The 53922-nt window shown below is 36.4% G+C and overlaps 3 protein-coding genes across 3 annotated transcripts; 1 reads left to right on the forward strand and 2 right to left on the reverse strand.

The window, feature by feature from the left end:
* Nucleotides 1–4957: 4957 nt before the first annotated feature.
* LOC126830179 (uncharacterized) lies at nt 4958–11906 on the reverse strand. Its single transcript, XM_050560493.2, has 2 exons — nt 10750–11906; nt 4958–8596 (listed from the first exon to the last, which is right to left on the reverse strand). Exon 1 carries the CDS (start codon nt 11767–11769, stop codon nt 10795–10797), a length of 975 nt encoding a protein of 324 aa, XP_050416450.2. The 5' UTR covers nt 11770–11906; the 3' UTR covers nt 4958–8596; nt 10750–10794.
* A 743-nt stretch (nt 11907–12649) lies between these two features.
* Nucleotides 12650–25659, forward strand: LOC130014030 (alpha-amylase-like). The gene is made up of 5 exons (XM_056102823.1): nt 12650–12680; nt 22386–22522; nt 22873–23018; nt 23678–24849; nt 25519–25659. Exons 1-5 carry the CDS (start codon nt 12650–12652, stop codon nt 25554–25556), a joined length of 1524 nt encoding a protein of 507 aa, XP_055958798.1. The 3' UTR covers nt 25557–25659.
* A 2339-nt stretch (nt 25660–27998) lies between these two features.
* Nucleotides 27999–49955, reverse strand: LOC126830174 (kinesin-like protein KIF3A). Its single transcript, XM_050560484.2, has 23 exons — nt 49876–49955; nt 49099–49227; nt 48891–48938; nt 48171–48254; nt 47677–47739; nt 47234–47308; nt 46699–46778; nt 45765–45884; nt 45071–45165; nt 44600–44645; nt 43670–43769; nt 42585–42639; nt 42048–42130; nt 41101–41313; nt 39921–40010; nt 38983–39079; nt 37206–37348; nt 36837–36896; nt 34617–34718; nt 33855–33956; nt 31948–32052; nt 30191–30341; nt 27999–29718 (listed from the first exon to the last, which is right to left on the reverse strand). The coding sequence occupies exons 1-23, from the start codon at nt 49876–49878 to the stop codon at nt 29654–29656; spliced, it is 2109 nt and encodes a 702-aa protein (XP_050416441.2). The 5' UTR covers nt 49879–49955; the 3' UTR covers nt 27999–29653.
* Nucleotides 49956–53922: the final 3967 nt, after the last annotated feature.

Consider the following 53922-nt stretch of genomic DNA (forward strand, 5'->3'; position numbering starts at 1 on the left):
AAGGTAGGGCACTATTTCAGACGAGAGGGCACTTTTTCAAAAATGAGGGCACACAGCCAACCCACCCCTTATACACTGGTTGGAAATATCAACAGATTCGACCTTTCTCAAACATTTCCGATTACTTTTGTTTCTTGCATTTATGATGGTGGGTAGGCAGCCCCGCTCAGCACGCCTCTGGCTACAGTCAACTCTTATTTTGAATTGAAACTGTCACAAGTTCTTATTCATACACGCAACGTGTACACGTGCCCTTGGTTTTATTGATTTAGAGACTTAGCTCTTTTAAACCTTGTCGTTTCGGAAAGCGTGTAATTAATACTATCCATATATATATATATATATATATCAAGTCTGGTAATAATTGTACCATCGACCTTATTATAAGTGTCATTGCCTATAAAATAATATTTATCAATTGTCTAAGCTCTGTCTAAGATTTGATAAAATCGTCTACAATTCGATAGATAAAGATTAAATAAAGTACAAAGTTTGATAACTATTTATGTTGGGTCATATTATTGCCTTTTGGGCTCTTGACCTAGTAGCCTAATAGGTCAATATCCTATATCTATATACTTCCTAGGTGTAATTTCAATAACGCAAGAACAAATCTCATCTTAGGTCAGGAACTCAACCAGAATTATTTAATTGTCTCTGGCTGACATTGGCGAATTTTTCTACCAATTAAAAATTGTTTGCTGTGCACCAGTTTAGGATAAGGAGAGAGAGAGGGTGGGGGATGTGTGGGTGGGGGAGTGTTAAGTCAATTTGATTAGAACACATATCCTATTTCGTTTCAAATCTGGAAGATTTGTTACATAACTTGGGTTCTGGATGGTGTGAGGGATTAGCCAATGACACCACCTGTTACGTACGGCGACTTCTTGGCATACCATGCACGAAACTGTGGGTAAACCACTAGAAACGTCAACTCTGATTGATTAATCAATGTCTGACATCATAGGGGCAATCGCCGCTCGTACGACCCCTGACGTGACCTCCTACTACAACTGGTCAGATCTTCGTGTGGTTAGAGCTAAATGACAAGGCCAGCTCAGTTTTTCGTCATAGGTCACGAGATGTAATCGAGGGTTAGCGTTAATCCGAACCTGAAACCTAACCCTGGACTTAGCCCCAATGCTTACCCTAACCCTACAATGTGGCCAACAATCATATGTCCTAACCTTACTGACCCTAACATGGTACCTAACCCCAATGCTTACCCTAACCCTACAATGTGGCCAACAATCATATGTCCTAACCTTATTTACATCTCGGAGCCACGGTGGCTAGGTGGTTAAGACAAAAATGAAATGAAATGGAGTTTAACGTCCTACTGTTCTGCTCCTAACCTGGGCTAATGAAGACTGGCAAACGCCATACAGTGTGCTATGAGGGAAATTTTGCCCGGACAGCGGCACTACGGCCTACTCTTATATCGAATTCCAACTGCCAAGGGATCTTTTACGTGCACGCCAATGTGTACACGGGACCTCGGTTTTTCGTCCCATCCGAACGACTAGACAGCTTTCCTTGTCAGCCCCTCCGTCCTGCATCACTGACAAGAGAGAATCACACCGGAAAATCTGGGTGAACTTTCTCGGCCAATGCAGGGATCGAACACCCGACCTCCAGGCTAGCGAGCTAGCGTCTTATCCACTTAGCCACGTGATCCCCCAGGTGGTTAAGACACTGGCTCGCTAGCCTGGAGGTCGGGTGTTCGATCCCTGCATTGGCCGAGAAAGTTCACCCAGATTTTTCGACGTGGTTCCCCTTGTCAGTGGTGCAGAACCAAGGGCCTGACAAGGACAGCTGTCTAGTCCTTCGGATGAGACGAAAAACTGAGGTCCCGTGTATATATTGGACTGCACGTAAAAGATCCCCTGGCAGTTGGATTTCGATATAAGAATAGGCGATAGTGCCGCTGCCCGGGCAAAATTTCCCTCATAGCACACTGTATGGCATATGCCCGTCTTCAGAACAGTAGGACGTTAAACCCCATTTCATTTCATTTATGTACATCTCAATGACCTTGACAAATAGATTCAGCCATCATCTTGTAGTGCAGGCCATCGAAAGTATAAAAAAACGGAAAAAAATATAGATCTGTATTTAATCAGATTTGTGTTAAGTAAAACAATAGTAGGATACTCCTTGTGTCACTTTTGAGTTTGCCAACCAAACAGCATACAAATGTGTCCCTCCCCATAATAAAATCTTTATTTAAATTAGTAGTTGTGAAATGCAATTCACGCTCTCCATATGAAAAGAACCTAGCACACTTTGGGGTGGGGTGTTTTCTTTCCAAGGTAAGAAGACACCCAGGTTTGAGAGATGAGGTTTCTTACCTACTCAACCCTTGACAAGCACTTGAATAAATTATTCAAAATAATCCAAGGGGAATTACTCCATATAAACGCTTTAATTCTGAAACTGAAAATGACAGGGATTTGACGTCCCACTACTGATCTGCTCTGACTGCTCTAATTAAGAAGGGCATACGCCATACAGTGTGCTGTGGGAGGAATTGTGCCCGAACAGCGGTGCTATGCCCTACTCTTATTTAGAATTCCAATGTACATTTCAATAAGTACACAGGAATTCAACAAAAACATTCGGTCTACAATAAGATGAAATTATAGGGGGGTTGGATGGCCGTATGGTTAGCACGTGCATGCTGTATCATAAGGCCTGTCATTGAGTCAACTGGCGTGGTTTTGAATCCCCGGTTGTACATGACAAGGAGTAGGCTAGCCTGTCCATCCTCGTGGGTTATCTCCGGGTCCTCCTGTTTCCCCCTACTGCTAAAGACCCCTATGCGCAAGCGAATTATTGAAATAAAATTGAACCATGGGTTACTCCCAAAATGACCTAGTTTGTGTCGTGTGGACTTTAAACCCCATTTCTCTCTCTTTCTCTCTCTCTCTCTGAAATTATACATAAAACACTACTTTTCTTAAATAATCAACTGGTTTATCAGTGCATACACAGGGTTTCCATTAAATCAAATAACAACTGTATTCAAAATTTATTTTATTATACATTTAAGCCATCCATAAACAAAAAACAATTCTTCAATTTAAAAAAAAAAAAATAGATAGGAATGAAAATACTACCACTTGGGTTAAAAAATAAAGAGATTGAAAAGTTCTTTTATAGTCATAGAACCAATTTGGGGCCTGTTTCACCAAATCTTAACTAAGATAAAACCCAAATTTTAGTAATTTGATTGGATTATATTAGACTGATTTTAGTGCTTAGCCAACCAAATTGAATTATTTACTAAAATTTGGATTTTATCTGTAGTTAAGATTTCGAGAATCAGGACCCTGTTCGTTTATAAACAGCTTCAACTCTCTGAATGGGTTCATCCCATCTTACTAAATATACACCCTAATAATCACAGAAATTTCTTCCAGATAAACAAATCCATGACATATTATCACAATATTTTCATAATATAGTCTGAAAACTCAATTAATACTACAGTCAAATTAACAAAGAAGCATTCAATTTTATTGGAACACAACCATTTTAAAAAGGTTATCAGCAACTTAAAATGACTTTTTGAAAAGATGCATTTAATATATATTATAACAAGTGTTTGCCATGCAAGATACGCCCACATTTTGCAAGAGATGAACAGAAAACAAGCTAAATGTGGGCGTATAAAAAATCTTTAGTATCTGAATGTCAATTGAGGAATTGTTAATCCCTTAGAAACTAAAATATTCTGAAAATTGAATCTCTATAAAGGATATCAATCTATTCAATTTCATTCAGTATTGACAAAGATATGGTGAATTAAAACTTTGACATCCACTGCAAACTACATCAATATAAGAAAGAGAGAGAAATGGGGTTTAACGTCCACTTGACACAAACTAGGTCATTTTGGGACTAACATATGGTTTAATTTTGTTTCAATAATTAACTTGCGCGTAGGGGTCTTTAGCAGTGGGAGGAAACTGGAGGACCCGGAGAAAACACACAAGGTTGGACAGACGACCCTACTCCTTGTCACGTACAACCGGGGATTCAAAACCACGCCAGTTGACTCAATGACAGGCCTTATGATACAGCACGCACGTGCTAACCATTCGACCATCCATCCCCACTCAATATAAGAAAAGGTCAACACACGTCACACGCAATGTTGAATCTTTTGATGAGCCTGTTTTTAATCGCACTGAATCCAAGCCTAGAGATTATCCTCTGTTGATATTTCGATTTTGTTTCCTTAAAGATACATAACGTACAATTTAGATAAAGAACTTTCCGTTCTTGCTATAATAGGTCAAAAATAGATAATGCAAAAAAAAATATATTGAAAATTTCATTCATATTACTTTATTCTAAGTTAAGTTATCGCTGTTTGTAGTTTTGACAAAATGTGGGCATTGATTGTGTACTGGTATATTCAAGACTTAAGACTTGTTTCTCCATTTTTAAATTAAATCATTAAACGACCGAACCGTTCTAATCTAGTTCAAATCTTGAGCATCCGATGGCATCGAGAGTTGATTATGGTCTTGTCATCTTAATAAATGTCTAATTAATAATTTATATAACATTTAAGGCCTAAAGAAAAACCTACAATAGTCAAATTTAGCTCTTGAATAATGTATCATTAAGTATAAACCACTTATCCAAAGATTTCAAATAATAAAAGTTTTTTTATAATTCACCAGTAAATAATATTAGATGGAACTTTCCTTTAGTAAAATAAAACGATATACTAGTTATTCTTAAAATAAAAGTTAATATTAAGGACTATCATTGTAAATATATGACCAGTATACTATGATAGGTTAACTAGGCTGCTGCCTTGGAGGACAGGTTTTAGAGGGGTGTACTGAGCATAAACCTCAGAAGGGCGTAGGCCTACTACTGTCCATTAGGAGTCACAGCTTTATACATTAGATTCATCTGTGTACCTGTAAAATAATTTTAAAATGTCCAGGCCAACATCTGTGATTTTCATTTCTTCTACAAAAAGTTTTTTAAACTGAAGTTTACATTTATTTTTCATGTTTTGAAAATTAAGTACGGTACTTTAATGAGGCATTTCTAGTAAAAATATTATTTTTGCCAACTCACTGGACTCCCTGGTAAATAGACCACAAATAGATTTTAGAATTCCTAAGGACAGATGGAATGCATGCCACTCCACTCCACTCCACTATTATGTATCAAACCGAATTAAAGTTAATATTTTACAGCCGTTTGAGTTCTATATTTCATAATGTATTCATCTAATCGTACATTTATCAGCATAACTTGTATTATGTGCATCGCTTCAATAAATTAATAAATCAAAGTAATTTGTTAGATTGAGATCATACATTAGTCACACAATAAAAAATATATTAACATCACAACATACCTCTTATAATACTATAACTTGTTTTCTTTGATCAGAGAAATATTTCACATCTGATTTTGTGAAATTTAATTCAGCAGTACATAGTATCAATTAAATGTAAGTACACTTTGCAATTCCTTATTGAATGTACATCATTCATCCAAATCCTTATTACAATCCTTATTACATTTACATCAAATTAATACAAATCCTTATTACATTTAAATCAAATTACTACAGATCCTTATTATATGTGCATCATTCATCAAAATCCTTAATACATCTAGATCAAATGTACATAATTTATCCAAATCCTTATTACATGTTCATCATTCAGTCAAATAGAGATAATTTTTTTATGTTCCATCTTGAGCTAACAAAAATGTTTGAATATTAAATTGAAATAGTTTTTTAAGTCTATTTAAACTGTATAATGACTGCAAATATTGTATAGTTAAATCAGCATTCGATAACGTCTAACATTAAAAAATATCTATCCTCAGTTAATAGACCCATATCTATTAGGCCTATATCTATCTCAAGTTAATAGACCTATATCTATTTCCAGCTTATAGGCCTTTATCTATTAGCCCTATATTTATCTCCAGCTAATAGGCCTATATCTATCTCCAGCTAATAGACCAATATCTATTTCCAGCTACTAGGTCTATATCTATTTCCAGCTAATAGGTCTATATCTATTTCAAGCTAATAGGCCTATATATATATATCTCCAGCTAATTACATGTAATAGGCCTATATCTATCTCCAGCTAATTACATGTAATAGGCCTAACATTCATAAGGCATATCCTGTTTTAATATAATAAACAAGTGCTGTTCTTGTTATAGATATCATATATAAACCATGTCGTTATTTACATAGTCTGTGGTGTTCTTTGGCCAAACAAAGATCTAGTGAAAAAGAGGTAATGATGGTCTTTAATTAAAATATATAAATCATATATTTACAAACCTATAGATTATCTCATACACGTTAAGTCGCAATCAGATTAAAACACAGATCCTATTTCGTTTCACTTTTTTATAGTTCAAAATTTAGTTTTACTTGTCTTACTACATTAGGATCTGGAACAGTTGTTATATAATCTGCATTCTGGATGAGGTGAGGGATTAGCCAATGAAATGGTCTCTTACGGCATGAGGTACACGGAACTGTGGGTAACCCACTAGAACCATCAACGCAGATTGGTTAATCAAATGTTAATGAAATAGCTGCTTCTATGACCTCTGATGCGACCTTCCATTACAACTGGTCACATGTAGTAGAGGTGATCGCAAGTATAAAAAAAAAAATGAAGCGAAATATAGATCTGTATTTGAATGTAAGTCAAAGAGAATAGAATTTTGACTAGCTAATATGTACTGATTATAAAATGTAATGTCTTCACTGGATAAACATTTAGACATGGAGTTTTATATCAATTATTCGCTTGCACTTTCAGGGTCTTTAGCAGTGATATGACACCAGAGAATCCGGAGAAAACATACTCCTTGTCACGCACAAGCTCGTGATTGATACCATGTCACTTGAGTCAATCAATCACATACCTTATGATCTAAAGTGCATGTGTTTAACCACCCAATCGCCCTTCCCTTCACCCTTTGGATGGATATATACAAATAAACAAATTTCTACCTTAGTTCGTTTATTTACTTTTTTGACATACTTGGATAAAATTTATTATTTTTTTTTTAAACTCTGACCATTCATGTAATGCCAAAATTGACATTCTTTGTGATTTGTTTTAGGTAAAACACACCACACCTACATGTATAGATATTCACAATAGTAATAGATTTATATATTTTGAAAATTTGGCAATTCTGAAATAAGCAAGAACTCTCCTTTTATATGTATGTAAAATTATATTTAACATATAACTGATTTAAAATGTGAAATACCAATAACATTTTACTTATATTAAGAAACGAAATAACGGAACTGGTAAGTAAGCAAGCAAGGCATTTTGAATGCAATAGAATGGGGTTTAATTGTTAAACTTTAATTTCTCGTCCATACAACACTTTGGTCATCTTGAGACTATCATTAAATAAATTCATTTCTATGGTTACGTGTGCAATGCAAGAAGGCCCGGAGAGTGTTATTTCCTCCTATACTCTTGAGTCTTTTTCAAATTTCAACTGCCAAGGGACCTCAGTTATTTCAAACAAGGGACATACTAGTCCAAGAGGCTGGTGCTGTACCGCTCGACTACTGTGTAAAGTCATCACTATACATAAAAGTATAACAAGGGCAAGGTATGGACAAAGGAGATTTATAATGTGGATATGGCATTTGGTCTATAAATACGGCCATTTTTTAGAATATAAATATCTATAATCCAAGTTTAAATTTATAGTTTACTATGGGGGTAGAGTTGACAATGGCAATGTAAGCATTATGATCTCACAAAAACGCTTGACATACAAAACCATTACATTATTCACAACATTTAAAGTTTCTCATATAGTGGAGAAAGAGCGAAATGTGATTTAACGTTCCACTCAACAACATCCAGAATATACAGGTCACAATTCTATGGAATACAATTACTGCTTATTACTGAGCGACATTTTTGACTAGGCTTCTTCTCCAATAAGTCATTATCAAGCCTAGTCGAAAAACATCGCTCAGTAATAAGCAGTAATTGTATTCCATAAAATTGTGACCTGTATACTCCAGTTCAATTACTAAATGCCATTGAAACAATTTAACATCCAGAATCTAGTATGCTTGTTTAGCCAAACAGATTATTACCGAGAAGAAATCAGCCAAATAATTCTTGATATGCACTCTCAGCACACCTTGACCTTATCAAATTGTAAACAAAAAGTTAACAAAGAAACGCCGACAAAATTTCTACACGTACGGTACATTTGTTTTTGTGTTCATTATAAGTACACATACGTTACACAACAAAGCACATTCACTTGAAAACAGTCTGGAAATCCACATCTAAAAATTTATTTTTAGTAACAATCAAGGCGGGGGAAGGGGGAGTGCACAGGAAATTATTCAATGAGCCAATAAAATTAAATTGCTGGAAAACACAGAATCATACTTAAAATATATTTGTCTCCATTTATACTCCTTGATTCGACAGTTTCGTATCACAAAGTTAAAATATCAACATTTCTGCTTGAACTGTTTTCATCGATCAGATGAAGACAGGGATGAAAGACAAGTTTTGGATGCCACAGATATCTGAAAATAGATAAAACAATGAATAATTAAACATACATTATGCAAGAGATAAATCTGCCTATAGCAGGTCTTTCTTTAGGCCTGAAATGTTTTCTAAATTATTAATTAGACATTAATTAACTTATCCAAGCCATAATCAACTCTCGGTGGCGTCAGATTTCTCTGATATTAAATAGATTAGAACAGTTCAGCCATATTTTGATTTAAGCTAAAAATGGAGGAGCGAGACTTAACTTCAAAACAACTAATACAGTTGTTGAAATTGTCAAACCTTCAAAGGCTAATATCTTCGCTCGCAATAGAGTAATTTGAATGAAATTTTCAAATTATTCATTTTTCATTATCTTATTTCGAACTATTATAGCAAGAATGGCTAGCTCTTTATCTAAATCTTACATAATGTATCTTTAAATGACTATTCAGTTTGAATTGATAAAAAAATATTCTATGTACGTGTAGGCGGTGTAGACTATATGTTCCAACCATATGCATTTCTACAGATTACACAACGTTTTATTCATTCATCATTTATTACCCGAAACCTCATTATTATCGAGTCCAAACAATCGTTAAGAAAATCTGAAAAGTTGTCAGACTGAGTCGAAACAGGCATTTGTGTCGACTGTCGAGTCTGAAAAGTCGTGCTACCTACATGTTTCGACAGTGGCGCTGCCTGCTATCCACCTACATGTAACTGATATCCTTTTCATTGTAGGCTAGCCATTTCCAATCTACCATGAGCTAATTTTCATCCTTTCTTCTAGGTTTTTTCGTATCATCCAAATGACTAGACCGTCATTTTCCTAGGGATCTTTAGCAGTGGGAGGAAACCGGAGGACCCGAAGAAAACCCATTAGGCTGGACAGGTGACCCTACTCCATGTCACGTACAACCGGGGATTCGAAACCACGCCAGTTGACTCAATGACAGGACTTATGATAGCAGGCACGTGCTCACCATTCGGCCATCCAACCCCCTCCATGCTAGGTCCCGAAGCCCACCCCCTTGCACAACTGACAAGGAAGAAACCTGACTGGGAAATCATATCAGGTATAGGTAGTTCAGCTCTGAACGTAGGCCTCATTACACTCAGCCTGTGCATTACCCTTTCAATGAAGTCCGCCAAGTCGGTTAGAAAACGGAGACGTATTTTTTAACAGCGTGTTGTGTCGCTTATACTGGTTCTAGCGAGGTAGCAAGGTCTTATTTTCTCACTAAGGTGTTCATTTATATTGTTCAGACGTTCACAGGGACTGACACGCGACCGTTTAGCAGTAAAAAGTTGCCCAGTAAGATTGACTGGGGCGGATCTCAGTTTCGACAAGGATTCAATGGGAGAGTTCCTGAACGTACAGGCCAAGTGTAATGAGGCCTACATTCAGAGCTGAACTAAATATCAGGGAACTGCCTCGGCCAACACTGAGATCAAACCAGGAACTTTCTGGTTAGTGAGCTAACGACCGACCAAGGTACCCATTGTAGGCAGGAATACAGATCAGGTAAACGTTCACGCAGTGGACGCCACTTTACTTTATTTACTATTTTGCCTTACTCAGTGGATATTTAACCGTATACCGACGGCACTTTACTTTATTTACTATTTTGCCGTACGCTTCCGTTTAACATGCGCAGTTCTCTGATACCTGGACTTAGCAGTTTTCGCTTTGGCAATGATGCCGGCGAAATAGCCGTCTGACATTAACCCATAACCCAAACCCAAAACCTAACCCAACAGTTCTATTCGTTCTTTGTCTAACATTGCTTCTTTTTCCGTTTCTTATAAAGGAACGAAATAGCCATACTTGAATTTCTATGGTAGAAACTGGAGAATTATTTTTAAAAGAAAATAAGATAATAAATGTAAATTGTAGAAAAGCATTTAGAATATTATTCTATTTTGGTTGAGGGCGCATTTCTGCGGATTTTGGTTTTTAATTTAAGTACCGGTACTAAGACTGTCAGTAGTTTATGTTTTTCCCCGTAAAATCGTGCTTCTGCGCCGAACTTGAAAGACGAGTTGCCATAATGGTGGAATATATCTGTACTTTCTGCCATTTTGAATCAGAAACGATGTACGGTAAAATAGCAGAAGTAGATACTTTGCCGTATACGGTTAAATATCCACTTCGAAACTTTTATCTAAATTTACTTACATTTTTCGGGCTTTATTTTTGACATCACTGGCCCAGTGGCACCATTTAAGCTAGAGAGAAATATGTATGATCACTTCGTGATACAGCTTTATCACGTTTAATACCATGTTGTTGTACATGTATCACATTACTGCTCGATTTACTTTTACTTCTGCTTGGGTTTGACACATTCAGGCCTAGCATTTGTTCACGCATAGACTCGTCAAACGTAAAGTATGAATGATCACTTTTACGTGACCAAATGGGAATGTTATCTGTCATTATCACATCATTATTGGGATAACTTGACGAGGTACTGATGTTCAGTTTATTATAAATGTGGTCACTGTAACTTCGATTCTGTTTTGCGGTTAAGTACTCTGGGGAGCTTTTTATTGGTCCACCAGCATTTGTATCGCATACATTTATCATTTCCACATCTGAATCACGATTCGCAACAGCATAGGTATGATCTTTTCGCGGTAAATGGGGAGAGGCAAGATCCCCAGCAATTTTCAGGTGTTTTACCATAGGCCCCTGCGGGTTGGTAGTGTGTGTAGTCTGTTCAAGGGAAGGGGGGATAAGCATTGTTTTACTGTTCTCTCGCACTCGATAACCTTTCAAATGATCCGATCCACTCTGTTTTAATATTTCCTCATACGATTGACTTTTCTTGCTAGGTGTCGTCCAATATTTTCCTGTTGTAACATTTATTTCCTTATTATCAAAATTTCTTGACACATTTTCCTCACTTGAGCTTCTTCTAGGCCCCACTGCATTTATATGCTTTGGCACAGATTTGCTCAGGGCTGATTTCGAACGACCACTGAAGGCATACGTGTGATCCTTTTCTTTCTGGACTAAACATTCTTCATCTAATATACCCGTCGACGATTTCTTTTCAACAGCATAACTGTGATCTCTGTCGTTATTAGAACAATTTAAAGCCAAATCGGCCAGCGTTACAAGCGAGTTCAACTGGCTGAGCTGGCTGAGCTGGCTTCCTGAGCTGTCGTCTGATAAATTCTGGCCTGCAGACATCTTCTTTAAGAACAATATAAGCCTCCAGCAAAGGAATCGATCTTACAGAAACCGCATTCTACGATAATTTTGCGAAACAACAACCGAAAACAACAGATGTCATCAAATTGCTTCCTGAACCCAATGTGGTCCATTAATAGAATTCGTCATCGTCACGTCTACTGCAAGGGAGATAACTCTTAATTATTACCCTTCAAATGGAGGCAGACCACCATTAATATCCCCATTGACTTCAATGTTAATTCTGGCCTCTTTGCCCACCTCCAATTTTTCACCAAATTTTCTAGACAGAGGAACAAATGGTAATGTCTTTGCACTAAAATTTTTATGAGGTTGACCACCAAAATTTTGAGATACACAAACTTGAAGAAGCATACTAAAAACATGTAACATCCGGTTTAAGTAAACTGGATGACCAGAATTTTGTACAAGAATATTTACACATATTTGATATAGTAGGTCTAATAGAAACATGGACTAATAAGGATAGTAAGCTATATTTTAAAAATTATCAATATATCCATCACTTCAGGAAGAAAAATAGACGCGGAGGTTTAGTGGTTTACTTTAAAAATTGCCTAAGTAAAGGCATAGAGCATTTTAGATCAGGTAGTGAGGATATAATTTGGATTAAACTAAAAAGAGAATCCTTTAAATTAAAAAAATGACATATTTGTTTCTTTTGTTTACTGTTTACCTATCACATCTTCATTATATGAAGAAGGTAGCAAACATGATACTATTGAAACACTGAAATCTGAAATTACCAAGTTTAGTTTAAATGGTGATATTATAATTAGTGGTGATTTTAATTCAAGAACAGGAGAGTGTGCGGATTATGTTATGAATGACAGTTTAGCACCACATCTACCAATGTATGATGGTTATACTGTTGACAACGGTAGACGTAGGTATATAAAGATACCCAGGGTAGAAAATTACTTGGCATTTGCAAACAGGCTTCTATACGTATTTTAAATGGAAGAACTTGTGGGGATTCCTCAGGAGAATTTACTTCTTACTATTATAATGGCAGATCAGTTGTGGATTATACCTTTGTGTCAGAAACTTTATTACATTTAATTTCAGCTTTTAGAGTTTGTAATTTGACTTCATACTCGGATCATTGCCAAACTTGGTTTATACTTGATATAAAAATATCCACAGCTCAAATAAAAGGTGATCTCAATAGGAAGGCTTTCAATCCAGTTAAGTTCATCTGGAGCAATAATGTTAAGGACCAGATCCAACGAAATTTTGAAAAGTTTAGTGTTTGTAACGTTCCAGAAAGTTTAAGTGATACTGATAGTCTTGAAATGAAGATTAATGAATTGGAAACGGACATTAAAGCAACTTGCAGCCATTCTTTGAAACCTAGGCTTGTTAAAAAGGGGAAAAGAATGACGAAACTATGGTTCCAATTCTCCTGTCTACAAATGAAAAGACGTCTTAGTCAATTTTGTCCTATTTTTCAAAAAAAATCATAACGATCCAGTTATACGTCAAACTTACTACAGACTGAAGCGGACCTACACAAAAATGCTTAAGGAAGAGAAGCATACTTATAAACAGAAATTGATCAGTAAAATCGAAGAATTAAATGAATCGAACCCAAAACAATTCTGGAATATTATTTCTAAACTTGAAGAGCTATCTAAAAGCAAAAATGATGAAAGTTCATTATTTGATACCTTTAAATCTCACTTTGAAACACTACTGGTGATAATACTTTTGATTCCAATTTTATGGATAAAATCTAAAAGACCTCGCAGGATTTTGAAAGTACAAGCATGAACAATGAAGAGTTAAATTTTCCTTTATCTCTTCTAGAGATTCACACCCATATTTCAAAATTGAAAGTGGCAAAAGTGGAGGCCTGGTGGAGGCCTGGACGGAATAAGTAATGATATTTTAAAAGCTTTAAAATTCCAAATTTCACCGCACTTAATGTACTTATTCAATAATTGTTTACAACTTGGTTACTTTCCCCAGAGATGGGTTGATGGTTTCATTGTCCCAATACCTAAAGTAAAGTCGCCACTTTCAGTAAATGATTTCAGAGGCCTGACAATAACTAGTTGTATAGGTAAATTACTTATAAGTATTTTGACAAGTAGATTGAAAAAATATTTTCAATCGCAGGCAACGCCGTCCGAATTTCAATGCGGTTTCCGAAAGAATTACAAAACATCAGATAACATAATTATTCTTAGGTTTCTTGTTGATAAATGTTTTAAGCAAAATAAATATTCCGAATTTCAATGCGGTTTCCGAAAGAATTACAAAACATCAGACAACCTAATTATTCTTAGGTTTCTTGTTGATAAATGTTTTAAGCAAAATAAATATTTGTATGCATGTTTTATAGACTTTAATAAAGCATTTGATCGCGTATGGAGAGATTGTTTGTTTTACAAACTACAGTGTTTAGGTGTCACCGGACCGCCATACAATTGCCTGAAAAGCATGTTTTCTAATAGTAACCTTCAGGTCAAACTTTTGGAAATTTTGTCAGTGATGAATTTAAAAATGATGTTGGGGTCATGCAAGGAAATAACTTACTATTAAGTCCACTACTATTTAATATATTTATAGATAAACTACCTGAACTTCTGATGCAATCTACGGACCTACCAAGTCTAGGTGATAAACCCATACCAGCTCTTTTGTATGCGGATGATATTATTATATTCTCTTTAACACCAAATGGACTCCAATCGTCCCTTGATATTGTTGGCTCATATTGTAATCAATGAAGATTAAAGATTAATATTAAGTAAACACAAATTATGTTTTTTTAATAAATCTGGCAAGACATGTTTCCAGAAATTTTATATAAACAATGCTGAACTGGAAAATGTTAGTGAATACAAATATCTAGGTATCACAGTTCAGTCATCAGTTCTCTTAGTAAAGGCGTTGAGTATTTAATGGATAAATCATTGAAGACATACTTTAAGATTATAAAAGCTTTTTCTCATATAAATGTTTCACCTCATATATTATTTAAACTGTTTGACTCATTAGTCAAACCTATTACCTTGTATGCATGTGATGCTTGGGGTGATTATATTACCACAAACATTAATAACACCTTAAAAATTGAAAAGCTACATTTAAATTTGTGTAAGAGTATTTTGAAAATTCACAAAAAGGCTATTAACTCAGTTGTTCTTGCTGAACGAGGCAGATTTCCTCTATTTCTAGATGTGGAATATAGAATGGTTAAGCCATGGATAGAATCTGAAGTTAAATGTTATAATTCATTAATGTCGCTAGCTATCACTGAGATGAAGACTTCTAATAGTAAATGGCTTAATCAAATACAAGTTATATTAGAGGAAACTTGAATGGGCGAAATATTTACTGCCGCAAAAAATGAAAATTTTAATACAGAATTCTTTTTACACGTATTTAAAACCCGATTACATGATATATCCAGTCCTGGAAACACACTGACCAGAGTAGGACTATCCAGCATCTAAATGGACATATGAAATCAAATTCAAAACATGATTTTTATTATAATATTAAGAACTCTTATAAGCACTGAAAAAAGATGAAAGGGATGCACTCAGTAAATTTAGACTTAGTGCACATAAACTGGAAGTTGAAAAGGGAAGATACAGTAAACCCTTTATTCCTCGTAATGAGAGATTGTGTAAAAACTGCAACCTTCAATTAGTAAAAGATGAAAAACATTTCTTATTGTATTGTCCATTTTATGATAATTTGAGACAACAATATCTTTCACCATTCATCAAACCTCATATAACCGATTCAATTCAACTAAATATATTAATGAATAATGAAGAGTGTATAGAAAATGTTGGAAGTTTTGTATGGAATGCTTTTGTGAAAAGAGGAATATAAATATAGCTTTGTTAATTGATATGTAGCATTAAAATATTGACGATTAGAATAATATGTACCACTCGTCTTGAAAATTAATGTTATTTTGTAAGATATGTAGTTAGATATTGTTATACATCACAATGTGAAATGTTTGTTACACCTACAGCCCCTTCATCAGGTCTGTGGAGAGATCAAAATAGTTATTCGTTATGAAATTAACAGATTTAAAACAGCATCTTAAAAAGTTACGGAAAATGATTGAAAACGTATAAGTATCTAGCAGACCGTTGTCGTTAGACTTTTCAATTGCTGTCAAATATTGCCATTAGTTATAAAATGTTATTTTCTTAATCCAAAATGGTGGCGTTCTTCTTGCCAAAGAAGTTTCACCTATTCATTATTATGCTATGGTTATGGTACGGACCATGGTTATTTTTCTTTCAATGCCAGTCTTTAAGGTGTTTCATAGTGAAAATGTTTATCAACTATTTACATAAATATTACACGTTTGGGTACCTTAATGCAATTATAATAATTTTCTAATATGTTATTCAATGATTTATGTGCAAACAAAACAATGAATATATCAGTTATCTTTGAATTTAAAGAATTAAAAGTGTTATGATTTGTAGTCTTGGACACCAAAAACGGGTTGGTGTCTACGCCTAGGTTTGAAGGTTAAAGCAATCCTTTGCAACCACCCGCTAGATGAAAAACGCATGACATCATTGTGAAATCCAAGGTGGTCGCCACCAAACTATATTAACTATAACAATGAGCATCCCAGAACGTTGATTATAATGTCTATACAAAGGGTGAAATTGGAAATGGCATTCAAGATGGCCACCATGCAGTACACATGACCATAACGCCCTTACTATTCATGTTAGGGGGGGGGGGGGTTGATGTCTTTATCTAGGAATGAGGGGTCAAACATCCATTAAATCCAACCGCCAGGTGAAAAGCGTGAGATGTCATCGCCAAATAGCCACCGGCCTATAACTCTCACAACAGATGAGCATATTAGAACAGTGATTTTGGTCTCTATACACATTTTATAGGGGCTTAAAATATTTATTAAAACCATTCGCCACGCTGAAAACATAACACGTCATTTTCAAATCTAATATGGCAACCATAATGGTCATTGTCAATTCTAAGTTGGCCACCGTAATGATGATATGATCATTGTCAATTCTAAGATGGCCACCATAATGGCCAATATCACTGTTGCACACGGCCGGATTTTGCCATTAACATAACTTGCAATCTTGAAATATACTTATTTAAGATTTATTAATCTCAGGATTACAAGTTACGTGTAATTATAGACAGCAAATGTAAATATTTTAATTGATGCAATTGTCTTATTCCCTTCCTTAGAAATACAATGCTAGCCAGAAAAATCCCAGTAGAATTTAGGTTAACTGGTCAAAAGAAGATTTTAGATGAATTAAGAACAGACTTGAAAAAGTGGACTAAAAAGCATATATGTACCATCTTTAAATCATATACGCACATAAAGACATTAAATAGGATATAAAAAAATCGAGGAAGGAACACCATGAAGAGCTTCATATGAACAAATATCTAGAGTCCAAATTCTCTGACAAATGCACACCCCGAAGGTCACTCGTTAGTTAATATACATCGTCTCGAAAATAGACAACTTTACCCATCCTTCCCCGGCACACATTTAGGGACGTTTTCGTCTCACCATTGATATTCAACTATGTGCTAATAATACAGATCTTTTTATTAACTGGGTCACAACGCTTGCTCTTGTACAAAGACCAGTTTCTTCATTGTCTTCGGTATTAACTTTGGTATGTCTATCTCCTGGTGTTTTTCCTCATTCAGTTACTCTCTTGCATCATGCAAAGTTATTAAAATGGTACACAAATGCGCCTTTATCAACTTTTTCAAGTCTTTTAATAACCCTATCTTAAGAAACATGTCTGAAATCGTCTTTCAGTCATCATTCGGATTGCCGCCTATTCAACTGTATAAAGTACACTTATCATCGGACGCCTGGAATCAATGCAATAACTACAGAAAGGAGTATAATCATTGTTGGGTGCACAAATATTGTGTTTCCAGTTGTTTACAAAGTGTACTTGGTTTCCATGCAATGGATAGGCTTACATTGAAGATGCAGTGAACTTGATCAACGTCATTGACAAACATACAACACAAGGGCACTTATTATTGGCATAAAACAGATATTTAAGATAATAAAATAGAATTTTATTGGGATTTTTCTGACTTTGATTTTCCCTCTAGATGAAAGATGACCACAATCGAAAGCACACGCTTATGAATATGAGAATAACACTGTTATATTGGGTTGTAGATGATCAAGTTAATCTCTGGATTAAGACAACTCTACCAATTAATGGTAACATTTTCAGCTGCTAATAGCGTCTAATCCTGTTTTTTTTAATAACTTAGTGAATGGCTTTAATGGATAGATTGACCCCTATAAAATATGTATAAATACCAAAATCAACGTTCTAGGATGCTAACTTTGACAGTTTATATAGTTTGGTGGCGACCGTCTTGGATTTCACAATTACGTCATGCGTTTTTAATCTAGCGAGTGGTTGTAAAGGATTGCTTTACCCTTAAAACCTAGGTATAGACACCAAACATGTTACCCTAACACGAATAGTAAGGGCGTTATGGTCATTTATATGGAATTGTTTCCATCTTGGTCGCCATTTTGAATTTCACCTTTCTTTCAAATGATTCTGAGTTACCACCCATGTTTTTTACACCCAAATTGAGGGGAAGTACAAATGAACACAGGACTTCCCTCAACTGATCGAGTGACGCCATAACGCAAAATTGGTTGGATTTGGATAGACATTAAAATCAACGTTCTGGGATGCTCATTGTGATAGTTAATATAGTTTGGTGGCGGCCACCTTGGATTTCACAATGATGTCAAGCGTTTTTCATCTAGCGGGTGGTTACAAAGGATTGTTTTACCCTTCAAACCTAGGTATAGACACCAAACTTGTTCCCCTAACATGAATAGTAAAGACGTTATGGTCACTTATATGGAATGGCGGCCATCTTGGACGCCATTTTGAATTTCACGTCATAGTGACGTCTTAGTGTAAAATTGATGGGATTTTTTAAATCTGTGGTATCGATTTCCTATGGGTAGACACCAGTGAAATCTGTCAGTGCGGTACATACCAGAACTACGGCGCAACGAAATCACCAACACCTCGCGTTATGGAAGGCATGTTTTGGGAATTAGCCATTGCATATACAAGATATCTAAATCTGAATTTAAGGGTTTTTTTCAATGTTGTTGATAGATATATCAGTTGAAATTAGAGATGTGTCGTCTGCAAATAATCTAGACATGCTTATTATACCTTTCATATATGTCATTTGTATAGATAAGAAAAAGTATAGCGGACCAAGTGCAGTAGCTTGTTGGACCCCGGCTTGTCTTTTTAGGGTTTCACACTGCGTAGTTTGTGTGAAACACTATTGTTTTTGTTAAGATTACTATTCTTATTATCATTATTATTATTATTTTTCCATTTTGATTAGATCTCAGCAACTGCTTGTCGCATCGTTACGGTGTGTGACTTAGAGGGTAAAGCTATTTTGAACGTTCTGCAACAATGCGAAATGTCCGAAATCACCGAAGCTATCGTTTTTAAAAGTCTTACAGTAATTTTAACAAGTAATTTTAACTTTCGATACATTTTGGGATAGCCGGAGATAGGGCACTTAGCTATACTACTTTTGATTTTTGGCAAATCTTCGCAGATATTGGGCGCCAAATGTAGAAAATTTAAATTTTTACAAAAAACTTTTATTTATTAATATTTGTTGGTCGTGTTTTACACAGAATTAAAGAGTCATCTGACTTGAGCAAAATGTGAATTTTTTTTGTCTCAGTAATTTTCCTTGGCCGACATTGGCTAATTCAGTTTTTCAATCCTAGATTAAATATTTATTGTTCGATTTGTATAAAACAAAGTTCATATGCTTCGTTGTCTCAATTGTCATTTTTTTTTTGTTACCGATAGAGTTATCTGTCGGCACCGGAAGTACAGTTTTGACAGTTCGGTACCACTTTTCGAAAGTAAATATTATTTTTTTTAAAACTCATATAACTAAAAGAATGTGCCCCCTTCAAAGGCGCAAAAAAATGTGAGCTCATACAGATAACACAAAATGGTTTCTAACTTGTTCAGTTGCGGAGACAGGCGATTTTCAACAGGGCACTTTTCAAGGATTTTGGTCCATAAAAGTGTCAATTATTATTCGATTTTCATAAAATTTTCATTGTGTGATACCTAATGTCATTTACGATTTCATACAAGTAATTTAAAATGTTCATTATAACCGGAAGTGCCGTCATTTTGGCAAAAACTGTATTTTTAGCCTCTAAAACAAATACTTGTTTGAAGTAAGCGATATTCATTATTCGTATAAAATTATTATATTTAATTCCTATGGACAATAGTATTAATCAATTTTTCTAGAATTTTCCCTTGCCGAGAAATAACCAATTTTGACAGGATCAGTTTTTAAGATTTTTCGCATTTTAATTTCAGTTTATGGGTTCTGGGTTAATTATTTATTGCCTGATTTGTGTAAAAGAAAAGCCAATATGCTCCGTGGTGCAAATTCTCAACTTTCTTCTACCGATAAAAATTTCTGTCGGCACTGGAAGTGACGTTATTTTGCCCAAAACTTGAATTTTGACGTGTCTAAAGGTCTTTTAAAAAGCAAATATTTATATTTACAAATCTTATAGATCAAGATGAATGCTCCTACTAATGATGGAAAATATGTCGACACAAATTAGGTCATTTGGGGACCAACATATGGTTCAATTTTATTTCAATAATTCGCTTGCGCGTAGGGGGCTTTAGCAGTGGGAGGAAACCGGAGGACCCACAAGGTTGAACAGGCGACCCTACTTCATGTCACGTACAACCGGGGAATCGAACCACGAAAGTTGACTCAATGACAAGGTGTGTGTAACATCTATATGTACAATTATTGATTCGTATAATAGCATGCAATATACTCCCCACTTGGTCTTGGAAGGGGGTAAATATAACGGGAAATATAACGGTTGAGACCAGTGCCGGACTGGTGGACGGACCTTTGGCCCCCCCTGTCAGGTCATTGACCAAGGCCCGCACAATTACGCGCCAAAGGCATGTCACGAGCGCCCGAGGGGAGTCTTGGGTTGAAATTTTGAAAATTGACAACCGCAAACCCATTTTCTAAGCATTTCAGACCAAAGCAGAAGAAGGCAAATTTTTGATTTCCTGATACAATTAGGTAATCTTTCTCTTTTCGTTTTTCTTTCTCTTTTTTCTTTTTTTTTCTTTTTTCTATATAGGCATAGGCCCACTTTTTTAATGAGCTTAGGCCCACCTGTCACGGACAGGTAAAGATAACAGGTTGCTGGAATAAAAACAGGTGACACGATAAAGTAATAATGCATTAATGCGCAGAGGCGCCCAAACATATTTTCCCAGGGGAGTGCGCCATCAAAAAATCGGCCCACTCAGCATTAAAATATCAATTATTACCCCCAGTTATGTAGAAAAGTAGTTACTAAGTATAGCATTATGTAATTTTTAAATGACTTAGTTGAATATTGATTTGTAGGCTTCATTTTGGTTTGATTGACTGTGTAAAAGACTGCGGCTGGAGGTCATTAAAATAGGATCCATTCATATAAAGGCGTATAGGGGGCCAATCTCAATTGGGGGCTGAATGAACCAATCTTATATGCAATTACATTTTTATGATATATATTCTCATAATTCTCATTCTCCGATATTTTTACCCGAAAGACGGAAATACATTGCCCAAAAAATGGACGGTTCACCGAATATGTTCCCCACCTAGCACCCCCCCCCCCTCCCAGCACCCATGGCTTCTCCGTCTATGCATTCATAGCAGGTATCAGTTTTGAAATTTTCATCGTCGTACGTGAGCGATTAAAAAATTGCCAGTCATACTTGCCTCGTATATTTAACCTTGAACAGAGAGATAAAGATATAAAAGTTAATAATTCTTACATATTCCAAAGAATCGTATTTTATCTATACACACGCACGTGTATGCAGTAGATTAATCATGCTCCGCTGATAATTCCAAACTGCAGTTGGTATAAATAGCGACAACTTTCCACGATCGGTGCATAATTTTAGCTTTTTTAAAAACCATGATACCAACCCTTCTACCAATTGGAATTTTTGTTTTATTGGTTTGGCCAAGTAAGGAAAAACTAAAATAGAATTATTTCAAATATTACAAAGAGGCCTACAAATTATGTGCTCTTAATACTGTATCTCTTAAAATTTCATTGACGTGAGTAAGACGCTGGCTCGCTAAAGCATAGAGGTCCCGTGTTCGATGCCGGTGTTGGCCGAGATTGTTCATCGGAATTTTGAGTGGTGTAGAACGTTCGGATGGCAGTTGGCATTGGACATAAGTGTAGAATGTAGCCCTCTGTCCGGGAAAAACTTTATTTCATTCGACATAAATTTGCAAGCACAATCTGCAAAATTAGAAAAAGGGTGTGATGCGGATGGGTTGAATGAAATTATATTGGGATAAAGTGAATGGGACCTGGGACATGAGACATAATGTTTAACGGGATGTACGCACAAGGCAAATAAAATTACCAGTTTCAATGAAGACCCTTTGGGCCCCGGGCGAAGCTGGGTATCTTGCTAGTTCATAATAAATTCTGGATATTCCAGCCAGCGGATCTCAATACAGCACTACCCATTGTGTTGGTGGTCGTACAGCTATAACACATTTATTTGAGTGGAAATGGTCAGAAATTGCAAAAGAATGTGAACGGTTTCTAGGACCATATGGCTACTGTGGTGTTCAGGTGAGTGACCAAGTTGATGATTTAATGAAGGCCTATTAAACTATCCTATACATCGATATCCTGTGCTTTTCTATATTGAAAAATACGTCAAATTCGTTTCCATGGAGACGCAATATAAATACAACAGTTCTGTGGATAACAATTACTGTATTTCTATTAAAACTACGTTTCAACAATGATTCTCTTGTCGTTGCCCTTGTCAAGTCCTCCGTCCTGCACGACCTTAAAAGAACATTTTCAATAAAAATTGCATGTTTTATATGATTTTTCAAATTTATACCACGGCTTCATGGGACCATTGAATACATTCCTCGAAACACTGCTAATGAACAGTATGACTTGTTATTCAGATTTCTCCAAGCGCAGAACACAAGATTTTACCGAATCGTCCGTGGGTCGAGAGATATCAACCAGTTAGTTATAAACTAGTTACCAGAAGTGGTAATGAAGCGGATTTTAAGGATATGGTAGAACGCTGCAACAAGGTGGGCGTCAGGTAAGCTAAATATGCATTTTGCACACAGAGAACTATATACTTTCAAAATAGATCTCAGCCATGAATGGCCACCACATTCAAACATGAATATTCTATTGTGTTACACGATTCTACTCCGTTTCACATCTTTCATACATGTTCAATTCCATTAAATGGAAGCAAAATATGAATACTTCTAAAAATTATCGAAGTATACTTCGTGTTACCGACTAAATTCGTCGATTTAGGAATTAAAATGTCGGTCAACTAGCTCCGTGTCTATTCTCAGTAGACAGACAACCTTATTATAATTATGGTCCTGTTTACTTGAATGTGCATGCCGAAAAATGTATAAACCATTGTTTTCCTCTATCACTGAGCCGCGGCGTCTCATGGGTAAGATTCTGGCTCGCTAACCTGGAGGTCTAGGGTTGTTCCCCTTGTCAGTGGTGCATGACGGGGGATATCTGTCTAGTCGTTCGGACGAAACGTAAAATCAAACTCCCGTGTACACACAGGCGTGCAAATAAAAGAACCCTTGATAGTTGGAATTCGATGTAAGATTTGGCCATAGCGCCTCTGTCAGGTCAAAATGGCACCCAAAGTACATTGCATTGAGTATCTCCGTCTAAACCCTTTTTCGTTTAATTTCATTTCGTTCCTCTGTCGTGTGTTTACAGGATCTATGCTGATGTTGTTGTCAATCACATGTCTGCTGAAGGAGGTACTGGATATGGTACAGCTGGATCCTCATATGATACATACACCTTACACTATCCTGGCGTACCTTACGGACCAAATGACTTCAATGGTCATTCAGAATGCAGAACGGCCGATCTTGGCATTAATAATTATAATAATGCGATAGAAGTCAGAAACTGTCGATTGCTGGGTATGCCAGACCTTCGTCTTTCGTCTGATTATGTCCGTGGTAAAATCGCGGGTTTTTTCAACCATCTGATTGATTTGGGAGTTGCCGGCATCAGGGTTGACGGTGCCAAACATATGTGGCCCGGAGACGTTGCAGCAGTTCTGGCGAAAACCAAAAATTTGAGGTCAGATATATATGGTGCAGGGAAAAGGATGTTTGTTTACCAAGAGGTCATTGACATGGGCTCTGAACCAATCAAAGCCTCTGAATACATAGGAGATGGGAGAGTCACTAATTTCATTTTCGGAGCCAAATTAGCAGAAATATTCCGAAAAAAGAACCCAATGAAGTATTTGAAGAATTGGGGCGAAGGTTGGGGGATGATGAAATCGGGAGATGCCGTCACTTTCCTCGATAACCATGACAACCAGAGAGGTTCGGGTGGTGGAGGAAATGTCCTTACCCACTGGGAACCCAGAGCCTACAAACTGGCAACAGCATTCATGCTGGCTCATCCTTACGGGTTTTCAAGAATTATGAGTAGCTATGAATACAACAAAGCTGACCATGAAGACGGTCCTCCCCACAACGCAGACTTTAGTATCAAAGATATCCTCGTCAAAGCGGACATGTCTTGTGGAAACGACTGGTCCTGTGAACATAGATGGCGTCAGATTTACAATATGGTGGCCTTCAGAAACAAAGCTGGTGGAGATGGTTTAAGTAATTGGTGGTCTGGTGGTGATTATCAAATTGCATTCTCTCGTGGCAACAAGGCTTTTATTGCTATGAATCTAGATGGATTTGATATTAATGCTAATCTGAACACTGGTCTGCCCGGTGGTACTTATTGTGATGTTATTTCTGGTAATCTTGAAAACGGAAGCTGTACCGGAAAGACGATTCAGGTCGGTGGAGATGGTAAAGCTCAAATTAATGTTGGTCACAGTTGGGAAGATCCCATGATTGCCATCCATATCGGTAAGATTTCTTTGCTAAAATTGTATTCATACTATCATTTGCATTCTTGGTCATAGGTGTGGATGGACGATGCATTAAAGGGACAATAACACTCTTGCTGGCTTGACAGCTCCAGAAAATAAAAAATAGCCTTGTGTTAGTGTCCGACCTGTTGTGTAAATTATCCATTAAATCCTATTTTACTTCTCCAAAGGGTTCAAAAATATTTAAATTCAAGTCATATTTGAAAAACTTTACGTCAGGCTTTTCAAATAATTTAGTTGAATTAGGTGTGTTAAGATGAAATTTGTATCATCAATTAATTGGAATATTGTATAATAGTACAATTTGTTGACCAGAATAAAGATTAGGACATATTTTTCAGTTACAAAAAGAGTGGTATTGAGCCTTTAAAAATGCTAGTTACTATATTAATGAAACTTTGATTGAAGAGAAACAAATACAAAGTCGTCCTTTTGAAGCTGCTTGTTGATAATACACTCGATTTGAAAACCTTGAAGTTTGGCAATCTCGAAGTCTTTAAACTAGTATTATCTCATTCAGACGATATGTACTTCAATAATGTATATGTTCAAATCTCTATAGATGCAACTACTACAAACATCATTGTATCATGGGCTACGTTTTCTCCAAATTAAATATTTATGCTAAAATTTCTTTTCTTTGCAGGTGCCCGCCAAGGTTCTTCCCCTTCAAGAGTGGGTTAAATATACCCCACTACAATCATCACTGTAGCAGACTGGGACCCACGTTTATAAGCTTTTCATTTTTTACCATTTTTACCATCGAATAAACCTAAAAAAACCTTTATAGTCTCTCAGTATATAACATTTGTAGCCTACAAGCAATCAAGGGGTTAACTATAGCTGGGAGGGATGATGATACACGTATTTTTGACAAAATCAAGCGACCAAAAACTATAATATTAATAAGATATGTACTATGAAATATATAGACATCATTGGCAGGACGTGGAGAGTACATATCAGTGTTGGACTGGCGTAGCTACATTAATATTTATTAAACGCAATCGAAGTTAAAGGAGTCTCTTTTGTACTAATTGCAATCAATCTAATTAAAACACAGATCCAATTTCGTTTCGTTTTTATAGTTCAAAATTTCGATTTTACATGTAGTGTAGGCCATCGAAAGTATAAAAAATATAGATCTTTATTTTATGATCAGTAGTGGAATACCGCGTTTTATCAGTGAAATAAAAGTGTTATTCCACTGGCTAGAAGCGGACAAAGTAGTCCATGTTGTTTTTACCTAAAATGATTGTAAAATCATAAAATAAATAGAACATTTGTCGTTTTGTCGTGAATAACATATTTTATTTCATCTCTAAGCAAGAAAACGTTTATATTTTCACTCATGCTACGCATTCGTGAAAATATAAGTTTTCTTGCTTCTTGATGAAATAAAATATGTTATTCACTCTAAAACGACAAATATCCTCTATATATTTTAATTAGATTGAATTGCAATAACAACATAAAACAAAGGTCGGATCCGACACGATGAAACAATTAAAAGGGGAACGTTTTAGTAAAGAAATGATACCGATAGTTTGAAAACGGGTTTCTCGACAACATCGCTTGATATAATGAAGTACAAGCACGTATATGGCAGGATCAAGGGGGATTGGGCGTTTGTTATGCTATACGCCCTTCTGATCTATTAAAATTGCTGTCTCAAACGAGCGAACTCGGTGTCCAGAATTTGTTAAAACGAAACCCAAAGACATTAAAATAATGTTTTTAAAAAAATATATTTCGTACACAGTTCCATTGTCACGTTTATTCCATACAGGAACAACGTGTAGTCCTTCAGATAGGACGAGGTACCGTACGTGCTCATAAAAAAAATCCCCTGCCTTGACAGTTGGAATTCGAAATAAGAGTAGGCGGTAGCGCCGCTGTCCGGGCAAAATGTACCTCATATATGCATGGCGCATAGTAGGACGTTAAACCCCATTTCAATTCTATTACACAATTTTTAGCCCCACGTGATTTGTTCCCAGTTATATAGAATGAGAGGGAGGGAAATGGGGTTTAACATCCACTCGACACAAACTAGGTCATTTCGGGGCCAACATATGGTTTTAATGTTTTATTTCAATAACTCGCTTACGTATAGGGGTCTTTAGCACTGGGAGGACAAGGAGAAAACCCACGCCAGTTGACTCAATGCCAGGCCTTATGATACAACGCGCACGTGCTAACCATTCAGTCACCCAACACCCCTATATAGAATGAAATAGGAGCAAAATATAGATATATTTCTGTCACCGGAATATTTTTTTTTCTAGATATCTGTAGATTATCTGTGTGAATCAAAATGTGACAGAAAGACTGTTGGTACAAAGTAGTTAAGGGGGCACTTGAGTGCAGAAAGGTGTCATTACTTTATAGTTATATATAGCTGGGATTATGAACGAAAAAGATTGTTAGAATTTGAAGGTCAATCACTCCCTTTACTGTACTTGTAAAAGGACTTCAAAAAAAGTATTTGTCAGAGAGAGAGATGATATGTTTACCAAACTAGGTTATTCTGGGACTAACATACCCTTTAATTGTATTTCAATGTTCAATAAAAGAGTCTTTAGCAATGGGAGTAAACCAGGGGACCCTGATAAAACCTACAAGCTGGGAATCGAATTCATCACTCAATGAAAGACATGATCTGTAATTAAAGGCACCACTGGGAGATAGGTAATCAGAAACACATCTTTGTCATAAATGTAGCAATGGTTTATGCTCTGATAAAGCACATAAATTCACAAAGATGGTACCTGTTGTAGTTGGAGAGAGAGTAATGTCCACTCAACACAAACTAAGTCAATTTGGGACTAACATGGTTCTACTTTATTTCCATAATTCGCTTGTGTGTAGGGGTCTTTAGCTGTGGTACAAAGACAGAGGATCCTGGAAAGGCGACCCTACTCCTAGTCACGTATAAACTGGCAATCTTAACCATGTCACTGGATTCAATGACAGACCTTATGATCTATCATGCACTCCTTGCACCATTAAGCCACCCAATCTTCCCATTTTGACAGACACTTGATGGCCAACTCTCTTTAAATTTAAATGTATTTTATTTAATATATGAAATATAATAATAGTAGAATTTATAAGTGATGTAAAAGTTACAAACATACAAGTGTATAACAGGTAAAAAAAAATATTGCAGCACAATAAAATAACAGTATCTTAATTAAATATCAGACAATCAATTTAATTTCATTTTAGCCTGGATTAAGCAGTGAAAAAATAGACTTCATTAAAATGACAATCACTGGCTTTAAAGAGAACTTAGCATTCAATATAGCTTTCATAAATTAATGACGTTATTTGCATTAAATTATTTTATCAAAATTCATAATAAAGATCAAATTGAAAGGACGGATATATTATTTATAGTTTAAGTTTAATTATATTAAATTATATATTATATCAATTATTTATAAAATAAATCAAGTTTAAAGGACGGATATATTAATCATGTATAATATAGATCATAAATGTAGAACAAAATAGAACAAAATATTAATTATACACAATTTCCCATATAAAAATTTAACATAGATAGATTAAACAAACTAGACAATGACTTACTTTGAAGATCCAATGGCTTATTTTGAAGATACAAACGGTTAACTTATTCAATAAATCTTTAACTTACTTTGAAGATACAAATGGTTAACTTTGACGATACAAATGACTGGTTAACTTTTAAGATACAAATGACTGGCTTACTTTGAAGAAACAAATGATTTACTTTGAAGATACAAATGATTTACTTTGAAGATACAAAAAGTTTACTTTGAGGATACAAATAATGACACAAGGAGAAATTATATGTAAGACATCTTCTATCCAAATTGGAGAAATGTCTGTGTCATTCCTGAGAAAAACAATATTGCTTATATGTAGGTAGAAACCCCTCATTTTCTTCTGGTTTAAATAAATAAAATATGCATCATGACATTGTTGTATTGTTGTGTAGGCAACATGTAGTGTGTATCATCAAGATGGTCTATCATAACAGAACCCAACAAATAAATCACTGGATAAGAGAACTCCACAGTATATAAAAACAACCATGTCAAAGAATAAAAATCCATGATAAACAAGCATGGAAATAAGGCACCTGTCACAGACATTTTCAGGCATTATTTCAGGCACAATCCTTCTGGTGCCTGTCATCTTGACTGGCTCAAATTTGTCTTTTTTCTGTGTTTTTATTGATATTTTAACCCTTTAGCACTTAGATCGCTCTAGCTAGGGATCCATGGATCGCCCAGCCATGTTCACAGCTCTTGCGTCCGCACACGCACGAACTATTAAATAGACCACCCAGTCACGTTCACAGGTCTCGTGTCCGCATAGACTGGTAAATAGATCGCCTAGTCACTTAACAGCTCTCGCACCTGCACGAACTAGTAAATAGACCACCCAGTCACGTTCACTGGTCTTGTGTCTGCATGAACTGGTCAATAGAGCCCCCAGTCACGTTCACAGCTCTCGTGCACCTGCACGAACTAGTAAATAGACCACCCAGTCACGTTCAATATTTAAATTTACCAAGTGCTAAAGGATTAATACGCAAAGTTCAAAATGTCAGGCACTAGTTCTACTAAAATCATCATTTCCATGCCTGATAATAACTATACAAACTATTTTGATTTAATAATTAAATGCATATGGAATGTGGATTGGTTTTTGATTTGGTATAAGATATATTAAATAACATCTATCACAGTTCAAAATATCACAAATAACAATCAGATATAATTTCATTAATTCTGTAGTTTTGGGATTCTTCCTCCAAGCTTTGTAATAACATCCATCATTTCTGCATTTTCTGAAAAAAAAACCCAACAAAACAATGGAATGTAATGAAATGAAATGGGATTTAACATCCTACTGTTCTGCTCCTGACCTGGCTAATAAAGAAGTATATATGCCATTCAGTGTGCTATGAGGGGAATTTTGCCCTGACAACGGCATTACAGCCTAATCTTATATCAAATTCCAACTGCCAAGGGATCTTTTACGTGCACATCAATGTGTACAGGGGACCTCGGTTTTTCGTCCCATCCAAACCCACTATACATTGTCCCTTACTAGGCCCTCTGTTCCATACCACTGACAAGATGGAACCACGCAGGAAAATCTGGATGACCTTTCTCCATCGAATACCAGACCTCCAGGTTGGCGAGCCAATGTCTTACCCGCCAAAAAAATGGGGGGTTTTGAATCCTACTTTTCAGGACCAACCTAATGAGTACGACCCCTGATGATTTTTGTAATATGAAATTAAAATAAAATATTACGTTGTTTAAGTGGTTGTTGTTCTTGTAATATTTCCTGGTTTCTGGCCGACAGAAAGACGGCATCTTGTATAGCATCTTCTAATACATGACGATATCGTTGTTCAATGGCTGCCTTCTGTTCTTCAAACATCTGTCTATACTGTCGAAATGTCTAAAATATAAATATAAAATCAAGTTTTATAACACAGATTTTCATTTTGCTTTTCATTTGAACATGTTTGAAATGTCTACAGAGGTGATTTTGAGCTTGTCGTGTAAATAAAGGTCTAATTAATAATTTCTATAACATTTTAAGCCTAAACAAGCCAACAGTGAGGCTGATGTCCCCCGCCGAAATAGGAAAATAATTAGAGGACACATATAAAAATCAAATTGCGTATCGCTCTGCTTACCCTGAGCAGAAAATGCTCATTATCAAACTTAGTCAAGGTATTACTGTAATGAAACTATACACCAAGTTTCATCAATCTCACTTAATTAGAACTAAAGTTATCGTGTCCCAAAGCATCAACCAATCAAATTGCTTATCTCTGCTTACCCTAAGCGGAAAATGCTCATCTTCGAACTCCATCAAGGCATTGACCTAATCAACACATACACCAAGTTTGAACATTCTAGCTCAATTAGGAAGAGAGTTATCGTGCCCCAAAGTATCAACCAATCAAATTGCTTATCTCTGCTTACCCTAAGCGGAAAATGCTCATCTTCGAACTCCATCAAGGCATTGACCTAATAAACACATACACCAAGTTTGAACATTCTAGCTCAATTAAAAGTTATCGTGTCCCAAAGCATCAACCAATCAAATTGCTTATCTCTGCTTACCCTAAGCGGAAAATGCTCATCTTCGAACTCCATCAAGGCATTGACCTAATCAACACATACACCAAGTTTGAACATTCTAGCCCAATTAGGAAGAGAGTTATCGTGTCCCAAAGCATCAACCAATCAAATTGCTTATCTCTGCTTACCCTAAGCGGAAAATGCTCATCTTCGAACTCCATCAAGGCATTGACCTAATAAACACATACACCAAGTTTGAACATTCTAGCTCAATTAGGAAGAGAGTTATTGTGTCCCAAAAAGTGTGACGGACAGACAGACGGACGGACAGACGGACAGACAGACGGACAGACAGACAGACAGACGGACGACCCATTTTAATAGTCCCCTGCTTTCTTCGAAAGGCGGGGGACAATAAAGACTTGCAATAGGCAGATTTAGCTCTTGCATAATGTTATGTTTAATATTAAATAATTAATCTGAACATATTGCAATGGATGAAGCGGTTAGAAATTCGATATTTTAGCGAAAAATGTAATAGAGAGAAAGAAATGTTGTTGAACGTCCACTCAACACAAACTAGGTCATTTTGAGATTAACATGGTATAATTTTATTTCAATAATTGGTATGCACATAGAAATCCCTGGTTCTTCTGAGAGAGAGAGAAATGGGGTTTTATGTCCCACTCCACAAAAACTAGGTGATTTCAAGACTAACATATGGTTCAATTTTATTTCAATAATTCAGCAGTGGGAGGAAACCGGAGGACATAGAGAAAACCCTCGAGGTTGGCCTTGCAACTCTACTCCTTGTCACGTACAACCGGGGAATCAAAATCATGCCAGTTGACTCAATGACAGACCTTATGATACAACACGCATGTGCTAACCATTCGGCCAGCTGGTTCTTCTGAGCCTTCAAAACTATTACAAAACAGTTGGAGAGTAATCTAGGTAATTTATAGTTGCTTTACCTGATAATGTTGTAATTGTTGAAGCTCCATTTCATCTTTATGTAGTTGATAAACTTCGTCTAATTCTTTACTTACATGATCTCTTTCTTTCTCTAGACATTGTAACTACAAATAGGTAGAATAATACATTAAACATACATTATGCAAGAGCTAAATCTGCCAATTGCACGTCTTTCTTTAGGCTTGAAATGTTATCTAAATTATTAATTAGACATTAATTAACTTATCCAGACCATAATCAACTTTCGATGGCATCGCTAGCCTGCGATATTTTCTGGATTAAAATCCTATCTGCTGCTCAACGCTCATTAAATCAAAAATTGATTAATCGAGACTATGTTTTTTTATCATACAGACTTTAGTAATGATGATCATGGCTACACCCAAAATTCAATCGCTAAAATCAGAGTGGATCGATTTGACTGAAATTGTCAGCAAATTCCCTCTAGTTTTTAACTATTATAGTGAGAACTGCCAGCTTTTTATCTAATCTCCCATAATGTATCTTTAAATTAATGTATGTACTCGATCAGAAGGTTGATGGTTCGATCATGGTATCGCAAGAAAGTTCTTGAGGGTTTTTCCGCCTGGTTTCAGATTGTCAGTGAAACATGACACAGAGAGAAATGGGGTTTAACGTCCACTCTACACAAACTAGGTCATTTCTGGACTTACACATGGTTCAATTTCATTTCTATAATTCGCTTGTGCGTAGGGGTCTTTAGCAGTGGGAGGAAACCGGAGGAACACCAAGAGGTTGGACAGACGACCCTACTCCTTGTCATGTACAACCAGGGATTCGAAACCATGCAAGTTGACTCAATGACAGACCTTATGATACAGCGCGCATGTGCTAACCATTCGGCCATCCAACCCCCCGCCTGGAAAGGTACAGTATCTAGTTGTTTGGATACAATGAACCAGCGGCTGCCAGGCAGGATACGCCCACATTTTCAAGAGATGGATAGAGAACAAGCTAAAAAGAAAGTGATTTTTCATACAATCAGGGGCCATAATTCAGGAAGTTATGGTACGATATGCGCTAATATCGAAAGGAACTGAGATCTTTGGGTTATAAACTTACATATCTAGTTTCAACAAAATCGGATAAAAAATTGTGACCTCTTTAGGGTCCACAACCTTGAAATACCATATTTTTACGCTATTTGAGAATGAAGGGCGGCCATTTTGTCTTGTCAGTTTTGGGCCGATTTTCACGAAATTCGAACTCAGTCGTCCTTAGGGTGTAACGGTGATTTAATAATACGTTTTTTTAAATCGGATAAAAATTATGACCTCTATAGGGTCCACAAGCTAAAAACGCGATTTTTCGTAAAATCAGGGACCATAATTCAGGAAGTTACGTTCCGATATGCGCGAATATCAAAAGGAACCAAGATCTTTGGGTTATGAACTTACATTTCAAGTTTCATCAAAATAGGATTAAAATTGTGACGTCTACAGTGTTCCCAAGCTAAAAACTTGATTTTTCGTACAATCAGGGGCCATAATCCATGAAGTTACAGTTCGATACATGCCAATATAGAAAGGAACCGAGATCTTAGGGTGATAAACCTATATTTCAAAGTTTCATTGAAATCGGATAAAAATTGTGACCTGTAGACTGTTCACAAACAATTGTGGACGGATGGACGGACGGACAGGGGCGACGACAATATACGTCCACATGAAAATGTGGGCGTATAAAAACCAAGATCAAACCGTGAACTCTTTGGCATATATGTAAAAGAACGCTAGAAGAGTAGGCGAATGACATTGATTGGGATAATCTGGATGAACAACTATTTATACCCTGATAACATGGTAGTCAGGGTACAACAGATATCTGTCCAGCAACATGCAGAAAAGAAATTTGAAATATTTGTCGTAACACTAATGTTAATTACCTTCAGAGTAACAACAGATTTTTCAGCACGAAGTTCTGCCAAATCCATTTCTAACTTAGCACCATCTTCTTTACTGTAAGTTTTACCTTCTGCTACCAATAACTAAAAATAGAACATAACCAAAATGTAATATTTTTCAAACAAAAGATTGAAAACCACTTGATGATAATTAGAATGTCCATCTTGCAACGTCTCATCAATTTTGGCACCAAATCCTTGAAATGAAATGAAATAAGGCTTAATGTCATTCCAACAGACAGTGATTCTTTATGTGCACACCAATTAATGAGTAAATGTGTGGACCACTGTTTTTCGCCCCATTAACTATCATGGCCAACATTAGGATCAGTTAGTAAGCAAGCGTCATACTCACTGAGGCACTAAAATATATGGTAATTATTTCAATAATTCACTTGTGCTTAGATGTCTTTAGCAGTGGGAGGACCCAGAGAAAAATCTATGACATTGACAGGCGACCCTTCTCCTTGGCACATACAAGGACCACCCTATAATTTGACTCCAATTTACATGAAATAAATGTAAGTAACTATTGCGGCCGACACCATGCCACTTGACTCAATGGCAGGCCTTATGATCTAAAGCACAGGTGTTAGACCCCCCCTCCCCCCCGTTTGTTTTCTCTAATTTACATTAAATAAACGTTTGTTTTCTCTAATTTACATTAAATAAATAAAAAAATGTAACTAAGAAGAGTACTGTAATTAAGGAGAATATTGGATTGATTATTGTAAATCTGCGTACCTGTATTTCAGCTTTTTCACTATCAATCTCCATTTTACATTTCTCAAGTTCATCTTCTAGCAATGTTTTATGTTCCTGTTCCATTCTCTGTCTTTCTTCAAGCTAAAGGTAAAAATATAATGTTTGTTTAAATGGAGAAGTTTTCCACAAATAAACATAATGAATGGAGGATGTGATGAAATCTTTTCAAGTAAACAAAATGTATTAAAATAGTAATTTGGATAATAAATATACAGCATTATCTATACTAATATTTGTGACTGTCGTTTGTCTGTCTGTCTGTCTGTTCGGGGTGGGCGGCTACTCTAGGTCTGCCCCGAGTCTGAAATTTGGGGTATAGGGGTAGCTCTGACCGGGGAGTAACATAGGCCAGGTGGCGTTAGTCTACCACTTCCGATTTCTGAGTTATGACCCCCGAGCGAAGCCGGTCTGTTCGGGGTTGGCGGCTACACTAGGTCTGCCCCGAGTCTGAAATTTGGGGTATAGGGGTAGCTCTGACCGGGGAGTAACATACGCCAGGTGGCGTTAGTCTACCACTTCCGGTTTTGGAGTTATGACCCCCGAGCGAAGTCTGTCTGTTCGGGGTTGGCGGCAACATCTGACCCGAGTCTGAATTTTTGGGTATAGGGGTAGCTCGGACCGGGGAGTAACATAGGCCAGGTGGCATTAGTCTATCACTTCCGGTTTCGGGGTTATGACCCCCGAGCAAGCTGGTCTGTTCGGGGTTGGCGGCTACACTAGGTCTGCCCTAAGTCTGAAATTTGGGGTATAGGGTAGCCCGGACCGAGGAGTAACATAGGCCAGGTGGCATTAGTCTACCACTTCCGGTTTCGGAGTTATGGCCCCCGAGCGAAGTCCGTCTGTTCGGGATTGGCAGCTACACCAGGTCTGCCCCGAGTCTGAAATTTGGAGTATATGGGTAGCTCGGACCGGGGAGTAACATAGGCCAGGTGGCGTTAGTCTACCACTTCCGGTTTCGGAGTTATGACCCCCCGAGCGAAAGCCGGTCTGTTCGGGGTTGGCGGCTACACTAGGTCTGCCCCGAGTCTGAAATTTGGGGTATAGGGGTAGCTCGGACCGGGGAGTAACATAGGCCAGGTGGCGTTAGTCTACCACTTTCGGTTTCAGAGTTATGACCCCCGAGCGAAGCCGGGTATCCTGCTAGTACAAATTAAACAATTTTATGGATACACAATTACTGAATTTATTATTAAGCGACTGGTTGATGAGGAGATTCTTGTATTTATCAAGCAAATGAAACAAATATGTGGTTATAGTAGAAATGAAATGGTGTTTAAGATCCTACTGTTCTGCTCCGAACTGGGCTAATGAAGACAGGCATACGGCATTCAATGTGCTATGAGGGAAATTTTGCCTGGACAGTGGTACTACAGCCTACTCTTATATCGAATTCCAACTGTCAAGGAATCTTTTACATGCACGCCAATGTGTACACGTTTTTTTAGCCCATCCAAACGACTAGACAGCTGTCCTTGTCAGGCCCTCCGTCCTGCATCACTCACAAGTGAGAACCAAGTCAGAAAATTGGTTATACAGAATATATTAACATTTTTACTTGCTTAAATATTTGCTTGATAGAGATTAAGAATATCTTTGTTGAAACATCATGTAGTAATAAATTTAGTAAAATTGTAATTATATTAAAATGTTCAATTATTAATGTTTAAGTATTAAATGCCTATTAAAGAAGTTCAGAAAAATTTATATTTTGAATTTTTAGATTTGAATTGATCAATTTGGTATTCTTATCTTTTACATTTAAATCACTGGAGAGAGAGAGATGGGTTTTAACGTCCTCTCGACACAAACTAGGTCATTTCGGGACTAACATATGGTTCAATTTTATTTCAATAATTTGTTTGCGTGAAGGGGATTTTAGCGGTGAGAGAAAACTGGAAGACCCAGATAAAACTCACGAGGTGGACTCAATGACAGACCTTAAGATCTAATACCCACGTATTAATCCCTTTGACCACCTAACCCCCCTAACAGACCATTTACTGTTGAAAGTCTTCTCTTTTATACGCACAAGTAACCAAGATAAATTGGGATGGCGAGGCAAGCTGTGGTCAAGCTGTGGTATCTGTATTCAAAAACACAAATTTAAAATGACAAGGTAAATTTCATGATAGATAACCCATGATGTGGAATGTTTTCAGAAATAACATATAATAAAGAAAACGTGTGATAAAAACGTACTTCAACTTTCTGTCTCAGCTTAGTATTTCCTTTAAGCGCTGTTGTTTGAGCCTTGGCATCCTAAAAAAAAAAAAAAACGAAAACATGAATTTATTTAATTAAAACACTATTATTGATAACAATTACGTATAGTTCATTACATTAAGAATTGGGATTAACCCACCAATGAGCCAGCACCTTAATTGTTAAACCACCTTAGCTCCTTCATCATTTGGTAATTCTGTAGATGATGTCATGGCGATATGTCTAAACTATAGCTGTTTGGTCGCGATGACACATCTTGGAACAAAATACACGTACGACTTTTATCACTTGACTATGTGAAGATGCTTTGTGTGATTAAGCCATTAGCCATTATCAATAATTTACCTCTCTTTCCTGTTGTTGTTTTTCTTGAATTGTTTTTAATTGTTGTTTTATATCTTTTAATTTCTCTGTTTCTTGTTTTAATTTATCTTTAATATCTCTAATACTGTTAACTCGAGACTTGGTTTCAGATTCACTCTTCTTTCCTAAAACAATAAATACATGAATGAATTCGAGAAGCTTACACAACATGATTTTATATTCTCATACAGGCTTTGTTTACTGGATTTTAAGTTGGCCACTCACGCTCAATATAATCCTCAATAATATTGCCAATACTTGATTTTGACAATTATATTGAGCGTGTGTATGCGATATTGAAACTCGAAATACTTGATGTCAATATGATTGAAGAAAGTAAAAGTCCGTAGATTTTTTATTGACGAATCGTCAATTTTTTTGCAACAATTGACTGTGTGTGGGCGTCATCAATAATATGGACGCAAAATATTTCACGCAAAGACGTGTGTGCCCAAACTTCTCCCGCTGGGTGTACCACAGTTTTGACCACTTCCCACGTCTTTTCCCTTTTCTTGGGACTTGGAATTGCCATAGCTAATGCTAAACAAATAGTTATGTCCATGATGGATGCTTTCCTCAGAATGAATATTGAGACAATATAATTGAACCTGTGTGGGAAACCAAAATTTGCTTCAATAAAATTGACATCAATAATATTGACAATTATATTGAGCGTGTGTGAGCCGCTTTGGAGTTATATCTGTCATTGGTCAATATGGGAAGAACAGATGGACCATCATGATTGGGATGTGTTTGTTAAAGCCTCTGAGTGATTTTAAATCCTGTGAAAACTACCATATTGTGAAAGTTTAATCTAAAAGGGGAGAGAGAGAGAGAGAGAGAGAGAGAGAGAGAGAGAGGGGGAGAGAGAGAGAGATAAATGGGGTTTAACGTCCACTCAACACAAACTAGGTCATTTCGGGACTAACATATGGTTTAATTTTATTTACACAATTCACATGCGCGTAGGGGTCTTTAGCAGTGGGAGGAAACCGGAGGACCCGGAGAAAACCCACGAGGTTGGACTAGCGACCCTACTCCTTGCCACGTACAACCGGGGATTCGAAACCACGCCAGTCGACTCAATGACAGACTTTATGATACAGCGCGCGCACGCTAACCATTCAGCCATCCAACCCCCTAATCTAAAAGGTATATCAACCCCAAAAAGGTTCAGTTTTGTTCAGTATTTACAAAGATATGATGAATTAAAAATTCCCCAACATTCGGCATCCACTGTAGATGATAAATGTTAATAAAAAAACCAAATTAAACCAGTGTTGAGTAAAATCATTTGAATCCAAACAGGGAGTTTCTCTACCTTTGTTATTTTAGTTTTGTTTTTGTTTTCATAATTAAATGCTAAATAAATAAAATGAAATAAAATGGGGTTTAATGTCATACTGTTCTGCTTTGGGCTAACTAAAACGGGCAACGTCATAAAGTGAATTTTCTCGGCCAACGTCAGGATGGATCCCGAAACCTCCAGGCTAGCGAGCCAGCATCTTACTCACTTAGCCACCGTGGCTCCTAAATAATCAATCTGAGTAATTAGCATGGATTAAGCCATGAAGAACAAAATTCTGTCCCAAAAAGGCAAATGATGATCAGCAACTTTAAGTTATCTAAACAACAAGACTGGATGTCAGTGTGAACAAAACATTTCTGTTACTCCCATACCAAGAATTCAAGTCTACAAATTCACAGATTTTAATCTCTGTGCCGCCCCGCAGTAAAATCCAGTAGAGGATAAACCTACCAGTTTCAATAAATTTAGAATAATCTGTAATTTTCTTCTGTAATTCATCCTTTAATTCATCCACTATTTTACGTTTGTCCTTGTACTGAATGGTTAACTGAAAAAAAAAGAAAAAAAAGTTTAATTATATGGTTAAAGGTTAGAGAGTGATAAATGGTGTTTCAGTCTGAATAAAAAGCTCTTAGAATCTTGTATTCTAGTATGGTTGTTGTTGTTAGTTAGTTGTATTTTACCTCCGCTTCCACAGAGGTGATATCGCAGACAAGTATTCAAGTATCAAGCAACTATCTGTTATATGAATTCAAAGGAATTCCAACATCTAGTTTTCAAATGGAGTTGGAGTCTAGTTAAGTAGAAATCAGATTATAAAGAGAGAGAGAGAGAGAGAGAGAGAGAGAGAGAGAGAGAGTTTAATGTCCATTGTCACAAACTAGGTCATTTCGGGACTAACATGGTTCAATTTTAGTTCACTAAATCGCATGTGCGAAGGGGTCTGTAGCAGTGGGAGGAAACCTGAGGACCCAGAGAAAACCCACGAGGTTGGACAAGCGACCTCACTCCTTGTCACATACAACCGGGGCATTGAAACCACGCCAGTTAACTCAATGACAGACCTTATAAGCCGGCACGCGCTAAAAATTCGGCCATCCAACCCCCGTGCTCTAAAGGAGTTACACAAACCTGGATTCTCTTTTGTTTTGGCAATCATTTCCAAGCGGCTCAATATTCTGAGCTAAAATTTCAGACACAGTAAAAATGCTATTTCCTCATATCTTGGTGTTTGATTGGCATACTGACATTTTTTTGTCCAAAACTTTCAAATGCTTGACGAGTCAAAACATGAATGCAAAGTCAAGGGGAGCAACAGACAGTAAGAAGGAAATTAGAGACACAAATAACAATATGGCATGTGGTTCTTAACTATATGATTACTGTACCTGATCTTTTTCTTTCTGTAAAAGTAGCAGTTTTTCTTGTAATTCTAAATTCCCTTGTTTCATACTGTCCATAACCCATTCTAATATACCCTGAAATACATATACCATTTTAATATAGCCTGTAATGTATATTATTATAATATACCCTGAAATATAAACAATTCTAATATACCCTGAAATATAAACTATAGATTCTAATATACCCTGGAATATAAACTATAGATTATAATATACCCTGGAGTATAAACTATAGATTCTAATATACCCTGAAATATAAACTATACATTCTAATATACCCTGAAATATAAACTATACATTCTAATATACCCTGAAATATAAACTATAGATTCTAATTATATACCCTGAAATATAAACTATAGATTCTAATATACCCTGGAATATAAACTATAGATTCTAATATACCCTGGAGTACAAACTATACATTCTAATATACCCTGAAATATAGATTCTAATATATCCTGAAATATAAACTATACATTCTAATATACCCTGAAATATAAACTATAGATTCTAATTATATACCCTGAAATATAAACAATTCTAATATACCCTGAAATATAAACTATACATTCTAATATACCCTGGAATATAAACTATAGATTCTAATATACCCTGGAGTATAAACTATACATTCTAATATACCCTGAAATATAAAGTATACATTCTTATATACCCTGGAATATAAACCATATACTCTAATAATAATATACCCTTTATAATAAACCATTGTAATATCCCTTCCCTTCCATCCATGTTATATTGTCTTTATTTGATAAATCTGATTAAAACACAGATCCTATTTCGTTTTTCAAAATTTTGTTCTAATTGTCTTCGCTACACTAGGATCTGGAGTTTTTAAACCATCGTTCTGGTTGATGTGAGGGAATAGCCAATCAAATGGTGTGTTGAGTCAAGTTCTTATCATCTGGCACAAGGAACTGTGGGTAGACATTTTCAGTGATAGAAAACAAATCAAAGCAGAAGTTGTATTTCCAAATACCCACTGTAAACACTGACACTGATTGGTTAATCGATTGATTGACTTCATAGGGTCAAAAACCTATCGTATGACCCCTGAATCTCCCCCCATCGAAGAAGCATTAAAAAAACAAATCAAAAAATCAGATTGATCTTCGATATTGTTCAATTCTATACGTACCTTTTTAGCCAAGTTAATTTTTCTTTCTTCGTCATATTTAGCGGACATTCTTTCTCTTTCAGACCAACTCAGTTTTTTAGCCACCTGTAAATCTTGTACGAGGTCCTCCATCTTGGCAACATCATCTCTGTTAGGATTGTTAGCAGCCGCAATTTTATCTCTTAATTTACAGATTTCATTTCTTAATTCATTCACCACATCATTTGTCTCATCCTAGAATTCATAAAAAAATAGTTTTTGGGCCAAGAGTGCAATATTTCTAAATTAAGTTGAAATGGAGAGAGAGAGGGGTTTAACGTCCACTCGACACAAAATAGGTCATTTTGGGACTAACACATGGTTCAATTTTATATCAATAATTTGCTTGCACGTAGGGGTCTTTGGCAGTGGGAGGTAACCGGAAACCCGGAGAAAACCCACGAGGTTGGACAGGCGACCCTACTCCTTGTCACATACAACCAGGGAATCGAAACCACGGTAATTGACTCAATGACAAACCGTATGATACAGCGCTCACATGCTAACTATTCGGCCATCCAAACCCCCAAGCTGAAACAGACTACACCAAGAGGACTAATTGAGACGGTGTGCCTTGAGTGAAAACTTGCCCGGGATAGTGGCACTTCCGCCTACTATCCATCACATTCAAATGGTCAAGTACAAGGGTGAAACTTGTTTTTATCATCCCCTCCGAATGACTAGATACTTTTGTTTGCTTAATCCTAAAAACACAAATGATAATTAGTGACTTTAACAGTTAGAATGCCTTTATCACAACCATGTACAATTTCTCTAAAATTTTGCATTCAATCAAATTTGAACATCCCTGATGTACCTGATCGGTCAAATGAACATTTTTTTATCATTCAATAAATACCTCTTAAGCACAAATGCCAGTTATTTTTACTTTTTTGTAATTCTGAGTATGGCTATATAAATGATCTTACCAGATTGAGTTTAACTTTATTTTTAATATTATGGACCATCTGAGCATATTCTAATGTTGATAAAGTTTGCTGATAGTATTTATCTGGAATGTGAAGAATAATTAGCCCATTATGTCACATATATGATCTAAGAACCCATGGCCCCAATTTTTAAGTGAATTTCTATTTGAATAAGTGCACACAGCTATACATGAAAAAAGGGACACCTGATTTTCTCAGAAACAGGACAAATATAATAAAGTCGAGTTTTTGCAAGTGGTGAAACGATAAATGGGCACTCATTATATCTGAATTATGGAACTGTCTAGCATGCCGTATTTCGCGGAACCTAACTGATTTGAAATTAGAGTCAAAACGGAAACAATTGAATGTAAATCAGTTTATATACAATCAGATAACATTATAATATGCGTTGCGACCCATTTGTGTAAATTTCTAGGTCCAAAATATTAGCGATTTAGCTCCTTTAACACAATATAAATACTATATATTAACCATATTAAAAATGCCCATCATGGAAACTCTAATATGACTAACCTGCTGGCGAGACTGTAACCAACAACATAGTTATAGTATTACCAGATAACACATCCTGAAAAAATAAACATTTCACTTGTATGTAGGCTCATAATATTATAATATACATTGAAAAACTTTAATTTGATTCCAAAGAAATTTAACCAGACAAGTCTTGTGAACAGACAGAAACTATCAGTCATATTTATAATTAAAGTCAGTACACTTTAGAAATCATAAAAATCATCTTCTCAAAAACGAAATATTTAAAGTAGGGTTGGGGCAACCACATTTGTCGATGCAATAGTCGTATTAGCACAAGCGAAAATATGTCTAAAACGACTTTATTGATGAAAACCATGATTTTTTTTTTTTATTGTGGGGCAGAGCCATTTTTCAAGATGGCGGCTGAATTAGCTGGAATATTTGAGAACCCTGGATAACGCCTTTATGGTACATTTTAGACCCCATAAATGTATTATGATCATATAAGAAATCAACCTCAACAAATTCATTTATGACCTCAAGTCCGTCCTGATTAGTGATCCAGCTCCTTCCTCGCTGAGACATCGTGGCTCCCGATTCTATTTTAAAGAAATTTTTTGTTGAGGTATGGAAATATTTTATTGTTTAAGTATGGAAATATAAAGCAACGCAATAAAAATATGTAGAATAGTCATTAAACAAGTATTATTCAAGAGTTAAATCTGCCTATTGCATGTCTTTCTTTGGGCCTTAAATGTTATCTAAATTATTAATTAGACATTAATTAACTTATCAATACCATAATCAACTCTCGATGCCATCGTTAGCCTACAATATTTAGTGGATTTGAATAATTTTTGTGATAGATGTTTTAACGTCAAAATGAATAATCAAGACTTTGTTTATTATCGTACCGATGGTAGTAAATGACATTCGAGGCTAGCCTAAAACTGAATCGCTAATATCTCAGTTCAGAATGAAGCAATATGACTGAAATTTTCATGATATTCGGTTTTCATTATTTATTTTTTAACTATTATAGCAAGAATTGTCAGCTCTTTATCTAATCTCCCATAATGCCCCTTTAACTGACAATATAGTTAAAATCTGTGATAAAATACCTGAAGGATTCGAGTTATTTTAGATTCTCTAAAGGGAACATGGCCGCCCTTTTTCTTGGAGTCACCCAATGCACTGATTACATTCAATAGTCCTTGAGTTCTGAGAATAGAATTAAATCACATTAATGATACAGTAGCAAGCATGGTCAGATATTACTTTGAACACATCTTATCTGATTATCTTTAAGTGGCAATTAGTAGCTGGACGGAAATGAAAATGAAATGTGGTTTAACGTCCTACTGTTCTGCTCCTATACTGGGCTAATGAAGACAGTCATACACCATGCAGTATGCTATGAGGGAAATTTTGCTCGTACAATGGTGCATATGGCCTACTCTCTTTCAAATTCCAACTGTCAAGGGTTTATTTTACGTGCACGTCCCATCCGAACGACTATTCATTGTCCTTGGCCAGGTCCCCCTCCCCATCCCCAGTCCTACATCAATGACAAGAAGGAAGTACACCGGAAAATCATGATGATATTTTCTTGGCCAACGCAGGGATCGAACACGGCCGGGACCACCATGCTAGCGAGCCAAGGTCCTTCTCACTGAGCCACCGAGGCTCCGTTTGGATAGAGTAAAAATCAAAACACACATCGTTATGGAACACAGCTACTAGTATATGTAATTCCCTTATCTTGTCATTTTATATTTTAACCTATTGTGTCACAGACCTTTGATCTAGTTGTTATCATGTATAGTTTTGGTTATGTTATAAATTGTCTATAATTTGCCTCTTATCTGTATTGCTATATTAGCTTGATAACATTAAGAGAATACACTTCGAAACAAAACATAAATACACTAGTAGCTATTTTCCATAAGTATATGTTACTGTTTTTTTTTTATCTTATTCTGTGTTTCTAATTTAATTAAGTGGTAAATAAACGTATCAAATAAGTAGAAAACATAAATAAAATAATTTACCCAACCACAACATTTGGATCTGTACTACTAGAGCCTGATTCACAACCTGTAAATATAATAATAACCTATGGTATATATCATTGTGATGAAATTGACTAGCAATATCAGTTTATTAACTGGTTTTACAGATACACTATAAAATCACATTTCAGTTCAAGTGTCAGGCTATTAATGGGTTTTACATATAATTGGGGTTCAATGTCCTACTTGTCTGCTCCAACTGGGCTAATGAAGGCAGGCTTACACCATGCAATGAGCTATGAAGGAAATTTACTCGGACAGCAGGGCTACAGCCTACACTTATTTTGAATTTAAACTGCGAAGGGTTCTTTTACGTACACGCCAATGTGTAATCAAGACCTCGGTTTTCTGTCCCATCCGAATGACTATACACTGTCTCATGCAAGTCATTCCGTCCTACACAATTGACAAGGGCGAACCATGGAATTAATGAGATATTAATTAAAATACCTGCTAAATCAGCCAATATGATAGATGATCTAACACCAACTTTACTTGATTGTCTTTCTTTCTGTTCAATATTTATACTAAATACAGCATGTGCTCTAATAAAAAATATATATAAACCATTACATAGTACAATAACTATAACCTCTTTATACTAAATACAGCATGTGCTCTAATAAAAAATATATATATAAACCATTACATAGTACAATAACTATAACCTCTTTATACTAAATACAGCATGTGCTCTAATAAAAAATAAATATAAACCATTACATAGTACAATAACTATAACCTCTTTATAAACAGAGAATCAGAAGTGACCTATTGCAGTTCTTTTTTCTGGCTTCAAAATATTACTTTGACATTTATTCATATGTCAAGCCTATAATCAACTCTCTAGATCACCTGATGACCCAGAACACCCACGAGTTTGAAACATTTAACAATAAAAAGGATAAAGATTGTCCAGTACCGTTGCTATGATAACAAACGATCTCACTACCTGTCATTGTTCAGTCATAACTTTGCCCAGAATAAAGTAATTTGAATGAAATTTTCAATATATTCATTTTTTATTATCTATTTTTGAACTATTATAACAAGAACAGCCAACTCTTTATCTAAATATTACATAATGCCTCTTTAAAGAAACTACAACAATGATATTGGATATATAAAAGAAGTAAATCTGTACCTTGTTCTGTGGGCTTTCATATCACTGGCTCCCATTTTTCTAGCTCTAGTTCCTTGATTAAAATACATCTTTATTTCATCCTGATTGTGACAGACCATTTCAGCTAAACCATCAACATATCTATAAGATGTTACAAAATTGTCCAAAAACAGATATTTATGGGAAAATCTAAATTCATAGCTTTATTTTAAAGTCTCAAGGATTTAACGTCCACTTGACACAAACCAGATCATATTGGGACTAACACATGGTTCAATTTTATTTCAATAATTCGCATGTGTGTAGGGGTCTTTGGCAGTGGGCGTAAAACAGAGTGTGGAGGAACTGGAGAAAACCCTCGAGGTTGGACAGACGACCTTACTCCTTGTCATGTTCAAGCGGGGAATTAAAAACAGATGTTGTGATTTCATACGCATGCGCTAAATAACTAGACCACCCACCCCACCCCCCAGTCCACATGAAAAGTTTTTATAATCAGTCAGATTACCATATTTTATATATAACATATTTTACATTTGTGATATATGTGAAAAATATGACTTCCTGTGCCTTTAATCTCTGACTTGCACAATCTTTGATGCATAATTTTTTATATGGTTACAATGCAGCAATAGTATCAGGAAGTACATGTACTAGGAATCTTTCTGATGTCAATCCACTGTGTGCAGTGCATCCTGAATATACACACCAAGCCATGGAAATAGCTATTTTAGTTTCACCTAAACTAACTGAAGATATAGGATCCCTTACGCCCCAGATTACCCGTGACCACGTCAGTCGTACAACCACTCAGTATTTCTGGCAGCACTTTTCTATGATTCCTTAAGATTCACAGGTGGTTTGTTTCCCTTCTTGTGCAAAATTCTATCTGAATAAGTTTCTTTAATTCAGCATCTGTCACCTTAAAGACCTGATCATAATAAACTGTACTCACATGCCCTTATATGGATGTTGTTTGATTGTCATTTCATCACTGTGTGGATTTAATAGATCAGTCATAGTCTCATCTAAAACCTGAAAAATTGGAAATACAGTTCTAAATAAATACAGGAGTAATTTAGATGTAATATTTGTAAAGTGCTTAGAAATATCACTGGATATAATGAAGCGCTATAGAAGAAGAAGAAGTCTTTAGTAAATCGGAGGACCTGGAGAAAACCCACGAGGTTAGGCAGATGACCCGACTCCTTCTCATGTACAAGCATGGGATCGAGACCACGCCACTGGGTTCCATGCCAGACCTTATGATCTAAAGCGCAGACATTAGAAGACTACTCAACCACCTACCCCTCCCCCCCACCTAGTTGAGTAAGGAAGGAATTGAATAAGATCTTTTATTTCAAACCAGATTCACCATAAGTCAATTTACATAGAATAAAATTAGACATTCAGAAAACCTAAACTTGAAACATTGTGAATGAATCAATTAAGATGAAAGAATGAAAAAAATGGAGTGTCTAGGAACTTACTTCTAAATATGAGACAGTTACGAAAAATTCTTTGTTAGATTTTTGCCCAATTTGATGATACATGTTATCAAGTAACTGAAAAATAAACAATAACAATATCAATAAATAGAAGATATTTCATTTCTTGGTAAAAATTACTTATTCGTCTTTTATATTTTACAAATAAAAGTTATGTTGTTTTATCAATAAAGGATGAGAGAAAAATGGGGGTTAACGTCCACTCAACACAAAATCACGCAAATAACATATGGTTTTATATCATTTGAACAATTAGCTTGCACTAGAGGTCTTTTGCAGTGCGAGGAAACCAGAGGACCAGGAGAAAACCATCAAGACTAGGCAGATGACCCTAATCCTTGTAATGTACAGGTGTGGGATTGTTTTATCAATCGGCAATATGTTGTTTTCCTATGGTTAGTGGTAGACTTTGAAAAGGTTTATACCTGTGGAATAATTCCAGGATCTTGACTATTACCAACCATCAAGTAGCTCTTCCCGGCTCCAGTCTTAAATCAGAAACAGAATGAAAAAGTAATTCTAAAACCTTTTTTTCAACAAATAATAAAATTTACTATCAAATTTCAAACAGACACTAATATTATTCCTTACATTGCGAAATGCTTGCTTGTCCCTTCTATATCAACTTAATATATTAATGAATAATGAAGAGGATATAGAAAATTTTGGAAGTTTTGCACTTAATGCCTTAAAGAAAAGAGGAATATAAATATGGCATAGTTAAATTACACTGTAACCCAGGTATCATTTAAACTTGTGTATCTAGCACTAATTTCTTTCACATTTGTTTAATATATCTTTGTTTAAAAATTTGTAAAAATTGTTTAAAATCACCAAAAATCATCTAATTTGTACTTGTGTCCAGTTTAAAGCTGGCTGATTAATTTGATAATGAGTGTTAGAGAAATGTTATACTTACAGCACCAAAACCTAATAGAGCTACATTATATCCTTCTAATGCTCGATGTAATAAAGCATCACACTTGTCTTTATATATCACAGACTGGAATAATTCAACACAATTCATATCAGTTTTAAATGAAATAGGTATTATTACAATATAACCACTTACAGTGTCTTATCATATAATCCATGACAGATATAGGCTACTTATAAAACAATTTCTTTTCCATTTTCAAAAATCCAGAAAATTTTAATTAGACCTAGCCTTAATCAATTTAAACAAATAACGAATTGTACAGAGTTTGAACCATCACTATTTAAAGATGTACTATGTATGAATTTGATAAAGAGCTGGCAATTCTTGCCATAATAGTTAAAAAATAGATAATGAAAAATGAATATATTGAAAATTGCATTCAAATTACTTTATTCTGAGCCAAGTTATTACTATTTGAAGATGTACGTAGCGCTGATTGTTTATTATCGTAGCAACAGTACTGGACAAATGAGTCTCGGTAATCCATTTTATTTTTAAATCTTTAAATCTAGCTGGCATTCTAATCCATTTAAATCTCTGCCATCCGATAGTCTAACGAGTTGATTATAGGCTTGTCTAAATAATAGTTTATGTAACATTTGAAGCCAAAATAAAGGCATCTTTACATGTAAATAACGCATCAGATCAACCCAATTCAATACTTTAATTTAGTTGGTACTTAAGAGAAAGCTAACTTACATTATTGGTCTCAGGTCCAAACACACCATCCAGTCCATAGCTACTTTCCTGAAACAACAATTTTATTGGATTAGTTTGGAGCTAGGAATGAAATCTATGTATATTTCATAGATGCAGTGTATGTGACCATTCAAACTTCAAATGCTATGTACATGCTACATTTAAACCTTAATTAATGACAAAAAAAACCTCAATGTTAATCAATTACCTTTCCTGCTGCATCTACAACTAATTTACCTGCTGTCAATCTGACAACAGATTTACAGCCCTTGTCAATTTCATCCTGGGTTAAAGGTCGACATCGAGCAATACTTTTTATATTAACTGTTTCTGATGGCTGAAATGAGAAGATGTCATGAAATCAATAGACCATATTACCAGATTCATGTTATTACAAAACAATGTCAAAGTCGAAGTAAGAAAAAAACACTATTTTCAACATGTATATATACACCTTGAATTCCTAAATTTGTGAAATGAAATGTGATTCAAAATCCTACAATTCTGCACCCAAGGAGTAATGAAGACACAGTCCTAAATTGTTATAAAATTCAAATAAATTCAAACTGTTGGATTTCATCAAATCATATATTAAGAAGTATGTTAGAAGTTAGTATGTGGTTATGGTAAGGCTTCACTTTTATTTCAGTGGGAGGTGGGAATTGGTTTATTAATTATATGTTAAGCATATATGTTAAGCTATGTGTAGTACAGTTTGGGGTCAGTTTATGAGTAAATTAAGGCAGCTATGGGCCAGTAAACCTTTGTAGTCATTTAAATAAAAAAAACTGGCTCAAAGGAGCCACTAGTACTGGCGCAGGACAAGACGTCAAGAGTAAGTTGGATTTGGAAGACATCAGTATTAGAACCTTTCCTAACTATCAGTCAGTTTTTGTGACTTCTAGTAGCATCATTGTGTAGGTCTAACTACTACACAAATAGCTGGTAAATTAATGAATACAAATAGAAGTGAGAAAATACAAACCATTTTAAAGTTGAATTTTTATCACTAAAAAATTATACTTTTTCCTTGACGATTGTGTAAACACACAATTTCCGATGACGTCGAAGGAGAAATCATTTCAAACTTACTTGGCTGCTGACTTAGCATATAAATATGGGCCAAATATTTGTAGGTTTTTGTTTTCTATATAGTAAATAATACTATGCTTTAAATAAAAATACGATTTATAAATATATCAAGGCTGAAAACATGATTATTAAAATGTTACATTTATTAATTACAGAACAAAATAAAGAGTAACAGAGAGTACTCCAGATTAAGCACTCTTCTGTATTAGAAATAAAATTGGTGCTACAGGTACCCGAGTCCCTGTTTTCCAGACATACAAATACAATGCATTTCAATTACCCCTAAGTACCACTAGAATTTCCAGTCAACAAACTCGGTCGATGGTTGGGCTAAAATTTGGGAATAGTTTGTTTGACTGAAATAAAAAACGCACTAACTCAAATATGATTACATCGTTTTTTGTCTATTTTGATTATTTTCCCCCAAGTTCAAATCTGACAGTTGAAGTCACAATTTTATTGAGATTTTCCTTCCAATAGCAATACCCTAAACAACGTGTTGACCTCTCTTTGCGAGTAAGGTCGTCATCTAGGGTTAAGGGTCAACGACTGACGTCATCAACTGAAAACAATGGCCGTACTAATATAAACAACTTGAATTAAGTCTGTGTCCGATGCATAAAACTGATGACAGCATAGTATCTAGTCGCTTCAGTATTTGACATTTTCATGTGGCCTCGTCCAGTCGATAAAATCAATCAGTTAGTTCAGTCGAATAATCCAGTCGAATAAACCAGTCGAAAAGTTCAGTCGAATACTTCAGTCGAATAAACAAGTCGCTCAATATTAAGCAGCGGTGGCAGCGGGCTAAGATAATATAGTAGCAAATCATGCTCGTAGCCATAGCTGAAGGAGCCGGGGGCATGGGGTAGGGACCGGGGGGCTTCCCAACTAATTTCAAGAAATGAAAAGAAATGAAATGGGGGTTCAACGTCCTTTTGTTCTGCTTGGAACTGGGCTAATGAAGACGGGCATACGCCATACACTGTGCGATGAGGGAAATTTTGCCCGGACAGCGGCACTACGGCCTACTCTTATATCGAATTCCATCTGTCAAAGGGATCTTTTACGTCCACTCCAATGTATACACGGGACCTCGGTTTTTCGTCCCATCCGAAAGACTAGACAGCTGTCCTTGTCCGCCTCGAAAAGTATAGAGTCCCTATATATGATATGAACGAAGAAAGGGGATGGGGTGGGGCGGGGGTGGGGGGGATAAGGTATTTGACATTTTCATGTGGCCTCGTCCAGTCGATAAAACCAGTCAGTTAGTTCAGTCGAATAATCCAGTCGAATAAACCAGTCGAATAATTCAGTCGAATAAACCAGTCGAATAGTTCAGTCGAATAAACAAGTCGCTCAATATTAAGCAGCGGGCTAAGATAATATGGTAGCAAATCATGCTCGTAGACATAGCTGAAGGAGCCGGGGCATGGGGTAGGGACCAGGGGGCTTCCCAACTAGTTTCAAGAAATGAAAAGAAATGAAATGGGGGTTCAACGTCCTTCTGTTCTGCTTGGAACTGGGCTAATGAAGACGGGCATACGCCATACACTGTGCTATGATGGAAATTTTGCCCGGACAGCGGCACTACGGCCTACTCTTTTATCGAATTCCATCTGTCAAGGGATCTTTTACGTCCACTCCAATATATACACGGGACCTCGGTTTTTCGTCCCATCCGAACGACCAGACAGCTGTCCTTGTCCGCCTCGAAAAGAATAGAGTCCCTATATATGATATGAACGTAGAAAGGGGATGGGGTGGGGCGGGGGTGGGGGGGATGAGGTATTTGACATTTTCATGTGGCCTCGTCCAGTCGATAAAACCAGTCAGTTAGTTCAGTCGAATAATCCAGTCGAATAAACCAGTCGAATAATTCAGTCGAAAAGTTCAGTCGAATAAACCAGTCGAATAGTTCAGTCGAATAATTCAGTCGAATAAACAAGTCGCTCAATATTAAGCAGCGGGCTAAGATAATATGGTAGCAAATCATGCTCGTAGACATAGCTGAAGGAGCCGGGGCATGGGGTAGGGACCGTGGGGCTTCCCAACTAGTTTCAAGAAATGAAAAGAAATGAAATGGGGGTTCAACGTCCTTCTGTTCTGCTTGGAACTGGGCTAATGAAGACGGGCATACGCCATACACTGTGCTATGATGGAAATTTTGCCCGGACAGCGGCACTACGGCCTACTCTTTTATCGAATTCCATCTGTAAAGGGATCTTTTACGTCCACTCCAATATATACACGGGACCTCGGTTTTTCGTCCCATCCGAACGACCAGACAGCTGTACTTGTCCGCCTCGAAAAGAATAGAGTCCCTATATATGATATGAACGTAGAAAGGGGATGGGGTGGGGCGGGGGATGAGGTATTTGACATTTTCATGTGGCCTCGTCTAGTCGATAAAACCAGTCAGTTAGTTCAGTCGAATAATCCAGTCGAATAAACCAGTCGAATAATTCAGTCGAAAAGTTCAGTCGAATAAACCAGTCGAATAGTTCAGTCGAATAATCCAGTCGAATAATTCAGTCGAATAAACAAGTCGCTCAATATTAAGCAGCGGTGGCAGCGGGCTAAGATAATATAGTAGCAAATCATGCTCGTAGCCATAGCTGAAGGAGCCGGGGCATGGGGTAGGGACCGGGGGGCTTCCCAACTAGTTTCAAGAAATGAAATGGGGTTTAACGTCCTTCTGTTCTGCTTGGAACTGGGCTAATGAAGACGGACAGACGCCATAAACTGTGCGATGAGGGAAATTTTGCCCGGACAGCGGCACTACGGCCTACTCTTATATCGAATTCCATCTGTCAAAGGGATCTTTTACGTCCACTCCAATGTAGACACGGGACCTCGGTTTTTCGTCCCATCCGAAAGACTAGACAGCTGTCCTTGTCCGCCTCGAAAAGAATAGAGTCCCTATATATGATATAAACGAAGAAAGGGGATGGGGTGGGGCGGGGGTTGGGGGGGATGAGGTATTTGACATTTTCATGTGGCCTCGTCCAGTCGATAAAACCAGTCAGTTAGTTCAGTCGAATAATCTAGTCGAATAAACCAGTCGAATAATTCAGTCGAAAAGTTCAGTCGAATAAACCAGTCGAATAGTTCAGTCGAATAATTCAGTCGAATAATCCAGTCGAATAATTCAGTCGAATAAACAAGTCGCTCAATATTAAGCAGCGGTGGCAGCGGGCTAAGATAATATAGTAGCAAATCATGCTCGTAGCCATAGCTGAAGGAGCCGGGGGCATGGGGTAGTGACCGGGGGGCTTCCCAACTAGTTTCAAGAAATGAAAAGAAATGAAATGGGGTTTTAACGTCCTACTGTTCTGCTTGGAACTGGGCTAATGAAGACGGGCAGACGCCATACACTGTGCGATGAGGGAAATTTTGCCCGGACAGCGGCACTACGGCCTACTCTTATATCGAATTCCATCTGTCAAAGGGATCTTTTACGTCCACTCCAATGTAGACACGGGACCTCGGTTTTTCGTCCCATCCGAAAGACTAGACAGCTGTCCTTGTCCGCCTCGAAAAGAATAGAGTCCCTATATATGATATAAACGAAGAAACGGATGGGGTGGGGCGGGGGTGGGGGGGATGAGGTATTTGACATTTTCATGTGGCCTCGTCCAGTCGATAAAATCAGTCAGTTAGTTCAGTCGAATAAACCAGTCGAATAAACCAGTCGAATAATTCAGTCGAAAAGTTCAGTCGAATAAACCAGTCGAATAGTTCAGTCGAATAATTCAGTCGAATAAACAAGTCGCTCAATATTAAGCAGCGGTGGCAGCGGGCTAAGATAATATAGTAGCAAATCATGCTCGTAGCCATAGCTGAAGGAGCCGGGGGCATGGGGTAGGGACCGGGGGACTTCCCAACTAGTTTCAAGAAATGAAAAGAAATGAAATGGGGTTTAACGTCCTTCTGTTCT

This window comes from Patella vulgata, chromosome 8 (genome assembly GCF_932274485.2).
Source record: "Patella vulgata chromosome 8, xgPatVulg1.2, whole genome shotgun sequence".
Lineage (NCBI taxonomy): Eukaryota > Metazoa > Mollusca > Gastropoda > Patellidae > Patella > Patella vulgata.

Excerpts from the sequence above, each read along its gene's own strand:
- LOC126830174 (XM_050560484.2), bottom strand. Across the intron at positions 48,939-49,098 it reads TTGTAGATGCAGCAGGAAAG|GAAAGTAGCTATGGACTGGA; the intron begins GTAATTGATTAA and ends TTGTTGTTTCAG. Across the intron at positions 34,719-36,836 it reads AGCTGAGACAGAAAGTTGAA|CTTGAAGAAAGACAGAGAAT; the intron begins GTACGTTTTTAT and ends TTTTACCTTTAG.
- LOC126830179 (XM_050560493.2), bottom strand. The coding sequence starts at position 11,769 with ATGTCTGCAGGCCAGAATTTATCAGACGACAGCTCAGGAAGCCAGCTC.
- LOC130014030 (XM_056102823.1), top strand. The coding sequence starts at position 12,650 with ATGGTTATACTGTTGACAACGGTAGACGTAG. Across the intron at positions 12,681-22,385 it reads GTTGACAACGGTAGACGTAG|CCAGCGGATCTCAATACAGC; the intron begins GTATATAAAGAT and ends TGGATATTCCAG. Across the intron at positions 22,523-22,872 it reads ATGGCTACTGTGGTGTTCAG|ATTTCTCCAAGCGCAGAACA; the intron begins GTGAGTGACCAA and ends CTTGTTATTCAG.